This window comes from Condylura cristata, unplaced genomic scaffold, assembly GCF_000260355.1.
Source record: "Condylura cristata isolate star-nosed mole 26May11 unplaced genomic scaffold, ConCri1.0 scaffold00027, whole genome shotgun sequence".
Classification (NCBI taxonomy): Eukaryota; Metazoa; Chordata; class Mammalia; order Eulipotyphla; family Talpidae; genus Condylura; species Condylura cristata.
Genome location: NW_004567128.1, coordinates 4,210,784 through 4,282,872, shown reverse-complemented (window position 1 = coordinate 4,282,872; position 72,089 = coordinate 4,210,784).

Here is a 72,089-nt window from a genome sequence, read left to right as displayed (position 1 = left end):
CATGACACCAGCTTTCAAAATCTGTAAAACTCATGTAAAGACAGACCAAGGTACAAAGTAAAAGGTCTTTCCTGTCACCCAAGCATTTTTAATTCAACAAGACATTCTGGAATTCTTACACATAAAAGGCAATTGTGTCAGGTACCCAGAGGAAGAAGACGGCCGTTGGTAATTGCCATTAAGGAGTTTGTTATGGCAAACATGGATTTAGAAGTAATAGTTGTAGAGACAGCAAAAGCCCAGTGACCACTTCCAGGGGACAGTGTAGTAGTAAGTAAGAGATGAACGGTGTAGTCATAGGAATGCAAGTGAACATTTGCCGCATAGCTCTGTGTGTTACATATAGCATCTCATTGAATCTTCTCCAGCCCTGTGAAATAGGACAGTCTTTTTATTATGGCTTTGCAGACAAGGAAATTGAGGTGCAGTCAGGTTGAGTGGTTTTCCCAAGTCACACAGGTGGCAAGTGATACATACTGGATCTAAAAGAATCTCAGTGGTCCTGTTCCAGAATCCTTCTCATATCTGGATGGGAAAATCGGCCCTACCACCAACTTTAGCTACCAATGGTGGGTGGGGAGACTCTTTTATTCAGTGCCTGGTCTTTTTGTGCGCTACGCTTACACATTTGGAAAGCGGGAGTAAAATAATATAAATATAGTTAATAATATAAAAATAGTTGTCTCTTCACCGGTCAGGTAATGGTAAAAGGATCTCTCAGGCCCACTCAGTTATCTCTTGCATGCTCACATTGGAAGAAGAGAGCCCTTCTGTTTAGCAAATGTTTATCTCATGCTTCAAACTTTAATGTGTTAAGAATACCAACTCAAGAACAGTTAGGATTGTTGATTCTTTGGTTGTAAATAACTTGATGATCAGCAGAATTTGGAGTTCAGTGATATGTATTCAGTTGCTCTAGAACTTAGTGTGTTCCCTGTAAAAGGGGAATTAGATGAGTCATTGAGAGGGAAATGTGTAACTTTATACTTGACACACACACACCTTATGATAATGATGATGAAGCTGGCGGTGATGGTGGTGATGATGATGATTTAAAAAAAAACACCTCTCCATTGCTGATATGCTCAACTTTAGAACCTTAAATTTTAGGATTCTCAGCTTATATGTCCTGTGCTTTATACTTATAAATACAATTTTGATAACTGGAAACATTCACATATATCACTGAGTTCAGTGGCTTTTACGTGCTTCATCTTTGCTATCTCTACAAGACCTTATACGAGCATTCGAAAGAAAAAAGATCAAGTTCCCTACAACCAGAAAGAAGCTGAAGAAAAACAGGTGAAGTGATTTTTGCTTTGATGAATGTTTTCCCACCCTCCCACTCCTCATATGGCTCAAGCACCAGATTTTACACAGTATGATTCTAAACAATTTTGTGACCACATTAGTGCATTCCTGGAGAGGAAAGAAGAAGTGTGATACTGTTGCCTATAAAGGAAATCTCTCACCTAATCCATTAGACATATTACTTAAAACTGCTCGAGACATCAAGAAAGGCTTCTTAAGATACTGCAATTCCTTCCATTTACTGTCAGAGGACATTTACTCTCGGATTTTGGGAAAAGGCACACTTGAAAAAATACAGAACGTGTAATTAAACCAAAGGGGTTAGTCCTCCTTGTTAGCGTGTGTTTATATAAGCATTTTATTTGTATTCAGTTCTATAAAATAGAAACATTTAGTTATTTTTTCCCAGCTTTCCAAAACAATATTTTCACTGCATTCTCAGATGGGAGTGTGAATTAGAACAAATCTCATGGAATTAGAAGGAAATTTCACTACTAAGAAGGTGTTTGTGTCACTTATATACCCACATGCCATAGTCATTCTCTAGGCACAGAAATGGGATGAGCTTTTTTATGGATCTCATGGAATTTCATTCACAGTCACACAGTGAGGGAGAATCTCCCCAGGTCACCATATTAGAGTATTGAGTGAAGAGAAGTAACAAAGCTCTGATTTTAGTGATGAAGATTGGGTGGTTTTCTATCTTCCAGTCTTTCATTCTGCACAGACCTTGCTTCCCCTGCCAGTGAATGTTCATTGTTAAAATCGGAAAGCTCAAGGAACAGGCAGCTGGTTTTCCACCCTACTTTGCTAGCATGCACGTGGTGCTGGCTGCCCACAGCAAGCGCTTGCCCGGGTTTTGCAACTCACCATTGACCTCAGGAAGATAAACCATCAGGTGCAGGGCTAATACTGACTTATCCCTGGTTTGGGGTGTGCAGTAATTACCAGGGACTTAGTGTACAGGTCGGACGAGACCACCCGGGCATTCATTAGGCCAGTAGGTGAGACGTGAGTCCAGCATCCTAGATCATGAATAAAGCCAGAAGAGTCACTGAAAACTAGTCTGAAAACAAAAGGCAAAGACAGCCTGGGTCAGCAGAATTAAGCCCGACTCAGATAAAGACAGTTTTAAAGGATGATGGCCCCTCGGTGGCAGCGTTAAGAACTGAGAGCAAATTCTGTCTCTGATGAGCAGTAATTCCTTCTGAACACCCGGTGAGTCTCAGGAGTTTGCAGAGTGAATGTGAGCATTGAAAGGCCAGCTCAGCACTACATTCTCCACTTTTTCTTTCAAGTTTTATTGACTTGTCACTAGTTTTCACAACTACTTCATTTGGGGTGCAGCTTCACACCTCCACATGTGCACGTGCCTCACTCGCCCTCCCACACTGTGCAGGGCCACCATCCTCTTCCCTTGCCTCCCACCCCCTCATCCCCCTCTTCCATCCTTTTGGTAACCGGTATATTTTTCAGAGTCTAAGAAGTACTTTTGTTGTTTTGCCAGTTTCTTTTATTTGGTTATTTATATTGGCAACGAGTGAAACCATCTGGTAACTGTCGTTTGCTTTCTGACTCACTTCACTTAGCGTACTCACCGCAAGATCTCTCTTTTCCTGCATGCCTACTCCTAGCTTTCTTCACTCTTATTTACCTCGCATCATGTTTTCTCCTTCCTCACCCATGTGATACAAAACACAGCTGTCTCATAACTCAACTCTTCAGTTATGATCATCTCCATTCCAAGTGGAACCAACCCCAACCCAAATGGAACCAAATTCCATTCATGTGAATTCCAAATAATCTGTTTCCCACCTTCCCACAAAAGTTTTGGAGTTAACTAAGAAACACATAAATAGGTGAGCACAGCAAGTCAAAAAGAATTTAAATTTTGATCCAGAGTCATCTAGAGAAAGTGAGGCTATAATAGGAATAAAAGAATGCAATGAAATAGTCATGATAATTGCATGTCAAATTAGCTGGGAGCCTCCTGGCCTGCAAGATTATTAGGGAAATACAGATCACAAAAGTGTCATCACCTAATAGAATTTTCATTTAAAAAAAGATCACAATGATCTCACATATATATATATATATATATATGTATGTATATATAATATATATACATATATAATACACACACACACACACACACACACACACACATATATATATATATATATATATATATATATATAAGATCTTGATAGATATAGCAGTTGCTCAAGAAACATTTGTCAAAAAGGTTAACACTTTCCTGGAGAAAATAGAGAAGTATACACACCCAGAAACATTCATACAAATGAAATATGAGCCACTGTATTTTTTACCCAACTAACAGCACAAAGGCGGCCATTTCAACCCTGTGTCCATACAAAACTCAGGTGTCTTTTCTGCAGCTACTCTGAAATAAGCTGAAAGGAGGACGCGTTTAGTGGTGGCGTTAGTTCCACTTAGGGCTCCTGTGGCTGCATATAAGAGAAGTGGACTCAAGTGGATCCAAACTAGAGGAAGCCCCAAAGCCACCAGTTCCTAAGACCTAACAACACCGACCCCAAAGACCTTGGAGACAGATGAGCACGAGAGCGCAGGACACCATCTGCACCCGCTACTTCCCATCGCTATGTCCTTCTGCAAGTCTTCTTCATTTCTCCCACATTTCCTCTTAAGTTTCTATCTCTTTCCTCCTGGGCTCCTCTGCTCTCAAGTCCACATGGCAGCAAACAGGCCCACATGTCGCACATCAACTTATATTACCTCTTTCTAAGTGAGCGGGCTTGATAGCAACTGGAATCTCAACCCCAATTTAAATCTCTAGGGAAGGTCCCCTCTCTCATCCTGTGTGGTTCACCTGTCCAAGCCTAGACCAGTCAACTGTATATAGGAAGCCAATATCATTATCACAAGAATGGTTGCCAGGGGACCTGCTCTTAACTGTCAGGTGGGAAAGGGTGCTGTCCTGGAGGATTCTGCTGTTGCGAAGATGACATGATTCAGCGCTTACTTTCAGGAAACCGACCACTTAACATCAGTGAGAGATGCTACCTGTATCTCTTGGTGGATGACCTAGGCCATCTCTTGCAGCTGTAACCCTTCCCAACCGTGAGTGTTGACCAAGCTGTATTATCAGTTCAAAAAAGCATTTTCCAGTGAATACCTCCCGTGTGCATCGTTTGTGTTGCTGAATGCCGCAGGCCCATATGCTTTCGCTTAGAGATGACTATGCGGAAAGCTTAAATAAATGCTTTTTTCTTAATTAAAGGACCTGATTTGTATACTCATTTAGATCTAAAAATGGGTCTCACATAGGCCTGAGCACAAAGCCTTAGAAAAGAAAATTTCAGGGGTCTATCCCACCCCTGGGTAAACACATAGGAGGATATAGCAGACCTCATCCCCACCTGGGAAATGGGAACGAGCGATGTTAGGTCCCCACCAGGTGCACTGGAGCACCACTCTGACCTGAGGAAAGAAACCTGTGATGACGTCAGACTCCCAGACGGCTTCCCCTTGAAGCACACACGTCACAGGCAGCCCTCTGTTGCAAGGCCTGGAGAGGACGATGCCTCCGGGGGGTGAGAATGCCGGGTGCTCAGGGCCCTGTGCCCTGAATTGAGCAGTCAAGAGTGGTCCAGCCTTACCACGGGCAATGCGGGTTTTTCAGGGAGCTCTAACTTAACCTCTAGACTTCCCCTTCCTGTTTCTACCGGGCAAACAAACTGGAGGGAACAGCTAAAACAAAAGCCACGCGTTGGAGGAGAAAAGGCAATATAGTAACTGGCTGCTTTGTCCAGTTCTCAGCAAACATAGGAGCGTCCCCAAAGTGTCTCCCTGCCTGCTTGTTGTAATGAGTTTCCAGAAGTGTGACACACTCATAAGCACAGGTCTGTGGCTTCCAGGGAGGAAGAAATAATGGCCAGTCGGAGAATGACATCCTCCAGGCTGATGCACACTGGCACAGGTGACAGTGACCTAACATGACAGAGGCAACAGCACCACTGCGCTGCGACGGGAGCCACCTTCCTGCGTCCTGAAGAAATGGGGAAGCGAGAAGGACAGCTTTAGAATCCCAGCTGGGAAACACGCCAGGGAGACAGTGGTTGGAGTGCACTTGGCAGGCAGTGGGGAAACGCCAGCTGAATCCAATATGTTCCTTGCACAGTGCAAGCTCAGGCTGAGCGTGGAAGCCCAGCTGAAGCGAGTGTAGTTGGAGAAGGGAATCATAAGGCTCGGACCAGGAAGGAGCGCCCAAGTGTCAGAAGCAGGAGTGGAGGCCAGGCAGCAACTCGGTGCTGCTTGGGGTTGTGCACCGAGCCAGCGAGACCGAATGCCCAGGACAGCGCTTGTGCAAGGGCAGCCCCTCGAGCGTCTGTCTGGGAACTGGTTGGGATGGACCGTCAGCTGGCCTGTCTGGGGCGGACAAGTGTGATTCTGCTGCCCGCCAAAATCGTGAGCAGCCCTTGCTGTTAGGGGTATTTGTTAAGCGTAGAGGGAGAGCATGATATAGTCGCCATGGTAAGATGGGAGGAGAAACAAAAATGTTTAAATATGATGACCCTATTCCCTAGAGCTGTTTTCCAAAAGCTGTCATGACACGTTGTTGGTAAAAACAACAAGATTTATGGGATCAGAAGAGAATCTGGTGTGTTCTAAGCCATGATTGGGTGGGGAAATCTTTCAATCACTGGTCAGCATTTAGGAAACTTAAATGGATCAGAAAATATCTATTGTAAGAAGGGTATATTTCTCCTGAAAATTTTGTTGCAGTCATCTGTGTGTGTGTGTATGTGCATGAGAGAGAGAAATAGAGGGAGAGATTGTGTAATTGATATCTAAAAATCACTTATTACCTTGTAAAGAGGTGAAAATGTTGCAAAAGTTACTTCCCTAAGAAGTGATCCCCTTTACTTTTTATAGTGAAAGTCTTTAGGAAGAGCCTCAGCGACAGCCTGGCCCACCAGGATCGTCCCCAGGGAATAGGGGTGGTGCTGGCCATCAGCAAACTTGATGTAAAACCCAGAGCTGACTTGGGAGCATAGAAAACCTATTCACAATGAGCCTGGTGTGGCCATCCATTCTGAAGAATTCTCATGTTAAGGTGATATAAGACATGTCCACTCTTGAGGAAGGCAGGAAGAAGGGGTTTGTTTGTTGGCTTCTATTGTTTCTCATTTTAAAAGCAGAAAAAACACATCACGAAATAATTGGAATTCAGGGTAAAGAAGAAAAAAATCCCTCCCCCCCCCCACCACCAATCTCACAACCAAAATTAAGATGTTACTATGTTCTCATCAGGCAGGGTCCTCTGTTTCTCATTTGGATGTAGAAAATCCAGTTAAGTCAGCCCTCGTTGGTTCTCGGGGGGGTCCCATTCTGGAGACAGCTGCAGTACTTTGCAAGTGTCCCACAGAATTTCATATTAACTGGAAACACCTTTGAAGACATCTTCCAGCGGTTCAGCCACGGCTGTGTCACCTCACTTCCTGTTGGTGTGACTTGAGCGGCTGCCTACCATCTGTGCATTGGTTTTTCCTTGCAAAATGAGGATAGTAGTGATGGCTAGCCAAGTACATTGTGGAAGAATTAAATAAGACTATCTTCTTTAAAAACACATAGCAGAATACCTAGAACATAGTAAGTGCTAAAAAAAAAAATGACTGTTATTAGAAATGCCTCCCCCAGCATTTGCTGGTCTGTTTCCCACATAATGCTTAGAACATGAACTTCTGCGCCATGGGAAGAAAGAGGATTCCAGTCACAGTAGAACCTGTGGTTGTCACGACTGGCCCTTCCATGAGAATGGAGTTCACGTATTACGTTCTCAGCCTTTGTGTTTGTCCAGATCCCATGTCAGTTGAAGGTGCCCTTGTGAGCGTGCACAGCACTGCTCGGACTGTGCTCTTTCAGTCAGGTCAACACATGTTAATTAAGCCCTCTACTGTTTTTGCACATGACTTATTGGATCTCTTTTCATTAATGTGCTTGATCACAAAGAAAAGTAATTAAGTGGAGAACAGTGGCGGGAACACATACTCAACATCAATTATTCAAATAAACTTTCTTAAGATGAGCGCCTGATTGTTAGCCTGTAAGCCATCTGGGAGTCTCAGTTGATGGCAGACCATGTGAACCATTACTACCTCTAATTATTAGATTCACTGTCATTTTTTAAAGAGTGCTAAAAGGGACATTTTTTATATTTATAATCAAAATATCAGCAACTGGCAAAGCAAGACCAGAATTGCACAATCTTCTTTTTATCCCTTAATCCTAGAAAGTCGATAAAACTCCAGGCAAAAAGCTGTGATTTGTTCCTTAAATATCAGTAATGTGACTTTGTAATATAGGCTTGTCAGAAAATAATGACTGGGCAATCTTAAGGGGAAAACACATTTGAAGAAAAAAATCCCTATTCCGTGAATTTGCTTTGCAGTGAAAGGATTCATAGCAAGTTGGGAGGCAACTGCAGAGGTCATCGGTGTATTCCTAGGCAGGGCTATAAACAAAACATCCTAGAACTTGTTCGAGCCTTTTCAGTACAGTTCCCCAATGTGAAGACTGTTGAGGTATTAGGACTAATCCTGCTTTTCTGATGCTTCTGTAATATCTCCTCACAGATATTTAAAATTCTATGTTCTCAATATCTTAAAGCCAGTGAGTTTTAATTTTTGGAGTCCATTTAAAGGCATTTAGTTATCATGAATTATTTTTGTGATAATTTGCATAAATTATTCCTGCATAAATTATTTTGCAAGTGAATTTGGTGTTACTTTCAGTGGATAATTTGATGTAACAAGAATTCAGCCTTAGAATATTATAAGAAGAACATATCTGACTGCAATGCTGAAGCTCATTTTCTACTGTGCAGTGAATTTGCAATACATAGTATTTTGCAGAAATGTATTTCCACTGTATTTCATTTTGAGGCTATTGTTAAATTTTAATATTCCACTTTGTATCAGAGAAGTTGTGTACATGAAGGTACTTATTTTTAAAAAACGGACCAAAATATGTCCATCTGATTTAGTAATGGCTAATTTTGCAAAAAATAAACACAAGGTGGGTGTAATCTAAAAAATAAAACTGGATCACATGTGAACGCAGCATGGCATACACACACCGGAAGGTGTGGCTGCTCAATGAGGGTTAACAATCTTTGACTTAAGGGTGAAAACCGAAAAGTGATTTAGAAATTGCTTTCAGTTCTAGAAGAATCTCTGAAAACACAAATGCTTGTGACTCTTTAATGCTTGTGCATTTTTGTGCTCTATTCAAATCAAATTCTACAATAAAAGTAGATTTTGAAATCAGATCAAAAGGTAGGTTTTTAGAACAGATTGTATCAAATTGAAACAGCAACAAGTCTTGCTTTTTAAAGTTTTTTTTTTTTTTTAATTTAGGTAGATTTCTGGAGTTCAGTGACTGCATTTAGGATTTAGGGAGAAGGATGATGTGCTCAAGTGGAAGTAGCCTTAAAAAGCATTGACACCTTCCAGAGCAATTTTCCTGGAGCATTAATCCTGGGAGAGAGTGCACAAACAGATATGTGCAGAGAATGCTTTTCTCCATATTTCAAATCCTCCATATTGAAAGTCCATGTAAAGGACTGAAGAAACTTGCCTTGGATGAAACCCAGTGACCACCTGTCTCATTACATCACAGGAGGCATTTCCCACATGACCCCAGTTAACATCCTCTCACACTGGACAGTGCTCATCTAGATGAATCCTTCCAAGAAGGAAACGTATTCAGAAAACTTGGCCAAGATCCCACAGCTAGTTCACAGTAGCATTGGAAGTGGACCTCGGTCTGACGTGCTGCTCAGTGCCCATGTTTTGTATACCAGTGTTCAGCACCTTCACTGAAGGGTGAAGAGATGCCAGTTTTTCCTTCCACTTCCATCCAAAAACCCTTCCCTCACCTCAGTGAAAAAGAGTAGGGAAAATTCCTTTTGGCATTTCCTAGCAAGATTCAAGCCAACCTAATGTGTTGACACACCCTCATGCTGTAGAACTTGTGGATGGCTATAACCAGACTGGAATGGTTCATCCACTGACCCAGTTAAGAAGGAAAATTCTGCCTCAGAAACTTTGCTATTCCTTTTCCTGCTCATTTGAAATGCCCCTTTCTTGTCCTTCCCCCAGTAACCATCAAGTAAGGGATTTTTGTCTTTAAACATGAATGCCTCTTGAAAGCCATTTATGTCAAACTTAAGGAGTTTTTTTCTCATTTCCCAAGGAATCATGACAGGGGAAAAAAATCTCTTTCCATCTGGGAACTAACAAGGAATACATGCCCAGAGCCCTTTCTGCTTCTCTCTATGAGCCTGTTTTCCTGCTGCACACAGTTCACCTGGTTAGGCCTATGGGCTCATTGCGTCACCACACTCTTGTTCAGAGTGTGACTTTGCCCAGCAGTAGTAAATTATTTATTGTTCACTTATAGTCTGACAGTCCAGGTCCTCCATATGTCCTTCATTGCCTTGGTACTTTCTCCTTTATTTTCCTTCCTTTGCATTATGCTGAGGCATAGCTAGGGTTCCTGTGGTGACATCCCATGCCATGTGGACTGGGAGTTTGGCCACCACTTGGGGGTTGTTTGGCCACGCAGACTCTGAGGCCCCCTGCGGGCCTGCTGAGTCAGGCTCTGCATTCTAACATGATCCCCTGGGCACTGTGTGTACCTTAAATTTGGGAAAGCACTGGTCCAGGGGATGTGGCAAAGCAAAGATTTAGTCCATGAGGCAGAAGCTGAAAAGAATTATATTTACTTACCAACTGCTTCTGAATCACCCATTTTTTTTTTCTGGATCTGAACTATACCTGAAAGCTAATATATTAGGTGTGTGAGCTCTGAATTTTGTGAAATAGAAACAAACCTGGAGATTTTCTGAAATATTTGAAAGGGCACGTAAAAATGTAGTCAGTTCTACTCTATCTACTGTTAGATAAAGATAGCCTTCTTCCTCCCTAGGACTGACAGCTGAAGCTGGACAGCACAGGTCAGCACCAAGCAGAGGGGGCCAAGATGGAAGAAACAAGACCCTCTCATTTCTGCACACAGAGGCTTCCTGGGTGAGACATTAGCTCTCTGATTTGAATCCACCCCTGGCTTTATTCCTTCTGGACATGTCTACTCTGTAATGTCCCTGCATCTGTCTTCTTGGGACTAATGAGACAAAGGGAATTGAGTCTTTCATGTTTCGATTTAAACAAAACAAAACAAAAGAGGTGTGGTTTTTGAGAGGTGGTGTGTGTGAATGTCCTCATCTTGCTTGATGAGGTCTTGATTGATTTCTTTTCCTGTGCTTTTCGAGTGATGTATCTTAACAGTGGCTTTCTCTGAGGAGCTTTACATGAGCAGCTCATTCCACCATGGAAAAGATCCCAGTGAAGTGAAGGGATCAATATTTATTACGCTCGATCGTAGAGCAGATGGAGACAGTGGGTGGGGAGAACTAACATGGGAGTGGAATTTCAGCCTACTGGCTCTTAGCTGAAGACCCCAGTGTGGTGTCCCCAGGCTCCAGTTTCACAAATGTCTTAGTTTCATTAGGTTTGAAAATATACAGGCTTGGGAGATTTTTCAAAGAAACTGGAAATTCGTAAATCTGACCCAAGTGAAGTTTTTAAAAGGTAAATAGGCCAGAAAGAAGGAAACATGTTTCAATTGTCAGAATTCTCCCTTCCACAAAACCCATTAAGACCAGGGGGTTCTGTGAAGCAGGACTAACATGTCTTTAAGGAAAAGATAATGCTCACTATGTTTAAACTAGTCAAAGCTAGGGACAGGCTAGAAGCCAAATTTATTGCTAAGAGACTAAGCTGACTCTTGACACCCTGGACAGAGAAGAACAGGCTGCTTCTCAAAAGAAAGCGATCAACCCCCCCCCTTACTGGCCACTGCAAACATGAGCAGCTGGGGTGTTCAAGTAGGTTTTAAAAGAATTCTACACCTCACATAAGAAATATAAGAGTAATTCAACATCAGGAAACAACATACACAGTTAAAGAGGAAACCCACTTAATCGTGTTAATAGAATTCATGTGCTAAAATTAAACAGAAACTCATGGTAAAAATTATTAGTAGAAATGAATAGAAACATGTTCCTTTCACTTGAGTGAGTCTGTTTACCTGGGACCAAGGTAAGATAGTGAAATAGACATTTCCATTGCAACAGGATGAAGGCTATGACCCCTGCCACGTGGCAATTTTCCAGCATCTTCCTGCGCAAGAGGAAACTCTCGTTCCACTGTCAACATCATTGTGGAAAACAAACATCACTTCAGTTGAACAAGTAGGTGACTGAGCCTTAATTAGTCCAATTTTATCCTCAAACACTTTTACCAGATAATTTCGTTAACTACCATGTTGTTCACTTAGAGAGATCTCTTTCACCTTTTACATGCACGTGATATTATCCTTGTCATTTTCCCGTGTCTCTCTGAAGTCACACTGACCCTCTGGTTCTAGCTTGTCCTGCATGTAGGCTACATTTGTCTGCTATTGATATGTGTCAGATAAATCCTACAGAAGAGAGTAAAAGCCCTCACCTCACCCTTCCTATTGCTGTGGACCTTCCGTAGTTTCAGAAATAGCAGTGGCCCTCATTTTATAAAGCAGGTTTGCGATCTTTGATCCATGTCTCTGAATTCCTTCAACTCTAGAGGTACGATAGTGGCTCTGATGTAGAAGCAAAGCTGCTAGTCTCATGCAACAGGGGATGCCTTGGAGAATTACTGTGCCTTCTGAACAGTAGAAATAAAAATATATTTTAGCCGTGACAAATTAACAGAAGAGCAAGCACGTTCTGTTCAACATTTCTGCGGGCAATGTCTACGGTGTGCTCGTTAGAAGCCCATAATTAGGAATGTTTCCTAAGTAAAACTGGGACTGAAAGAGCTATTTTGGAAACTTCAGTTTTCTTTAAATGCCACTTTTATATTTACAACTTCTGATAAGCTTGTTTCATATTATTCTTGTGCTCAATGAATCATAGTATCATGGAGATGAGTTACAGCCTAATAAAAGATGGCCTTATTTCAAGTGTGGCATTTGTACTGACAGCAGCTGCCTGTTTTCTTAGCCTAGTGTAGTGTGTGGAGGCAGGAAGGGCAGCGGCGTCTGCAAGCAGAAATGCTTAGGTGGGTGGAGATCACCGAGTGATTGTCACATCTAGTGACACTGGAAAATTATCAATTGTTTTACCTGAGGTCTCACACCTAATTTGAAGAAAGAAGACAAAAATCACAATGGACTTGAGTACAGAGAACTTAAACTCAGCTGAATGATTGTGCAAGCCAAGTTGTTAATGTCTTCACAGTATGTAGATCTGAATTTGGTTTTTGCATTTTAATTTTCAGATTACTGGAGTTTCACATGCGATTGTAAGAAACTGTACAGAGTAGCCTATGTACATTTTACTCAGTTTCACACAGTAATTCTCTCCGGTAAAACCATAGTATTACAACCAAGCTACTGCTATTGATACAACCCACTGAACTTGTCCAGCTGTCCCCAGTTTTACGTGTGTATGTGTGTGGGGGGGGGTATGTGGGGGTAGCTCTGTGCAGCTTTATTGCATGGATAGGTTGGTGTACCCACCACAACAGTGAAGATCCTGACCAGTCCCATCCCCACGAGAATCCCTTGTATTACTGTTTTACAAAACACCCTTAGTCCTCCCCTCTCCTTTACTCCCATGGCCTAAGCCCCTGGCTACTATTACTTTGTTTTCCATTAGTGAGATTTTTAGGAATATTATAGGAATGTAATAAATACTACATGAACCATAGAGTATGTCACCCTTTGGGATTTGCTTTTTTGCTCCGCATAATTCTCAGGTGATTCATCCAAGCCATGGCATGTATCGGTTGTCTGTCTGGTGTCGAGCAATAAGTAGCCTGTGGCACAGATGGCACAGATACAGCGTAGTGATATTTCCATTTGTCTGTCGAAGGACATTATGTTGTTTCCAGTTGGGGTTATTATGAGTAGAGTTGGCTTGAATATTGTGCACAGGTTTTGGTGAGAACATAAATTTCCATTTTTCTTGATAAAATGCCCAAATTCCTGGGTTGTGTGGTGATTGCAGGTTGTTTTATAAGAAAGTGCCAAACTTCCTAAGTGGCTGGGCCATGCTGCATCCCCATGGGCAGCGTCTGAGCGGCACTATTCAGTTTCTCTGCAGCCTGCCAGATGTGGCGTGTTGCTGGATTTAATTTCCGCCAATCTGATGGGTCTTGAATGTGCTTTGAGTCCAGAACGTCTCAGCCTCAGCATTACTGGCATTTTTGAACTGGATAATTCTTTGGTGTGTGGAGAGGGCTGCCCTCTGTCTTGTAGGACATATAGTCACATCCCTGGCCTTGGTCTACTACATGCCAGAAACGCTGACCCTCCCCCCAAACCCCTCCCCGCCACATATTTTGACAACCAAGAAACGTGTTCAGGTACTGTGAAATGTCCCCTGGGGGACAAACTTAAGACTCACTGTAGCCCATTATGACATTCTAAATATAAGTGAAACAAGATAAGAAGTGAACATTTCTTTCTTATGGGTTTCTTCCCTTTGTTTGTTGAAATGAAAAATTCCTTCATCACTCACTCTCCTCAACTTTTTCAGCGAAAACTGTCAACTCATCACTCAGATCGGTAAGGTTATAAACCTGTCATGATGACTTACTAGACTAAGACCAAAGTGAAATTGCTTTCCCATGATCTTAAACATTAAGGTTTGCCTAGGCTATTAACTCTCAGGTTGTCTCTATTTGCGATGAATGTGCCTGCTTCAACCTGTTTGTAGGATGCTAGGCCCGTGAAGGCAAAAATCAGAATATTTATGAGAAAAGAGAAGAAAAGCTGTACAGTAGGGTTTCTGAAAGCAGGCAAAGACAGTTCAGAATATAGGTTAAAACAAATAATGCCAAAAACTGAGAAGAGCTGTCATTCTAGAGGCTATACCTGCAGCATTTTGTCTCTAAGTATACAACGCTACACATCACTTCAAGAATAATGTCAAATCACTAATTCTCCCACTTCTCAGTCTATTAAAATGCTTCTCATCCTCCGAAGCTTGGATCGAGTGCTATCTGTTCTGTAACACTTTCTCCAATCCTCCCACCTGGGACAAATAATCCTTCCCCTGGATTCTGCCAACATTTTCTGCCTTGATCATTATAACATTGATTCATATCATGCTGACCATGCTTGGATTATGTGTGTACCTGTCTCCATAGTGAGATAGCTAGCTTCTTGACTTTTATTTACTAGTGACTTAAAGACCAGAGCAAGAGTATCTGTGAGGGGAACAGTAGAATACAGAGAAGATAGAAGGGGGAAAGATGAAGAAGCAGCAGGCAACAGAAAGACAATGGAAGAAACAGTGGCTCCTAAGTCAGAATTTTAGGGGGCTTTGGAGTTAAGTGAGCCTTGGGATTTTGGAGCCAAATAATCCTAGGTTTGGGGGAGACCTGTTAACTTTCAAATAAGACCAGGAATCTTGTGGGTTCAGTACTCTCAAACAGAATCACCTGGAAAGCTGCTTAAAACACAGATGGCTAGGCCCCACAAATGACTAAGCCCCACATCTCTAAGGATTTTGATTTGGTGTCCAAGGTAGGGCCTTAGAATACACATCTTTAACAACATCTTCATACATCTTTAGAAACTTCGTAGTCAAGAATGCAAGTGATACAGATGTTGGCAGCCCAGCACCACAGCTGGAGAACTGCCCCATCTAACTGGCTCTTTGACAGCATGCACTCATCCTTGGGGTTAGAGCATAGCTCCGGAGGAGGTGAGCCCCGTTACACTGCAATGGAAAGATGTCAGGCCAAGCTGGACAGCACCTCCTCTTTGCTGAGACAAGTCTAGAATCTTCCTAAGAGCATGGGCTCTGTATCTTTTTAATGACTAACTCAGCGAGCATTGCTTGGAGCATTTGTGTTCATCATTGTATCTCTGAAATGCTTTGCATGGAGTAGGTGTCGGACACTCAGTAAAAGCTCATTTGAAAACACAGATGAATGGACTGAATTATCATTGCAGTCCTTGCATAAAACTGTTATCCAGTAAAAGTTTATCAGTCTTATTGCTGCTGATGATAGTGATGCTGTAACATCCTCCTCCTATTACTGTGGAGGACATGGTTAGTGGAATTAATAGTTTCGTGGAGACAAAAATCTCTAAAGCTAATCTAGGTCACAGATACTGCCCAAAAGCTATTTAGAGAGTGGTATCCTCATGGAGATGGATAGCTAGCTAGGTAGATGATAGATAGATGAGAGAGAGAGCTGCAGAGGAGATGTTCTCTCTCTCTCTCCCCGCACCCCGTTGGTGTACTTGCTCTCATGAAGCCAGATGATATTGGCAGATGCTCTATGGAGAGACCACATGGTGAGGCATGGAGAGAGAGACCTCTGGGTAACCCCAGACAGTGAGCAACATCTGTACATCATGGGTCCATCATGGTTCATGACCTCTGGAGGGAGCCAAATTTGTCTTAGTTAAGCCTTGGGATGAGGTGACCTTGTTAGCGAACCTGAGACAGTGGGTATGTAGAAACTAAGAGATGATAAATGTGTTGTTTAAGCCCACTAAACCCTGGGGTGATTTGTTGCGCAACAACAGCTAATGAAAAAACCTGATTTCCTCAAAAAGGTCTCTCTCCCTCCATTCCTTGCCATATCAGTCTCTCTAGTGAGCATATGTTTAGCATATTCCACAGAGCAGCTGAGTGTGTGTGTGTGAGAGAGAGAGTGATCAGGAGGCAAAGTCACAACAGGGATTTTGATGCCCCACTCATGGGCACGGTCTTGTTTCCCATTGCACAAGGTTTGCAGCTGGTTTGATCCCCTAAAAAGTAAACAACAAAAGTTCCAGGATTAATCAGAGTTATTATTATTCAGACTTCCCAGACCTAACTGGGCCATCCATTCACCTTTGCACAGCCAGCTGACAGCTGATGCTTGTGATGCTGGCTAGCCTCACTCTTCCCACTCGCATGTCCAGCTCCCCTCATCCTCCTACTGACTTCAGCGAGACTCAAGAAGAATGAGGTTATGTCCCAGCGAGGTGGAGTCTAAAGTGCTGCAATCTACATAAACCATTTGCGAGTAACAGACAACATTCACTGTCCATTTCATTTCACCGTGTGCTTACTGACTCCTTGCTATGAGCTGGGAACCGAAACAGGATGCTGGCCACGATTGTAAGGTCATCATAGTCCCTTTCCAGTTTACACGGACCATCATACGCTCCCCTCCTGTTCTGATTTCTTTTCGGCAGTGTGGTTGTGAGAACACACGAGCATTGTGAGAACACCAGATTTGTGAAACATGCTTAGGGAAAAGGCAGATTCTCAGGAACAAGAAGGCTGCCTTCAGCCAGCAATTAGACCAGCCTCTAGAAGTGAAAAGCCGAGAGTGGACTTTCTTAGCATTGCTGGCGTGACACCTGACTCCAGATTCAAAAGTTTTGAGCTAATCTACATCTAGGAATTTATCCCAGGGGGGAAAAATCATAGGGCTTTGAAAAATCTATGGCTACATGGGTATTTGCTAAAATTCTGTGAAAAGTGTTGGGAGCAGCCTAATCTGTACCAAGTGGATATGAGTAAATTAATTATGATAGAATTGCACAAGGGAATATAATTCAGCCATTAAATACTGTGGGTGAATAGTAAGTACTAGGGAAATGTTAATGTTCATCATATTTTATAAAGTGAAAAAGGAGGTTAAGAAACAACACATACAATATTTTTGTTTTGTTTAAAAAAAATGTATGTGTGTGTGTGTGTATTTTATATCCAGAGAGAGAGAGACTTTCATCATGGCTCTGTCTCACCGCTGCACTTATGAATAATTTAAATATTATTTTTACTGAACTATGTGGTCTCTGTTTTCCATAATGAGTATATATTGTTGAGATTAGGGCTAGTTTACATTTTGTTAGTTTTATTTAACTTAGTCTATATTTTCTACAGTGACCTTGCAGTGTTGAGAAAACATGAAATGACTATTAGAAAAGGGATCAATTAACTGAAAATGTGCATTAAAGTGATTGCTAAGAAACCAAATCTTGAGCATTTAGGTGTGCAGAAGGGCACTAGTAGCTTAGCATCCCCAGTGCTGCCCTTCACCCGCAGGGTGTCCCTAGCCAGGAATCTAGCTGTCCCTCAGGGCAGTAGACAGCTGCAAGGCTTGAAGCATCAGGAGCTGTCAGGGAGCTTCGGGAGTCAGGCCTTTGGCCAAAGAATATGTGCGAAGGAACTTGGCTTTAGGCAGGGTGAGGGGATGGGGAAAAGAAGGAACTGGGCTGTTAAGGGAGGCGAGAAGAGGGGCCCTCAGGTCAGGATAAGCAAATGCTGGGTGGGGCTGCGCATGTGTCCTGCGAGAGGCAGGTCCTCCAGGGCCTTTCAGACACAGCACATTCTGTTCCAGGGCAGTGGATGTTGTTTCCTTTTATTTTTCCTACGTGTCTCCATAGGCAGTTTCGTAGAAACCAAAGTCATAGGTCATGTAAATTTTATAGATCTAGAAACACTTGGTCTCTTCCTGAGATTTAACAGGCAACTCGTTTTTATGTTAGATCAAAATAACACTCCACCATTTAAGTGATTCTCCTCTTTGAAAAGTTTTCCATTTATTTATTTGAATAAAAAAGAGAGCTTTCCGGCCAGGGTTCAGTTGAGGCATACATAAAGTAGCTAAGCAGACCCAAACATATAATTTCACAAATGCTCCAACTCACTTATGTTGCTGCTTTCTAAGAGGCACAGAATTATGTGGCTTCCTTCTAGGAGGCACAAAACAAGAAGATACACACTCACGAAATGCTCACAGGAAGCATTCGATCATCTACTCATTGAACATGCATTTACTTACCACCCACCCACTGTTCAGTGCAGGATAAAGGGACACTCCCCACAGGAACCCACAGTAGGAGGCTGGATGGACAGTTGAGGGGACACAGGTTAACAGAAGGCAAACAAGAAAATTCCATTTTCAATGCAGTGAATGAAGGGCCTTCCTGGTTGGAGGTACTGCATGAATGCTGTGGGGAACCAGAGGACAGCCATTAAAAAATACCCGACAGGGCCCTCGCTGGTGGTGCAGCAGGTTGGAGCGCAGCACTACAAAGCCAGCTGCAGCCACTTAAGTGTGAGTTCAATCCCCGGCCTGGGGGGTGACCCACATGGTGCAACAGACGTGTCCTGTCTTCCCTGCTGCTCCCCTCAGCAGTGTATTTCAGTCATTCTGCCTGTCCTGCTCCCCGCTCTGTCTCTGGTGAGTCCCCTCACTGCCCCTGCACCTTTGGCCTGTACCCCAGTTCTGTAGGTATAAATAAATCTTTAAAAACAATACCCAACAGAGGGAGGCATAAAGGAGGCTTTCAGAGGAGAAAAGACTTTGGCTAAGTATTGAAAGGCTGGGAAGTTAACCCGGGCCGAGGGTGGGAGGTGCACGTAAGGGCACAGAGAATGAAAGAGTTCCCCAGTTTGGTTGGGAAGTTGTAGCTGATAAAACAGAAAGATAGGCGGAAGTCAATGCTAGCAGGAGATGGGCTTGGTGGATCTTGCAAGGACACTCAAATAGTAACGACTTCAGTGAGATACACGTTGGCTTTCCCCAAGCAGTATTCCAGTTATAACTCATCCAGGGTGATAAGACAGATCTGCAGTGTTGGGTGCTCAGGCCCTTTCCAACTTATTACTCTGCGCCTCCAGCCATGGCTCCCATCTCAGTGTCCTGCTCCCGCCACCCTGGCTGTGCCGAGAGCATGGGAGGCACGCCTCTCTAGCTGTTTCACCCAGCACCCTTTGGGTTGGTACCTAGTAATAGGATTGCAAGAGAAGCAGTGGGATCAAAGGAAAATGACCCTTTGGACTCTAGTTCTAGTTCTCCTTCCTCAAATGACACTACTCCAAGAACCCTGATCTCTGAGAGAAAACATCAAAACTCTCCTCACTGGTAATGTAGAGCGCTTGTATACAATGACGGAGTGTCCTTTCTCATGCCAGCTATCACTTGCTAGTATTAGAATTACCACCATGGAACAATTCCTAATGTAATATAAATGTTATATTCTAAAACTCCAGTATCACTTTCTCCAATATTGATTGCTCACCACAGAGAGGCATCTTAGAACAAAGCGGTAAACCGGCTGCGGCCTTGTCTCCTCACTCTTGCATCTGGCACAGGCGCATGGAAATAGCAAACCTCCTGAGGTTATCGTCATGGTCTGTAGTCACGCCTGCTTGAGATTTGGGGGATGCTAAGCTTCAAGTGTGGGTCACTCTGAATTGACAAGAAAGCACCCCCAAGACAGTGTGAGTCCGGGGGGAAATGATTGGCCCCGTGGAAACCATTTTAAATAGCAGCCAGTGCAGGCTGAGGTAAGCATGATCCATCCCAGGCGTTTCAAGAGCTCAGGTTTCTCAGAAAGGGGGACTCCCTGTCCCCCTTCCTCCCAGAGGAACTGCCAAGACAGCGTGAGGAAGGCCGCTCTGCGTTCTCGCCCGGCCCGCCAGGCTACAAGCAGCAGTGCTCTCCCTGAAGCCAGAGGTGGCCAGTGGAGCCCGCGCCTGAGAAAGTGCAACTGTGAGCCGTTTTCCCCCTGCAGACATGTGTCAGGATGGATGTGCAGTCCCAACCAGAGCAGTCCTAGCTTTGCACCGAAGTCATTGCAGAGGAGAGCCATCAGCACGCCCCCACGGCGTGTGGGAACCCTGTCGCCCGCGGGACACACTGGCTGGTGTCACACAGCTGACCTTGGTGATCTGCCAGGAAGGCCCGGCAAGAGCTGAGATCCTTGTTGCAAAGGGTGTTCTCACCCAAAGTTAGCTGCTACCATGCCGGTGCCAGGAAACAGCTGTGCCCTGCCTTGCTCAGATCCCAGTTGACGATTAGGAACCCTTTCTGATGACTTAGCCTGAGAGGAAGACTGTTAAGTCCCTGCCTCTGAGTCTCCAGAAACGAAAGAACTCACAAGCATTTCAGAGTTGGCCAGTGACTTTCTGTGTGCCAGCTCCCTGCGTCACACCACAGCCGGCCGACACCCAAGTGTACGTAACCTTGGTAAAAACTAATTGATCAATTTTAAAATGACTTCAGCTTTTATTTGAAAAGTGCACAAGTGCAAAATCTTTCTGGCCATTACTGAGAGAACTTTGGGATGTATTTCTGTATGGCAGGACCCAAAGAATTTTCATTTAAAAAGGAGCAGCTTCTAATCAGAAGGTGACTTTTCCCTTTACTAGCTTAAAAAAAAATCACATGAGATTCACACAGAAGTGGCTGTATGTTAAAACATTGATAACATTTGAGTTTTAGTGCAGTTAGGAGCACATGTTGTCTTTCTTTCCCACAACTCAATTCCCAAATGGACTCACAGGTGGAAGAAACACAATTTGTCAGCTCTGGAATATTTTGTTATCAAAATACTTAAGACCTCAAACAAGAGACTGAGTGAAGTCAGGTGCAAGAATCGTCAACAATCAGACCTGGCAGTCACTGTGGCAGTAACGAGTACAGCAGCAGCCTACTTTCACCTTGCAGAAAAGCAAGCCTGGCTTGGTGAAGCACCACATTGAAGACTTCACAAATAATTGACGGTGGTGCCAGAATTTTAGGGCCAGTCTTAGGAGTCCAATCAGCCCCAGTTCTCCGCTCCCACACTTGTGTGATCCACATAATAACTGAGTCATGCAGATGTAAAAAGCCTGCAGCTTTTCCTGTCTCCACTGCACCATCCAGGCTGTTCAACGAGGTTTTTACCTGCTCATTTGGAAACAGTTATTTTTAAAGGAATTTCAAAAGCCATGTCCAAAAATAAAAAGGGGGTGTAGCCCTTAAAAAAATAGAACTGCTTCCAAAGGAGCCAGGTGCCTATTTGAGTGGTTAGTGGATAATCTCAAGCATCAGATTGAAGTTTGCGTTTATAACCATCATGCTTGCCAACGCAAGTTGCTTTGAAGAAAAGAAGAGGTGGTTTGAGTAAATGGCTTTCTCAATTTGCGACTCGGAAAGTCACAGTGACGCCTGCTATTTTTCCTCTTGCTTTTGCCAGGAAAAAGGACACTAGAGGAGGAGAGGACACTAGAGGTCGAGACAGGCAAGCAAGCTCTCTCCCCAGGGCAGGGCAGGCTGTAGGTGCCGACCTCTCAGCGCCAGTGAGAGCTCAGAAGCCTCTGGGCCTGGGTTGACCCCGAAACACGAACTATAAGGAAAGGCTCGCCATGAATTGCTGGATTCGACTGTAGAACACAGACTGGACCGTTTCTCAGCCTATGGCTAGGATCCCATGTAGAAGATTTAGCAAGCTCGTATTTAAATCTGGTGTTTGGCATTGCCCTGTCCCAATTGCTGATGAGTATCTCATCGGTATATTTTATTTCCTGAAACTGTTTTAGGTATATAAACAAATAAGTTACACACTAAGCTATAATATCAGTTACCTTGCAACAAGAGGAAGGCCTAAGCACATTGGCAGGGAACTACTTTTGTTTACCTGGCGGTACCTGAAATACAGTACAAAGGAATCACTCAGTATGAGGAGTGAACATTTCAATGTTTTTGTAATAAAATGAAACTCTGTGTCACATTTGGTTGAAAGACTAGCGGATAAAACTATCATTGGCAATAATCCCACTTTCCGGATTAAGGAGTTACATCACTTATGTGGGACTTCAGAAGGCAGATCTGGAAACCTCAGTGAGTTTCCTCTTCATGTGCCCTTTGCCCTTCTGGAACTGGTTTTCCATGTTTGCTTTGGTCTCCCACAAGCTAATCCTCCTCAAATGGAATATGCAACTTGGTCAGTCTTGATCTGTGAGTCTCTCAAAATCACCCCAGATTGAGTTGACTCAGTCGCTTTGCGTCGGGAAACAGGCCTGCCTGTCTGTGGAAAAAATACCAGAAGAGTTCTGAAATGAACTCTGGGAGAGAATCACTGCCATCATCCCAGGGACTGAAACTCTGGTTTCTCTGGCAATACAACAAACACACGGTGCCCTCTGCCACTTTCATCACATGAACAAGGAGCTATAATAGATGTTAACTGAAGGCTCCCCATGCATCACACCTCCTGCCCTGTGCTGTTCCATGCGGACTCTGGACGTGGCTTTGTGACTTGCTTTGGCCAATAGAATATCAGAAATATGATAGAGCCTGAGACTTGACACATACTTAAATGTTAGAGTTTGCCCTCCCAGAACCCTGAGCTGTGGAGGAAAGCCTCCCGTGAAAGACCAAGTGAAGAGAGACCAGCCATCCCAACAGCCAACTGATTGCAGTGAGCTCCAGGAAGGGCAGCCTGGCTGCCCAGTTACCACAGAATGGGCGCGAGAACCCAGGAACCCATCACTGCCTTTCTAAGCAGCTCTGTTTTAAGCTCGCTATGCAGCAATAGAAATTGAAACACAATGTGGAGAGGTGTTTTACTACATCCATTTTAAAAGGCAATCAGCAAATAAAAGAAGATAAGTTTTAAAGAGTAGGTCTTAAACAAAAAAGGTAGGCCATCCCAACTTTGACTTAATTTCCATCTCTGGGGGCTGGATTCTACCAGCCTCCTTCTCTGGTTTTCCTCTTTCAAATCTTTAATTGCTACAGTAGGTTCACTGACTTAACTGGAGTGGTAAGCAGCATCTTCCAGGCCTACTTTGTAAGTGTTCAAGTTTGAGAATACATGGGCTAAAGGGGACATGGGTAGAGTTGGCAGCCGCTGGCATAGTTGCTTTGCCACTGAGCATCTAGTGGTGGGCTCGGCGTGAAGGTCAGGAAGCTTACTTTTTCTCTTGAAGCTGCCCACCTGGTCTCCATTTTAATTTCATTTTTACCATGCCTTCACAGGCACCTTTTTTTTTTTTAATGCACACTGTCTTAAGACTGCCTTTCTCACAAATAAGTAATGTCTTTATTATAAAGACCCCAAACTTGTCAGTCCAATATTCAAGACCCTACTGAAGACCAAACAATTCTTCAAGCCAATTCCAGTGGCTCAACACATCTGTCTCTTTTGCTGTTTTTCCTATACTATGCACCATATGGGGGCTTCTCCTTTTTTCTTTTTCTGTTCGCCAGCTTCAAAATCTTATAAATGCTGCTGTTGTCATTAAAACATCTCTAATGTAATCCAAATGAACAGTTTCCCTGCCTTCCCAGTGCCGGGCTGGTTTCCATTATGGGCATTTCTGTGTCTGTCATCCCACTGGATGATGACAACCATAGAAAGAAAATGACAAAGACAATGAAAAAGAATTTTTATTGACCTCTTAGTTTCTGCCAGCTTCTAAGCTAAGTGCTTTTTCATTCTTACAGTTGTACAGGGGAGACTCCATTTTACAGATGTAAAAACTGGGACTTACGAGATTTAGATCATGCTCACTTGAAGGTCAAATAAAGAAGTTGTAGCTCTTCCTCAGATCTGTCTCAAACTAGGATGCAAACACTCATCCATTATGCTGTCCTGCTTATAAAGAGGCCAGTGCATAATCATATGTATGCCCCTTGCCATCTGCCAAGATCCAGGGTAATTCTATAGTCATGGAGACTCCAAAGGTTTATTAAATTGTAGGTTTTGAAAGAGAAGATTTACTCCTTTGGTAATGTAAGCCAATACCATTTTCCCCCACAAACTGATCGGATGTGTCTTGTGCTTCAAAACACACTGTGAGTTATATCAGTGGACATGGGCATGGCGGGTGGATGGGTTTTCAATAAAGGTACAAACCAGGAGCAGAGAGGTGTAGTGGGGAGGAGGGGGATTTGAAGAGACTGTTCCATGGCTTCATATTAACTCTGCTTTCCCATGGGACGTATTTTGGTAGGAATTTGGTTAAACAGGCTAAGGGGGCATGTGCCCATTGTGGAGGGAGAACGGGGAGGCCCTTCTCTGGGAAACTCAGTCATCTGTGTTTGGTGTTCCTCTCCTGGGCACCACAAGCTGACCTGGACCGGAATCCCTAGGATTTCCATGTCGGCATTCTAACGTGTTGGGCATTAGCCACACCGTCACCCAGAGTGATCCAACCTGGAAGAGAAAATATAGTGGATACAGGACACATCATGATTCCCCCTGTGCGCTGTGGTTGAATAATTCATTTATAGTCTGACAGTGAACCAGGCACCCATTGATGCCAGGGTGCTAATTTAGGCTTTAGGGTATGATCACTCCTGAATACTGCCATGAGGGACAAAAAGGGACGTTCGAGTAAGTTCTGAGTAGAAAAAATTGTCTGAAGTTCAACTGTTTTGTCAGTCTGTGCAATTGATGCATGTAATGACAGTCCAACCCCCTGAAAACAGGAACAGACATTGAGCGGGATGACTTCTTAGCACCCTGACGGTAGTTCCCCTAAAACAGCAAAATATACTTTCAAAGCTAGTGCTGTCCAGTACAGTAGCCACTCATCACATATGATGGTGGTGTGTTTGCAACGTGATGAGTCTGAATGGAAATGTACTGAATGTCAAATACCAATTGCAGAGATGTAGGATGGAAAAACATCAAGCAATTCGTTACTGTTGTGTATTGGTTACAGGTTGAAATAATAATAATCTTCCTCCTTGGGCTACATTGGATTAAAGGTAAATTTATTTAAATGAATTTCACCAGTTTTCTTTCTTTCTTTTACTTTCCTCCATGTGGCTGCTAGAAAACTTTCATCTTCTGATGTGGTTGACATATTTCATTGGACAGCTATCATTCTGATCATCTCAATTTCCAGCCTCCTGTTGCCTGGGTTGGAATCCTGGCTTCACCATATCCTTGCTATGTCTGAGGGCAACTTACTGGCCTTCTTTGTGCCTTACATCTCTTCATGCGGAAATGGTAGTGATAATAATAATAACACTCAATAAGATTCTGAGAAGCTGAAATACGATCATGCACAGAACGTGGCCCCTCTGTGCTTGCCTCTTGGCATAAGGAGATAAAGGTCAAGAGTGTTTCAAGCTTTGAAGAGCAGCTTAGGCACTGGTCATCTGTGCCCTTGCCAAGACCCCCAGCAGTGATTTCCCTTTTCAGGTCTCCACGCACCTCAACATGACTCAAAGGAAGAACCTTCAGAGGCCAGCCTGACCAAACTCTTCAACCTGTCTTTCTACCAGCCCTCCCTTCCCTACCCCCCAGAACTTAGCCTTCTGGATTCTGCCGTAGCTTCTTCAACACAGGATCTCAGCTGCTTTCAGTTTTTTTACATTATTAGCTCTTCTCACAACTCTTGTCTCCTCTTCCTCTGCCTGAAAACTTCAACATCTGTGTTGGGGTCCCTTTCCTTGTAAAGTGCTCTCTGATTCTCATCATTACTTGGCAATCGACAAGAGTTACACATGGCACAAACACCACTGCTACGTCAATTATTGTAAATGTCACACTGCATGCTAGTTAAGGGTTCACCTGTCAGCCTCCCTCATTCCACTGTGATGTTTTTGAGAAGTGTTCTGGTTTCTTTTAAGTGGCTAACACCCAGCACAATCCTTGCTTCACAATAGAGTCACAACAAAGATTTGCTGAATTCTTGAAATAAACATAAGCTGGACTGTTGGTGGAGTGGCTAATTCTCTCCTACACTGATTTTGTAAATTCCTCAAATTCCCTGTCTCCCCAACATCTCATTTTTCTCCCTACAGTTCCCATCTGTCCCATCTGCTCTGTACCTTGTCCAAACCTATGAAGCTTGAGTAGAAGTGTTATATCACATCCACTTGCAGAAAAATGAAGAGCAGTTGCCCTTTTCTAGCCTTTCTTGCTGTTAGGTACAGTGAAAAGCAAAGGAATCTTAAGATGTCAGCGTTGCAAGGTTGACGTCATTAGTCCCGAGTCAGCATTTGTAAGAAAGCCACACAGAGGCCCCCAGCTCACACGCGTCTGTGCTCTAACAGAGGAATTTGCCTTTCTGGTGGCAGTCCCAGAACAGCTCTGCCTGGCCTAATGGATAAACCCACCATGCAGATATAATTAGAAAATTTCTTCCCCTTGACGTTCTCCTTTAATTACACATGTTCTTGGGGAAAGGAGTAATACATAAAACTAATCCACTCTGATCATCACAGATTTTCCTCCTTCCCAGATAAATCCAGGAAACAGATGTCTGAGAACTTCAGGGGGCTAAAAAGGGGAGTTGTGGAGGAGAAGGTTGGGGAGAGGGCTTGGGAAGTGGTAGCTTGGGGTTTGAGGACACCAGAGACCATTTCCATCTACTTCAGTGGCTAAAAATTATACCAAAGGAAAACAAATCTTAAGCCAAATGAATTATGGTGCACACTCTCAGCTCACTCAGATACATAGCTGTGCTCCCTTCTATTTTATTTTATGTTGGATAGAACTGAGTAGTTTTAAAAACAGAAATGACGAGCCTTTATGTCTAGTAGCAGAACTCATTTTTATTTCTCTTCTGACTACTTGATAAAGCTAAAGGATAAAGTCTTTTTTAGAAAGCTTTTGTTTTGGCTATGTTAGACTGTTCCAGTCTAAAATGTCATCAATATTCTCTAAGGTATCAAAACTAATTTTAGCAAAAAGCCCCAGGAGTTGACTGTTGCGAGTCTAATAATGGATATCAATTTTTTTGTACTGAAAACAACTAAGAGCTCCTAAACCCCACAAACCGAGCAGACTCTCCTCTCAAACAACAGGCATGGTGCTTTACCTCTTCCCACAGTTGTACCTCAGACTACAGGCAATGCCGGAACCATGCCAGTGATATCTCTTCTAGGACTTCTCACATTCCCCAGGGCATCTGATCTTTTGGCCAAAGTGAGAATAACAACATAACCAAATCAAGGCTCAAATTTTGATTCCATCAAGCCACATTGACGTATGTGTATACACCTATGTGTATACAGCATTTACCAGCTGTCTTCATTTCTACATCTTTCTTGTCTTTTCAAACTCTATTCTCAGCATAGTTATATAGTAGACAGTTTAGCCTTGCCTAAAAAGGTCTTGCCTTTTGTTTTCTTGTAATGCTTTGCCTGGAAGTTCTTTGTTGGTCTGGATAAGCCAGATCAACAGTGGTTAAGCTATACGAGGTGGTTTAGCCAAGTGCTTTAGAGTGGGGCCTTGCAGCCCAGATGGTCTTAAGGTGGGAGTCGGCCAAGCCTCAAAGACCGAGCATGTGACTTAGGGCATGTGCTTGGGGTTCTGTGGTAGCAGTGGTCTGGAGACTGAGATCAGCATCTGGGCGATCAGTTGATTGACCATGTTTACATAGCAGAGCCCCCATAAAAGACCTGAGCACTGAGGCTTCAGCAAGCAGTGCCGCTTGCTTGATGGCCTTGTGTGCATTCATGCCTGCAAAGTACTGCCCTAAACTCCATGGGGAGGGGACAGTGGAAGCTTTGTCTTTTGACCCTCCCTGGCCTCTGGCCAATTCACTTCTTCCCTTAACTGGTTTTAATCTGTGTCCTTTCCCTCTAACAAACCACAGCTGTGAGTATAATCACTTTCAGGGAGTTCTTCTCATGAAAACTGGGGGTGCCTTAGGAACCCCCAAACTTGCTTTTGGCAACAGAATTGAAGGCTATCCTGAGCTCTGTGCCCTCTACCTGCGTATTTTGGCCTAAGTTCCCGTCAGTAATCTAATGCAACTGGCAGTGTTTTGGGGGACAGTGGCAGGTTCTGTGACTTATCAGATCTGTGAACTTGGGCAGTTTATTTACTTTCTCTGGGCCTCAGTGTCCTCATCTGAGAAATGGAGATAATAGCATCTAAATGCAAGAGGACTACTGCAAAAATTAAGCAACAAATAAAAGGTATATGTTTTTATAAACATGTTAGTTATACAAATTTTGCCCTGTGAAACTGTGCTGCCTACATTCTTAATTCACCACTTTATCACAGTTAGGTTTTTTCCTCAACACAAACTGTTTTCAAGTTATAAGCACTACTGGCAATATCTGTAATCTCATATGTTAATTCAGATTTATAATGCAGTTAGAATGAAAGAACACTAATCATTTACTGCAACGATAGGGCATAAAATCCCAGATATGGTGAGATAAATAACCCAGTAAAATTAGGTATTCAGATTACAGGCATTAGAGGGAATCACACAGCTGTCATTATCAACATCTTAAACTTGTGTATTTATCTCTAGATTTAGAATCTTTACAAACATTCATTTTGAATTGTCCCAATAATTTTCTGAAATTGCCAGAATGCTTAGTATTACCTCATTTTGCAGAAATTGGAAACTGAAAAGGGCTAGATGTGCCAACGTTTCATTCACTCGTTCGTTCATTCAACAAACAGTTTTTGCGGCTATCTCTCTGTTCAGCAGTGCACACTATTCTTGGGCTACTGTTTCCTGGTGATAAACAACGAGACGCTTGCTCCCACCTGCTTTATGCTTTAGGGATCCTGTTTCACATGTTTGTCAGGTTGCTAAATATCACAGACGTGTTTGAGACAGGGCTTGAATGTGGCTTTTCTCAACTCTAGTTTCTTTTTTTTTTTTAATCATTCTGCTTTAATGTGTAGCTAATACAGAGTTGCCATTTATTTCATTTGTAATTTTACTTACACAAAGAAATGTCTTTGAGGGTGATTTCTGACAAGAAACAAGCCAGTAAAAAAGGAATGGATATTTTCACAAATCCCATCCAACTGTCTATGAAAAAATATATAGTTTTTGAGCCTAAGGGAAATAGCCATGGAACTGTTTATAGTTCCAACTTAGTAAAAATACATACAACCTTACAGAGTTAGAAAGTGACCAGAAAAAAAGGAAAAAGAAAATATACATACGGGAGTCATTGCTTATTAGGAAGTAAGTTAGGACCTTGGGAATTTGTGATAATAAGCCATTCATTCGTCACATGGTACCATGTCAGCCTTTGTGGAGACGGAGGTAATTAAGAAAATCATAGAATTTGATGTTAACAGCTTTGTAGTCTAGTCAAAGATGTTTTTCCTAAAATATGCATCCTTTATTTCTCTCTCAAAGAAATTTGATAATTACTTTCAAAGTCTTATATATCAAAGTCATTAAAGTATGAATTCACCAATTCAGAAATTATTTATGGAGCTTCTTCAATGGGCCAAGAGAAGCTCTAATTTCTTCAGTCTTTCAGTGTAAGTTAAGGCTACAAAATGCCATCTAAGGGGAAGGAAATGAAGGAGTGAAGAAGGTGAATGGGTTGAAAGAGATGCATGTAGGGGCATGGCTGTGGGAAGAAAGCAGTAAGTGTGAGGGCCAGAAGCTCAAGTGCATTTGACCCATGCCAGAAAGACTGAGCAGAGCAGGCAAAGAGGAAAGTGAGGCAGAGGAGGCTGACTGTAGCCAGCTTAGGGGGCTGCACCAGCGGAAGGCATCTGGCCTTTGTTGCACGGCCTCGGCCTCGGGAAGCATTATGAGTTATTTAAATGCTGATCCCTGATCCTCCTCCCACATTTGTATCTTTGTAACTGGAGAATGGAGAATGTACTGAGGAAAGCAAAACTTTGGGGACAGGACCTGTTAGGAAGCCATGACAGGAGTCAAGGTCACAGAAAATCATTCTGAACCAGGGTGGTGGTGTAATGGAGAAAGGGTAAACCCAAGGCATAGAAATGGAACATGTACAAGACTCAGAAATCAGCCGGACACGAGAGTGGCTAGTTCAGTTCAATGGGGGTCATTCACTTAGAGGTGGGAGATTCTGGAACTTCCTGTGTCTCTGTGTCTCTGTGTCAGCGCCCGACGACTGAGCTTTGAGTTTGTGTTGGAGACGTCCCCGGGGATAATAGCCTAATGTGCAGCTCACGTCAACGGCGTGTTCCTAAACTACACAAAGAAAGTATTATGTTCATGAAGCAAAGCACAGTGCCCATGCTCCCTCATCGCCTCACTGGTTCACCCCTCCTTCTGGTCTGGTCGTTGGGGACAGTCAGTAACTTGGATTGGGAGCTGTCCGGGACACACATTGGCTGCTTGCCCAGTGCCGTGTCAGCTGGCCCCATGGCTCGGCTCGGCTGGGCCCAGCCAGTGTCTTCCGTTGTTGCTCAGGCTTTCATGTTCGCTTGGCCACAGCCTGCCTGAGAGGACCCCTTTCAAGGGGCAGCCCCAGGCATCTATACATGCACGCTTGCTCCTCCCCACCACTTTATGCCAGCCTTGTTTTGAGCTCTCTGCCCGAGGGAGATTGAGCCTGGGCACCAGGGATAGTGTGTTGTATTATTCCTTAGAGAACTCAGGCAGAAAGGGCAGAAAGAGGACCTTTCTCTGCAGTTCAAATGGCCAGGGGTCTTTGTTTACCTTTCTCTAATGTGCAGGTATGTTAATCCCGTTCCCGTAATCCCTTTAGTAACTTCTGATGTAGCAGGTCCTCTTTTGTCCCTACAAACAATGTTGTCTGTTTCTGTTGAATTTAGAAATCTTCATTTTTCTCTTCTTTCTCTTTTGCTAAAATCTAATGTCTAGATCAAGGCTCAGCAGACCACAGTGCATTGTCTGATATCTTCAGTAGCTGTTCTGGAACACCACCGTGCCCCTTTGTTTAGATGTTTATGGCTGCTCTTGCATTAAAAGGCCAGAGGTGAGTAGTTGTGATGGAGACTGCCTGGCTCATAAGACCAGATAGTAAAAGATATTCACTATCTGACTCTTTACAGAAAAACTCTGCCACGCTTTAGTCTGAATGATCTCCTTTGTCTGTACCTATTAGCCATTCATCATCTTAAAAAAAGAAAGAGAGAGAAAGGAGAGAGGGAGGGAGAGAGAGGGAGAAACCCCAACTTCCATCTGAAAGGACACCAAAAAATATATAGACACAGATCACCCAGGAGTTCAAGTTGATTTCAGTCACTTTGCCAGCAGTAGCAAAGGATCAATGACCAGCCCACAAACAAACAAAAAAGGATGTTTTCTTTGATCCATTTCCTGGATCAATACAGGTAATGATAAACCTTTACGGTTTTCCAACTTGTCAAGGGCCTTTTGCTGATAATACATAGATTGACTAAATGGATAGTGCCATTTTTCCATCCACCCCCCCCCCCGTGTGTGTTGCCATGTGACTTTGCTGTTCACTGAGGAGACACATGTTTCCTGTCTCTCCTTATCTTCATTGGCCTGTGACACTCTTTGGCCAGGAGGCCGTGGTGAAGGTGGTGGCGTGCAATGCTGAGCCTCGCTCTTAATGAGATCTGTCTGCTCTCTCCCGTGCATCTAACGTTACCTTTGGAACGTGTTCATAGCATCTTGAGTTTACCCTTTACTAAAATCACAGGCAACAAGGACAACCATGTAGGAGGAAGAAATCACTGTGCACGTGAGGCAGCCAGGCCATCACTGAACGAGCCACCTAACCAAACATGCTAGGCATGTACATAAGAGATGTGGATGGTTTTGCACTGCTGCAGTGTTTTGTTTGTTGACTGGTGGTCCCGCATCGTTGTGGGATAGACAGCTGATCCAACATAAATTGAAATGACCTATTCAGGGCTACGCTAGTTCATCTTTTCACACATACGTTTTGTTGTTAGCAGTACAACCAAATTGCTACTGAGAAATCTGAGACATGCAGAAAACTTAGTCCTAAGAGTTCAAGTAGAATAATTTATATAAACAGCCGAAATTTTGCAGGAGCCAATTCAGAAGACCCTCGTGCATTTTGGATTCTATAGTTCATTTCACTTTAGTTCTGTAACCACATTACATTTACGTATCAAACCTCCCAAACAGGCAATTCACTCATCGTTTTTGGACTGCTGAGAACTTTTAATCACTATATAGAACAATGCTTTATTTTTTTAATCATTTGTCTTTAAAATTGTGGTAACATCAAGGTTCTCTCCGTTAGGTGTTGCCACCACACCCTCCAAGTCCCATTTAGCCAAACTTCTCTTGGCAAACCCCCTCAGTGTTGAATGACTTTTGATTGGAAAGGTGGGGGTGGGGAGGGAAGCCCTTGCCTGCTCCCCATGCACCTTCTGACAGTTTCAAGTCAATTTTGAATGTGCCAGATGGGAGAGAGCAGTTGGTCTTCCAGGATTTGAGAAAACCTGGGCTCTGAGCCAGTCTCCATCCTTATCTCAGTCGCTCTGTCCCAAGAAGGTCATCTTTCCTTAAACAAAATTTGGTCTGTAAGTATCAGTTATTTAACACTTTGCTGCCATTGTCCTGAGACTTCAGATCCTCATGCGTGGGAATAGTCTTGCCCTGGAGGCCATTCTGAGTCTAGACACAACTTCTCAAGCATTTTGTGAGTGTGGGGCATCACACACATCTCTTTGGCTGAAATTTCAGAGAGCCGTTTCCAGAGAGGGACCAGTGAAGCCGCGCTTTCATTTTTAAGCCCAAGCTCTTAATTGTTGGTACAAACCCCACCCACCCTTGTCCCACCTCAACCCTGCCCAAGCACCTAATTGTTGATTCAAACCTCACCCCACCCTTACCCCACTCCCGCACCCCAGGGCTTTTGCCTTCCACTGGGAAGCCAGCAACGTTCAAGGCAAATGGCTCTCATGGCCTGAATGGGGGTGAGGGGACACTTAGCAGAACTGACCCACAACACACATGCTGTAGCTGAGTGAGAAACACTTGCAATAAGAGATGGAGATTGTTTATTGCTGCAGCATAAATGGGCGTGTCCTGAGGGACAAAATGAGTCTTACTGTGAATTGTATGCTACATGATGGTTAAGATATTAGGCATCAACAAAGCCAACAAGTAATTCAGCTTCAATACTCAGCCTCTTCCTCTAGAATCTGGGTGTCATAAATCTACCTCACATGATGCTTATAATGAACCAGGACAAAATATTATTAATAATGCTTGGCACAGCATAGGAGACATAGCAGTTTCTTTAGAAATTAATGTAATTGATTGGAAGGTGAAGATTGAGGAGGAATCTTAGACTTAACTTTATACAGAATATGATAAGTTAGACTTTCCAAAACCAGCCCATGGAAGCTGAAAGGCAGGGAGAAGGGTACTTTTTTTGGGGGGGGGGGTAGTTTGGGCTTTGAGCAAGCCTCCCTAACAAACATTCTTGTGTGTATGTAGAAAATCTGTGGTGTAGGTCAATGGTGTAGGGGGTGAGAAGATTCACCAGAGATAGAATTAAGAGCAGAACAGGCAGATGCTTTGAAATCCACTGCTGAGGGGAGCAGCAGACCAAAAGGGAGAGGTCTGCTATGCCATGTGGGTTAGCTCCCTGGCCAGGGATTGAGCTCATGCTATAGTGGTGATGGTGCTGAGACATAAATCCTTGGCTACCAGGGAGCGCCCCCCCCACCCAGCAAACATTCTTGCTAATGTTTAGAGGCTTGCCATTTATGTAGGGTAAGAGGACCTTCTTGGGAGTCTTGATTTTTCTTTTTTTTTTCTTTAAGATTTTATTTTTATTTATACATACAAGAGCCAGAGGTGTTGGGGGCAGTGAGAGGACTCACCAGAGACAGAGTGGGGAGCAGAACAGGCAGACTGACTGAAATACACTCCTGAGGGAAGCAGTAGGGATACAAGTGCGGTCTGCTGTGCCATGTCCGTCAGCTCCCTGGCCAGGGCTCCAACTTTTGCCGCAGTGGCTGCTGATAGCTTCGTCGTGTTGAGACTTAACCCCTGTGCCACCAGGGAGGCCCTGTGGTCTTGATTTTTCTTTGCGGAAGAGAAGGGAGGGCCATGGTACTCTGCCTCACTTCACAGAACACAGACGATATGATCTGGTTTGTAATTACATTTAAAATATGCTGGCAAGTGATTTCATGAATCCAAAATTATCAATCACTCTTCAGGATGACAGGCAAAAGGGAAAATGCTCAAACAAGTTCCCTTGAGAACACTTAGAATCAATATAACATTTTTCCTTTATATCATACCTTCCTGGAGACTGATTAAGGTAGGGAGCTGGTTTGATGGGGAAAACACAATCAACAGAATTCATTAACACCGTGTAAAAGGTTGCAGATGCAGTAAGGGGAAGGAGAACTCAGTAAATAGAGTGGACCCTGGTGGCCATGAATTTCCTCTTTTTTGCTCTCATCTCTGATTTCCCTGCCTGGATGTTTTGCTCTCCTCCTTGTCCTTCAGCTGACTTGCGCTCCTTCTCTCCTGCATGGTACAGACGTCTTCTGCAGGCCACACAGCAGCCTCATTTTCTCCCTATCCTACAAACGCTTCCTAGACGTCCTCATGTTCTGCTGTGGTTTTATCTGCCCTGTGGGTTGAGCACATATCCAGCTAAGCCCTTATTTCTGGGTGTGTGTTTCTCTCCCTGTCTTGGAAAGCGCCACCTAAATGCCCTGTGACATTTTACATGCCTTTCCCCTCTGCTTGAAACGTTATCATGCTTTCATTTTCACCAGCCTAACTCCTTCGGGTCTCCTCTTCAACTTGACTTCTCCGAGGCAGCATTCCTGAGACTGAGGTCCCCCAAGCACAATACCCAAGCACCCTACTATTTAGCTGGAAGCAGTGCCGAGCCACCCATTCTAAATTATACATCGTGAGGTCATCCTGTTCACTTTTGCATGCTAGACTTTACTTTGCAGCTGATGCAGTATCTGTTGTCAGCTCTGTCATACCCCTCCTTCCTAGCAGATGGTAGATGCTCAGGAAAATTCTGATATATAAATGAGTCACTGGTAGCAACTGAATATTACCCCCCTTGTCCCTATTCATCGATTCCAGGAGATGATGAATATGTCCCCAATCACCCCATTATTTCAACCAAAATCAGAGTCACCCTACACACAACCCTCTCCTCTACCTATAATGCTGAAATGCTCACCATGTCTGCCGCTCCTCATAAGTATGTCACTCCATCCCTCCTCTCCAGACCCCTGATATGACTCTTCTGTCTAGATTCTTGCCATTTTTTCTGAATTCATTATCTTCAAAACCTTCACCACTGCTGTAGGACATTATCTAAAAATGCAAATCTGACCCTTTTACTCTAATACTTAAAACCCTTCACCAGACTCCCTATTGCTTTGAAGATGAAGCTCAGCTTCTTGAGCCTGATCTAAAAAAATTTTTTTTCCCACAATCTGACAGTCTAGACCTTACCTCTTGGCATCTTGCCCCCAGGCCCCCACCCCCTCGGGTCATCCAGAACTCATGATTCCTGCCTTTGTACAGAAGCCCCTTTCCTAGAATGTTCTTTGCAGATATTTTCCACATACCCAGTTCTTCACATTTCAAAACAAAGTTTTAAGTGCCCCTCCTCTGGGAAATCTTTCCACGTTCTCTGGGCGAATTTTATTCTATGCTTTTCTGCGCTCCCATGGTACCCTGCGGGAGCGTCAACTGCAGCCCCAACATCTCTAGTGACTAGTTTATAGTGTCCTGACTCCTGCACTGAGCTGTGAATGCCTGTAGGAAGGTCCAGCTCTTAGTCACCTCTGAATCCACTAGAGTGTTAAACTCCATATTTGCAAACCATTTCTCTGAGAAAATATTTTTGCCTGGAATATAGAAAGGACCCCTAAACTCAATAAAAGGTAAACAAATATCCTAGTATAAAATGGATGAAAGATTGAGCAAATACAGATACAGAGAAGATACAGAGATGAGAAATAAGTAATAAAAATACACTCAGTATCAGGTATCAGGAAAGTAAAAGTGAGCCCCAATGAGAAACCATCACATACTTATACGGAGGTCTAAAATAACCAGGACTGAACGTACTGTTAACAGCTCAGCTCATGGACAGTCAAGCTATGATACACCTATAAAATGAACTTTACTTGGTGGTAAGAAAAATGGATGAATCCCCAAATAATTTAACTTCTGAAAGAAGTCAATCAAGAGAGGGCACATACTGTTTTACTTCATTGATATAACATTATATAAAGTACAAAGTAATTGCCAGTGGCAAAAAGTAAATCAGTTGTTTCAGGGAATGATGGATGTGATCTGAAAAGCAGGAGGAAGGGTTACCAAGGGTCACAGGAAACATGGAGGGTGATTCATACAAGATTGTGGTAATGGTTTCACTGGTGTATTAATATGTGAAAATTTCAGTTATGCTCTTTAAATATATTTATGATGTTAATTTTACCTCAAAAATGTTTTTTGAATGCTTCTTAATTTTTTAAATCATGTCAAGGATTAACTTTTCAAATTACAAAAGGCTCTTCGGACCCCGTTTTTAATTCAGTTTAAACTCACTAAAGCTTGCCTTACTTTGCACAAGACCCCCGTTTTGTCTACTCACCTAGGCAAAAGGACATTGGGTCAACTTCTCTTCTCTCCCTCCCGTTCTCATCTCCACGCTGCTGCTGGGGAAGTGGCCATCCCCTTAGGTTGTTCTCATTATCTCTCTGCAATGTGTCATGCAAGCCTGATGCCTGACACCCAACATGGTGCTCCCGAGTGTCTGATGGCAGCACGTACATAGACGCAGGAGGTCAGATGGCCCCATGGCCCCAGCAGATCGTGATTGTCCAGCTCCAGGTCAAGAGGCTGCTTTCACCCCTGTGCAGAGACACACAGTACTTTCCAAGTGCACGCTGATGTGGCCTAGACATGAGGGAGCATTGATGTGTGGCTGCAGTTGACACTGGAGTGAGTTCCTCAAGAACATACAATGTTGCCATCATCAACAGGGTGAAAAAGAAGCAGAAGACTAGAAAGGACAATATGTAGGACAGGAACAATTCTGAAAGAAGACAGCAACACATTTATGAAGCAAAACTTTGAAAATGGGTGTAGCTCACTCGTGTGTACAAAAGTGGGATAAAACGTGAACCTGCAACAACTAAGAGATTATTGTCCCTCAAGTTACCATCAGTCAGGTTATGACCAAATGCAAAGAAAAGCAAGTGCACAGCCACTGAAAGCAGCAGGGACAGGGCAGCCCCCCTTGGCACTTGATAGAGGAACACAAGGGCTCGACCTTCCCTCTAGCAGCCCTAGTCAGGAGTTCCTCAAGCACGTCCTTGTGAGCTGAAAATGTGTAGTGTTCCATCATTTTGCTGAAACAGCAGCTTCTTCCTCAAACCCTGGTAGCATTTTTTCTTCTCAATATTTCTCCAGCCTCAACTTGACTATTTTTCATCTGGTAGCAAGCCAATGACAAGAAATGAGCTCTTCTCACCAAATTTTCTGGGAAGAAAGCCTACTTTATCATTAACTACATTATCTAACAGCCGTTTGCTGCCCCGAATGTGATGCCTGAGTCAGCAACATCGGCACCACCTGAGAGTTCATTCAAAATGCAGAATCTGGGGCCCCATTCCAGAGCCTCTGAATCAGACTCTTTGTTTGAGCACGATGCCCCCGTGGTCTGTGTGCACATTCCGTTTGAGAAGTGCTTGTCTAGCCATCACCACATCCCATCTTAGGTAAGGACCCTCATGCACATAACTCACTTGAGACAATGAGCGCAGCGGGCTGGAAGGACATCCCAAACATCGGTGTCCAAACAGTGGTGGGGAACAGCACTGCTGAGCGCCTCTCCCTGCCACCAGGTTCTTTCCCTGGGGAGAACTCCCCCACATGAAGTGTAACCACCCCACTCTCAATGTCCTCCATTCACTCACTGCAAATCCCCAAACATCTGTCCTCAGACATGCGAGATTTAGATTGGACATTGTCCACCCCTCAAAATGTTTTAAACACTGTATCTGTGGGGAGAGTGACAATAAATACCTTAAATCTCAGCGTTTTGGAGTTGGATCAGACTTCTGCCTTTGCCTATTGACGGGAAGAGCAAAGGAACTTGAGGACCACAGTGCGCCTTGCTGTGAAGGCAGGGCCAGCAGAATCAAAGGGGAGGGGAGGGAGGAAAGGCACAGTGCCCCAGATGTAGCCTGTATCAGCCCTTCCAAAGACCTTGGTTGGCCTTGATGTTTGCTGTAGCAAACACTTGCTTGAGATGGTTGCACTGCTTGGCACGGACTTTTGAGTACCCTGAATTGGGTGTGTGTGTCCTTGCCCTGTGATATTTTCAGGAGGTGAGCACCAAAGCCCCTGCAGATGTCCGTGCTGCTACTGAGGTCATCAAGAAGACCCGTGAAGCAGTGGTGCTTACTAGGCAGCAGCCTCCTTAAGAAAAAACTCCAAAATTAACCAAAGAAAAGGAAAGCATTAACTCGCAAAGATGTATGTCCCCTCATACGCACTGGACCCAGACTTGGAAACAACCAAAGTGCCTGATGATGGATGAAGGAACCGTGTTATGTATGCACAATGGAATATTATTCAGCCACAACAGAAGGAATCCCTGCTGTTTGCAACAAAATGGCTGTATTGTGAGCACATTACGCTAAGTGAAATAAGAGCCAGAGAAAACAAACACTGTATGCTCTCACTTAGAAGTAAATAATTTAAAAAGAAAACCCTAAACTCGCAGATAGAGGACTTGGTGGTTACTGAAAGTGGGAGTGGAGGGTAGCAGTGGGTGTGTGTGCTCAAAAGCTCCAAGCCATTATGGTGTGGGGCTCCCCACTTTTCCTGTAACCAGTTTTTGATGAGCCCCATCTTCCTGCCTTCCACTGCAGAAGCTCGAGGAATGTAGATGAGTTATTATTAGCGCTCAACTCGGAAAAGTATAAGGTCCCAGTGAGTATTGTTGCTATTATCTTCTTCTATAAATCATTTATTTAGGGAAAGAATATAACTGCCATGGCTATCTTCTAAAACTCAATATGAATGATTTTTGAATAATTCAATGTTGGATTATTCATATCCACTTGACCTTCTTTGGTAGCAGAAATCTTTGAGAGTTGATGGTTTGCAGGTATTTGAAGCCATTATGCAAATGAAAATGTTATGTCCACTAAGATATTTATTGTAAGCATTATGGCAGACACACAAAAAAATCATAATATACTCTTTCAAAGGGTTCACCATCATTTTTTGGGTAAATAAACCTAATACATATTTCTCATTAAATAACAATGAATATTTTAAATGACTCTCTGAAAGGATGATTGTGATCCCAAGCTAATGCATGATTATACCTACAGCAACTCAGAGAAGAGAGACATAACTTCAGGCTGGGATAAGCAATCTAGGGCAGGTTGGTGGAACAGATGAATTTTAAGCTGAAGTTTGAAAGGTCAAAAGAATTAAAGCAGGGAGCAATGGAAGGAAAGGCATACAGGGTGGTGTTGAACAGCACAAAAGACTGAAAGTCTCAGAGAATGTCTGTATGCATAAACAACTGCCATCATTACTAGGCTTCATCGAGGCTTCAGCAACTAGAGAGTGTCTGTGATTCGGTTCGAATTGTGTGATTCAGGCCAAGGGCAAGCATGGGAAGGTGCAGTGGGACTTTTGCCAGATTCATCTGGTTCAACAAAGTCCAGCACTGCAGAGGAAGCAGCAACTGCTGTTGCTTGCTGGATGGGCTCGCTTGATGGACTCACTTGGGCCATTGTTGTCAGAAAGGGGGTCAGTGCATCAGATGGACTCCCAACTTTAGGGGAACACTGCCTCCAGTTGCCCAGTCTTGCTCCACTAGGCCCCCTGAAGGGCTTGGCTTAAAAGTAGTGGCTGGGCAGAAAGAAGCCATGGAGTGGAGCACAGTTCTGTGGTCCCAGTGATTCCTTTGTGTGGCTGTAAAGTCAGTCATATGAAGCTTATGGAAAACTCTTCAGAGTTAAAGAGTAATAACCTTTATTTTATAGATGACAAAAGAAAGGCTCACCTTGCTCAGTGGCATCTGCAATACATCATAAAGTAAAGGTGTTAGGGCCAGTCTTCAGCTGTCGCTCTGTGCTGTGGATGCCTCATTTCAGGACAGAGGTCTACAGAGTATGACTTTCTTGAGAAAGATGCTATCTGAGGGGACTTACCTATTTGCTTTATTCATTACATCAACTTAATAGGCAAGTTTTTTTTAAAAAAATGTATTTTTTATGCATACAGAAATGGGGTGCAGGCCAGAGGTGCAGGAGTGGTGAGAGGATTCACCAGAGACAGAGTGGGAAATAGAACAGGCAGATCAACAAACTACACTGTTGAGGGGAGCAGCGGATGGGTCAGGAGAGGTCTGCCGCGCCATATGGGTCAGCTCCCTGGCCAGGATCCAACTCGCACTGAAGCAGGCACGGGTTGGGTAAGCTTTGCAGTGCAGCGCTCTAACCCTCTGGGTCACCAGGGAGGGCCCATAGGCAAGTTTTAACAATGAACAGGAAACAATTCTAACCCCAGACCTGACTGTCTACTGCATTTCTGCTATTGTGAAAATTAAAATCAAAAGTTCCAGGAAGGAAAAGAAACTACAACATGATTATAAATGAATGTAACCTAATTGTTTATGTAAACTTAGTAGACTTGGTATTTATATATGAGTAAGAGAAGATGTGACATCAGTTGTGCAAACAACTAAGGAAATTCTGTGCGAAGGAATCTTAAATGATGGTGAGCAAAAAGTTATTTTAGGTCCACCCCAAATATTCCTCCCTGAGAGAAACAACCCATTCAAACAATTTCACTCCCTGCTCCAGAAACTGCTCCCTAGACCCATGACATGATGAGGCTAGTAAAAAAGACAAGGGTTTTGTCTTTAGCCATTTCTCCTCGCTTACCTTGGCCAAAGGGATGTGAGATCTAAGCCTTCTGTGCAAGGAGTGGAATTTCCTTGCCCCTCTTTATTAGCCCACTTGGTGATGAGGTAGCTGCGTGACTGAAAGAGGCGTGTTATCCATCAATGTTTTGGTTTCCAGAGATAAGTGGAGAAGGTAACAGCTGATTAAAGTCTAGTGTTAGGGGGAAAGAAGGATGGACAGAAAGTTGACAGACATATCGACATTTAAAGCAGTGAGCATAATAACAGCATATACTTTATCGTGCATATTTGGCTCTGTGAAATGACTTCCTGCTCCTGAACTTTTGCAGTTGGTTGCTATATTATTTTGAAGCTGGTTATCTCTTCTTATGGCCATGAAAATGCCTACTTATAGTGATTTCAAAATATAGTATACGTGTCCTTTATACATGAATTGTTTTGCCTTGATTACTCATGAGTGTGCAGGTGAATATGAGTGTGTGAGCCCATTGTGTATTTTTTGACTTTTTAAAATTCAACTTTTTGTTTATTCATTGAAGCTGGCAAGTAATTGAATTTTGGTGAAATGCAACTCTATTGTCATTTTGAGGATATTATTTTGAGAGAATTTAAGTTTCAGTGTATGGCTTTTGGTGATTTACTAGTAACAATATTTTATATAATTTTATAGGTTTTTGATTTATTTTAAATGCTCTTTCCATTATATAAAAGACGTTACAATAATATAACAAAGACATATGTGCATCTTATGCACTTAGGAAATTATATAATACCAAGAGAATTGATGTTCCCTGTTAATGCACCTTGGATCAAAATTTCCACCCTTTCATGAGTGATCAGAGCCTAGAACTGGGTGGATTTGCATGGAGTTTTGTGATGTATGTGTGTTCGTGTGAATAATATTTTAAAAAAATGTATATTAGTTTATTTTTACATATTTTTATGCATTTTCCCATCTCAGTTGCAATCCCCTTGAATCCCATCACCAATCACCCATGTGCCATCACCATAGTCCAGTGCCTTCCCCTCCCCCCACTGTTTTTGATCCCATTCTCCACTCCACCCCCACAAAATGTCTCTGGTATATAGCTGTTCATCATTATCATTATTTTCTCACCTGTTCCATTATATTCCGGCTATGAGAGAAACCATCTGGTATTTTTCCTTTTCTTTCTGGCTTATTTCACTAAGCATGATCTTTTCCACCTCCATCCATGGTGCTGCGAAAGACATGTGTTTCTTTTTTTTGGTTGCTGAGTAATATTCCATCGTGTATATGTACCACATCTTTTTAATCCAGTCATCCAGTTTTGAGCATTTGGACAGTTTCCATGTCTTTCCAATTGTGAATAAATCAGCAATAAACATGGGGGTGCAGGTATCTTTATGAATTATTTTTTTTGTGTGTCTTTTGGATAGATACCTAGGAGTGGGATTTCTGGGTTGTAGGGAAGCTCCATGTTTAGCAGTTTGAGGAAACTCCAAACAGTTTTCTATAGTGGTTGTACTAGTTTGCATCATGTGAATAATATTTACTGTTTTAAACTTTATATAAATGGTACATTTCTTGTATCATCCTGAAGCTTACTTTTCTCACTTAGTATTAAATTTAGGCTTTCATTCATGTGATATAATGCATGTGTAGCTCTGGACACACAAATGTAACCATAGGATTGACAACCAATAATTGAAACATTCTCTTGATGATTAACATTTGGATTCTTCCTAATTTATTTCCAGTTGTGTTTGTGTCTGTATGTGCACGTGTGATAGTTCACCCAGCACACAGACTAAAGAATTTCTGGGTAACAAGCAAATAAGTATTACCAAATTAATCTCTTGAGTTGTGTACATTTGTACTGCTAGCATCAGTATGTATTCTTACCATTTAGTACTATGTGCAGATTTTACTTTGCATTTTCCTGGTTAGTGAAGTGGAGAAATCTTTATACATAGGCATACATATGAGTCAAGTTGCAAGTTCAGTCTGCTTGAGGGAGAAACAAGCTGTCATGGGAACAGAGGCCAGAGGCGGGAGTGGTCCATGTCAGTCTGTCCTCCTCACAACAATCATGACCTCGAATGCCCATTGAATGATGCCCTGATGCTGTTTGAGTCCTTTAACTATTACGTGACTCATGATATGATTTCAATAAATATACTACCCGTACCCAACCACTTAATTCTCTATGGGTTGGTGGAGAGGAAATGGGAGAGAACATGCAGGTGTTAATTCCCAGTGTATCAAACTGAGTGAGGTATCATTCAGTATGTAAAAAGTGCTCAATCCTGATGATGAAAAAGAATATTCACTCAAGAAAGGTAAACTTCAAAGGATTTTTTAAAGGAGAGTAATGATAAGTTCTCTAAAAGTAAGATGGTGCTTATGATGTGCCATGAGGTTCCATAAGGACCTCTTCCCACACCAGTCCTGCAGCTGGGAGTCAGACAATCCAACTTGCTAGGAGTGTGAGTAACATAAAAATAAATGGGTGTTGTGGCGAGTCTGGGCAGCTTTCCTCTGAGGACATTGATGTTTGGTCACTCAAAGATATTTTAGAACTTGTTTTTGGGCTATGTTCCTGATAGGTGGCAACATAAGAATTGAAAAAAAAAAATGGAGTTTCTCTCTTCCTTATAAATGTCACTAGACTGTAACAGCTTATTATCCAAAAATAAGCATCACTCTGGAAAAGTAGTGGAGAGATTTTTCTTTCCCTAACAAGCAAAGAGTGGAACATATGAAGACATTTTTACAAACACAAAGAAACAATAAGTAAATTAAATATCTAAGTTTTTACTGTTACATAGCCTCAAAATTTATATCCCAGCATGTCAATAACATGAATAATATGATTACATATCAAGGTTTGAATCTTAGAATACATTTCCAAACTCAGAATATCTTTTTCAATGAATAAAATATATTAAAAAGGCAGGAGGTCATATTGGCAATTCTGACGGACTCTATAAACCATGAGCTAGACCCTACTATTAATAAAAGATCCCTGGATACTGCATTAATTTGCATATTAGGGGGAAGAAGGAAATATCCTTCCACTTTAATACTTACCCAGGTTTCTTTGTGATTTTCACAATGCCTATTTTTGCCCAGCAGTTAAGGATTTCTGTATCTTTTTACTATCCCTTCCCCAGGAAAGCTCTGTGCCTGAGTTATTCAGTGAAATTGAGATATTCATCTGATTGACTAATTCACACTAACATGAAAATGATTTCTTAATCCTTCTAAAGGAATTTGAATTCTTAAAAGATAGCTTTGATACGCTAATTGAATCTCCAGTATCAGAATTTCAAGTATGTTAGAAAATTCAGTAAATATTTGGCAAAATAGTTGGAGTGAAGGGAGATGTTTTAGATATAATCAGTGCTGTGGGAACTGCTTTTCCTAATCTATTCTCTCCCATTAATAGAGATTTTAAAACATCCCTAACAGCATCTGTTTCCCATAATAGTAATAGATGTATCTATAGAGAGATTTTTAAATGGTCAGGTTTTTATAGCAAAGACTGGCATATCACTGCTTCTTTCAGAAGAAAATTATCACTTTTGAAATGTTTGTTCTTTGTTTAGTTTTCTCTTTCGCAGTCAGTCTTCTTAGCTTTCTTTTATATCTTCCTGATGCAAAAGGATAATTAACAGACTCAGAAAAGAAAACACCTCATTCTTTATGCTCCCTCTTCTGCTTCCACCAACAAATAAAGGGGAAGGGGAGATGAAAGAAAAGAAATAATTACAACCTACAAATCAGAAGTAATTATCCATCCTGAACCTTGACATAGAAAGTTTTAAAGAGAGGCTTGTCTCTCTGTCCTGAGAAAAGATGAATGTTAGCATGCAAGGATGTAACCTGTAAAAGCAATGAAAGCTTAACCTTCAAGTTAAAAGAAAATAGAACTAAATTCCACATGGTCATAAAAAATGTATTGGATATTATTACCAACTCTGGTCTTCTAGTCAACAAATACTTGATTCTTGAAGTAAATGGCTTTGGAGATAGCAATAGAGGAGTCTCTTGACATGATGATTGTGAAATCTTAATTGTATTGTTGAATTGTAGCCCAGTGATTCCATGCTTGCTTACTCCGTATTGATGACAGGATGACCCCTCTTCCCAACACAGCTACGTGTGATCTAAGCCTTCTCTAAGTCCTACTGGAGGTTGCTGATCCAGAAGAAACAGAAATTTATTCATTTTCACCTTTTCAACAGTCCTTTGTATGATCCCAGCATTCCCACTGATTGACTCTCCCGCCTGATGTCTTGTAAACTGTGCCTGACTCTCCCCCCCCCCGGCCCTTTCAGCTCGGAGATTCCCTTGCAGGAGACTGGATTGAAAGAATGTGGGTTTCTTGTTCACTCAGTCTTTGCTTCTCTGGGGTCAGAATTCTCCCAACACCGTGTTTATTCCTTAAAAGAGAAACTCCCTTCAAGAGTTGTTCTGTTCTTAAAGCTAGCCAGGCGTCAGTTAGGGGATTCCATTCACGAATGCAGTACACCATTTGCCCATTTGTTTGTTCATGAAGATTGATGACGCCTCTACTGTATGCCAAGTACTAGATTAATTGTGGGAGCGGAAGCCGTGAACAAGGCAGTCTCACTTCTTAGGAGGCTTAGCACTGACACAGAAAGCCAGGCCTTGAAGGCCAATCACAAATTTTGTTCATTGTGGATGTACATTGAGGATGTATAAAGCAGGATGGGCAGGTGGCATCAGGGGTACATAGCAAAGGCCTTTGGGAAGAAACCAAAAGCCTCAGAAAGAACAGGAAATTCTGAAAGTGGAGGGTGGTGGGTGGTAAAAGAACAGCTTATGCGAATGCTCTGAGGTGAAAGAGAACATGACTCATTGGCAGAAAAGCTTCGTTGCCAACACATGGAGAATGGGGTCGGGCGTGCTACCAATGAGATTCCCAAAAGGGTGTGATTCATATCTTGGGGACCCTGCAGTCATGCCAATGAGTTGGTCTTTTCCCTTAGGGCCATAACCTGTTTTTTGTTGTTGTTGTTGTTTTTCTTTTTTCAGTTGGGGAGTAACATTTGCCTTTCAAAATGATCTCTCTGACTGTAATTGTAAAACATATCTGGGTACGGAGAGATTGGATTCAATTATGAAGTTGTTACAGACCTCTGGTTCCAGGGGAATGGAAGGTTTCTTGCTAAAAATATTTGTACATGCTGGAAAACAAAAGAGTTTAAGTATTTACAGCAAGTCCTTGAGTAGCATCATTTATTTCAACTTTTTTGTTCTGACTTTGATTAGATAAAGACAGTGAACCCCACCTTCTTCCCATGTCTGATGGGTTTTCTCTGGGGACTCGGTATGCTTCCACATTCCAAAGATGTGCCTGAGAGATTCATGGGCATGTCTCCGCTGAGTCGGAGTGTGAGGTCTGTGTGTGTGTGTGTTTGCGTGTGTGCACACACGCGCAAGCATGTGCAGTGACTTGCCCGGCAATGGAAAGGTGTCCTGTCCAAGGTTGGTTCTTCCTTGAGCCCTAACTGGAACAAGTGAGTTGGAAAATGAATGAATGAATGCAAGAAATTGTTCAATGTTAGAAGTGTTTTGGGGGTCCTTTTTTTTTTTTATGTTTGGTGATGGCTTTGTGACCAGAAATATTCAAAGAGAATATCATACTGGCTCTTTATTTGATGAAAAACATAAACACTCAAATCCAGAAGCCCTGCCACTCCAGGACCTGCGCTGGATAACTGAAATTCACTTATAGCTATATTTGTTATTGTGAAATTGTATAAAAATTTTAAAAAATCACATTGGGAGCATCTTGAAATCAACCAGAAATTAGGCCCATAAAATAAAAAGCCAAGAAAGATACTTAATCTGTCTACAGACTTTCACCAGTGCCAATAAAAGTTACAATATTGGAGTGAAACTAATTGCCTACTTAGAACACAGTTGATCATTCCTAGGCTTTTACTCTGAAAAAGAAATATTTAAAAGGTGTGTTTCTATAGAAAGGAAATTGAATCCAGGAGGAAAAAGCAAGATACAAAAATGAATAGTGATTTTAAAAGACACTGATAGAAATATAAATATTGAAACTCAAAATAGTAATCACATTTGAATAATTTCAGAAATAAAAAAGTAACTTATAGTTTCAGTTCTGGAAAATAATATGTAAAATGGAAATCAGAAGTCTTAGTCCCTGATGTTATTTGAAAGGAAGATAAAAATAATATGTCTAATAAAATTAATTAATTATGCAAATGCACATTAAATACTGAAACAACTGTTAGAGATTGGAAATATTCCCAAAATATTTCCAAAGTAGTATGAAATGGTTAAACAACTAAAGAAACCCAAATAATCTAATAGAAACAGAAAAAGAAAAAATCATGCACAGAAAAGTAAAATACAAAGCATAAAGTAATATAGTTAGAATAAATCTAAACATATTAGCAATCACAAAAATGCAAAAGGACTGAATTTACCAGTTAAAGGAGAGATTGTGAAATTCAATTTTTAATTCTGCTTTATATGCACAGTGAAAAAAATGTTACCAGGCAAATATCCAAATAAGACAGATACAGCTATAGATAAACATTAATCAACATAGAACTTCAAAAAATAAATAATCTTAGGTCTAAAGAGATACATATCATAATATTAAGAAACTTCAGCAGGTGATATGGCAATTTTCAACTTGAGTGGACCTATAAAAACATCTCTAAGAGCACTTACAAGCAAAAGTAAAGAAATATAAAAAGGAATCTTATTTCATAGTCACAGTAGAATATTTCACATTTCTCATTTGATAGATAAAGCAAATTCAGAAACTGTAGGATGTGGACATCTGGAACAACACTACAGAAAACACGATCACTTAAGGAATCTGCATTTTGTCCTAAAGTGCATGGAATATTTGTAAACTTCAACATGAAGTCCCACAAAACAGGCCTCAGCAAGCACCTAGGGATCGATTTCATATAGCTAGGTTCTTGGGTAATATTGAAATGATAGTAATTAAAAACACTTCCCTTGTCATACGTTCTGGGAAGTTGAAAACCACTCATTTAAATAAATCTTGGGTCCAAAGCTCAAATCTGAAAGAAAATATGTCATCAGAACACCACGTGGTAACAGTGAGTCCACAGACCTGGGAGCAAATGAGCCAGCTCCGGGTAACACTTTCTGTTGGGTAGCAGCAACGCCATTTTATATTTGCATAGCCAGGTAAGACCTCACGTAGGTATGCGTGAGTGCCTGAGAAGGGGGGAAAGGAAGAGAGAGAAGCAGGGAAGCAACAGTGACCAAACATGAAAATCATGACATTTGCATCAGAAGAGTACGAATAAAACCCCAGTGATGGAGAATGTGTATTGTGTTGAGGGAAATGCTTGGTACTGCTGCATCAGAATTGCAAGCTGGAAGGTTAGAGGATTTAGAGACTTGAGCCAAGAAAGATTGTTGCCACCTGTTGTGTCACCTTGAGCAATTCAGGTAGCATCTCTGAGCTCTGGTTTATTCATCTGAAAAGTGGGATTAACATTTCTTATCCTGTCAACCTCCCAGGATTATGGGAATCAAATGGAAAAGAGGCTATGAGAGGGCTGCTAAGATTTAGGGCATAGTAATAGCAGGAAGCACGCAGCGAGACCTGAAGAGGTTGACGCCAGGCAGCCTCAGTGTAGCTCATGTGGCTTGGATCTCCAGGAAAGCCATAAATTCATCCCTCTTCAATGACAAACATCAACACAGATCAACAACCATGTTTTGGCAAACAACACATGTGCCGTGTCCTCCTGATTATTTAATGTTTTATTCCTTTACCATCAACTTTACCATCTATTTAGGTATTTTTATTGGAAGACTTAATGTGGGCTTTTCATAATAACTTTTCTTCCTAATTTAGTCCATAAAATTTCATTTAGAATTAAATTAATAAACAAACCCCAAATCCCAGAGACTTAGCACAATAGCAGCTTACCGTTTGTGCTCCCAGACGGGCACCAGGGATGCAGGGAGAGAAGTGGGGGTGGGGGCTCTATTCCAGTTAGTCATTCCAGGCCTCAGGCTATTTCCGTCTTGAGATTGTGCCATCTCCCACAAGTGTCCTTCAAGTGTGCCATGGACGAATCGGGAGAATGGAGGCTTATTTTATGTGTCGGGGCTGCAGCCTATATTACTTCTGTGCATATTATTTCCACAAAGCTTAGTCATAAGGCCGCATCCCAAGGTCATAAAGGTGAGGAAGAAGAATTTAACTGTGTGCCGGAGGAAGAGGAGAAACATACCAGCTAGCAGTTTCACTATCTGCTCTGTGTTTGCTTATTTGCTGAAACAATTCCTATAGAAATCTTATAGCCTTCCCTATTTGTTTTCTGTTTTTAGTTCCTCCATTTTTTACTTGACTCAATTTTACAGTTTTTTTTTTTTTAAATGGGTGAAGAGGGCAGAGAGGGGACTTGGGGATCAGTCAGGATTTGATGCAGCTCCTGAGTCCAGTGCATTTTTTAGCAATAATTCCATCTGCTTTAACCTCAGTTTCTTGTCTGTGGCTCTTGGTAATAAGATCCACTTCAAAGATCTGCATTAAGGGTGAAATTAAATGAAGTAGAATCCATCAGGCTCTCACAAGGCAAGGCAACCAGTGTTTGTTATTTCTTCATCTTCCTCCCACACGCGCATCCCAATCACCATGCCCGAAACTCTCTGGAGAGTTGAATAAGAGCAGGATAACCCTAGGTGTGAAGTTATTCATACTTTAGCAGGAAAGACAGATAAGTAAACAAGACAAATTCTGACAAGTGTGATAATATAGGTAAAGGGCTAATTAGGTTATGTGGGTCACCTCTTCTGAATGCATAAAGAACACGGATGGAGAGCTCACCCTGGTGGTGCAGCGGGTTAAAGTACAGCACTAAGAAGCTAAAGCCACTTCAGCGTGAGTTCGATCCCCGCCCCAGAGGTGACCTACAAGGTGCGGCAGACCTCTCCTGACCCGCCCACTGCTCCCCTCAGCAGTGTACTTCGTCAGTCTGCCTGTTCTGCTCCCCACTCTGTCTCTGGTGAATCCTCTCACCACCCCTGCACCTCTAGCCTGTATGCCAGTTCTGTATGTATAAATAAAAATATCTTTTTTTAAAAAAAAAAATAACAGAACACAGGTGGAGCTAACAGAGTTAATAGAATGTTGGCTCTTCAAGACAGTACAGTATTCAGTCTGCTCATGTCCAGGAAGTGAAAGCAAATGGCAAAGTGTTTTGCCTAAATCAAACATAATATGTCTTCAGGGAGTGATGGATAGACAAGACCTTTATATACAATTAGCCACTTAGTAACGCCAGTGCATGTGACAGCAGTGTAGGAATGCACTGTGTCTATGCCCTTTGTGTAGAAGAGCTCCCTGAGGCTGACAAAGGTTAAACAAGCTGAAAGATGGTGAAGAGTAATGTGCACAGGGGAGGAGGAAGAAAACTACAAACTGAGATGAGGAGCCAAGCTAGAGACTGTGCTAGTGCTAAAGGGAGTGACATCTTACAAACCGTGTATTCGAATTCATGACATCAAGTCACCTGGGTAACTTTAAAAAAGTCGACCTGATTTAATAGGTCCAGCGTGCCACACCGTTACCTGCATTTTAGGTAATTTAGGTGCGCGTGACCATTTGAGAATGATGGCACTATCAAATGTTGTCCTTTCTTTCTAGGAGCTCCCAACGGCATAGGAAAGATGATGCGTAACAAGAAATGTCAAATAAATACATGAACTGCCACGCGATGTCAAGGTCTGGGAGATTGCAGTGGAAGAAGCAGGTCCAGGAGGTGTGTGATGGCTTCCTATGCAAAGGTTGGTAGCAATATAGTGGAGAGTAATCCACAGACAGATATTAGGTGAGAAACATTTTGGAAGGATAAGAAGACAAAGCAACTTCAAGTGAGGTGAACATTTCTTCATTTTGATAAGTGTGGTATGGGTGTGGGAGATGTTAACTATATGGGAAGCCAAATGAAGCGTATGCAGGAACTCACTATACCATCTTGCAACTCCTATGTAGATGTAAAATATAAACAAGTTTTAAATAATTGTGGAGTGGGGTGTGTATATGAGAGAAAGATAGAATATGTGGGTATGAAAGAGAGGTGGTATTTATGTGACGAGGGATAAAAATAGGAAGGAGGAAATGTACCTCTAACTCCAGGGCACCCAACTGGCCCAGAACAAACAGGGGTTTGTCCCAAAGTCACATAACCAATTAGAAGCAAAGCTGTGACTAGCTCACTCCATTGCTCCCCATTGTTCCCCTAAAACAAGGAGTATGAGCTTGAAGAACTAAAGAGATCTGTGAGTGGAGGGTGTGTTGGAGCAAACACACTGGTATAGATCCCACACTGGTTCATACTTTGCTGGTCATGGAAAGCAAACTCCTAAAAATGATTGATGTCAAACTTAAATTAAGAGTTAAAATAGACTCTTTCCCCTAAATACCTACAGGATGATTTACCTCACCATATGTGAACAATGTTCTGGTTTTAATCAGCAACATATTGCATAGCAAATGCTTATCTGTGACCTGTTCCATTAAAATTAATTGGTAAACATGGCTGTGCTTTTAGAATGTAATTGCAGCATTTATTAACAAGAGCATGAAATGGCCTTTCGCGGCCTCATGTCTGCCAAAGGGGATTTTATAAAGGCATCAAATAATGTTATTCGGGTCCAGGGTTGACCCCTGACATTGCATTTTGAATTACATTATTTTCATAGTTTTTTGAAATGAGATCAGGGATGGTATCTGTTGGGAAAAGTCACAAATAAGCAGCAAGGAGAATGTGTATGTATATATATGTATGCATATATAGTTATATAGAACCTAGCAACTTAATCCTCTACTAGAATATATACTAAAATATTTACAACTTGTTATTTTATATAGTTATATAATAGGCATCACATATAGAATTTCCTATATGCCAGAGACCATTTAAGGCGTCCCGATAAATACCACGTAAAGTACAGGAAATGCCTGATTCCCAGCTAATTAGCTCACAGACATCCCCATTCCCTGGGCACAGAACCCTACAAGAAACCACCAAATGACCATTTGCATGGGAAGAAAGCCGCTGTGGGAGAGATGTTGAATTTTTTCCAGGTTCAGATTTAGAAGAATAGAAAATATAGGTAGACAGGGAGTAGGGACTCCTAGGCTCAACCCCACAATGTCCACTTCCTTCTCTACAGCAATAGCCACACACACTCCTCCCAAGAGAACCCCCTCGCCCTCCGAAGCTTTCTGAATTTTTCACTTCAGCTGTCTATACTCAAGATTTACTGAGAAGAAATGAGCTTGTAATCACTAGGATCCTTTTTTAAAATGCTGCTTCTTAAGCCTAGGACACAGGCATATTCCTCAGATAAGAACTACTAAGGACTCGTTCAAGGACTTGCTTGGTAGAGGATGTCCCTTAGAAGGGAGTAAGTCCTGTGGAGACAAGGAAGGCAACAGAAGGGAATAGTGAGCACGTGAGGGTGATGGGGAGTAAGTCAAGAAAGGTCAACCCGATTAGAGTTGACTTAGTAGGGTATTAGCATTGGGAGCACTGGACAAGAATGTCCCGGCACAGGGAACAAGACTGGCTGTCGGGGTGTGGGGAGGGGACAGCGTGCCCCACAGTGGAGGAGCGGCAGCAGGAGAAGAGTAAGAATACAGTTGCTTGGCACAGATTGTGAGGTCTTGTCAGCCATTGCCGGGACCTTCGTTTATTCCATGTAAGATGGCAAAGCTTTGGGGATCTTGAGTACCACAATGATGGGAAAGTGCTGGCATTTGGCAGGATCACTGTGGCACAGCTGTTGGGACATGACTTTACAGGGGATCAAAGAAAGGAGGTCAGTTAGACTCCCACAGGCCACGGCTGGAATCTGGTAGGAGATGCCTGGGGTGTGGGCGGGGTGCTGCCAGAGCAGCAGCATAGAGGTCCATGGGGTTGCATTGGCTGAGGGATTGGATGGGAGGTATGAGAGAGAAGAGAATCAACAATAACACCAAGATCGTTGGCCTGAGAAACTGGCACCGTTAAGTCGCCGTATCTGAGATGAGCTAGGCACAGGCATTGGTGAAAAGATTAGCAGTCCAGGTTTGGACTTACAGAGTTGGGGATATCACATGCCAAGTGGAGCTTTGAAGAAGAGGTGCAATGAGAGCACAGTAACTCTAAGCCTCTGCACTGTCTTAAAGACTGCCAGAAAACCCTGAAGAAGGGGGCTTTCTTCTTCTGTACTGCCAAAGTGGTGGAACATGGAGCATCTAGGGCAGGTGGAACAGTCTTCAATATGCTGCTGAAGATGGGCTAATAGTGTCATTAGGAGACAGGGACCAACAGAGAAAGGCCAGGAAGGCAAGATAGAAGAGCATCAAAAACAAGCCTCAGCTATGCAAAATATAGTCAGCTGACCCATGGTATTGGTGGGGTGTGGGGGAGACGTTGGCTCCTGGCTGCACAGGGAATGCCAGTATCCAAGGATGCTCAGGTCCCTTATATAAAATGGTGTAGCATTTGGGTACAATCTGTGGTACAGTCTATCTTCCCGTGTACATATAATCATCCTTAGATTACTTGTAATTCCTAATAAAATGGAATTTCTATGTAAGTGGCTCCTATACTGCATTGTTTAGGAAGCAATAGCAAAGAGAAAGGTCTGTGTTCAGCCCCTTAACGGCCAAGCTCCACAGTACATACTTCCATACACGTTGGCCAAACCCGGGGATGTACCGCCCAGAGACACAGAGAGCTGACCGTATCCCTGTGAATGAAAAAGTGAAAACATCCCTGCCTTGCCCTCATCTCCGTGTGCACGGACTCCTCCTGCACCACCCACCTTTCCAGAATTCCCAGATAGCATGGATCCAGCTGCTGGAGACCCCTGTCTCCCAATCGCCAGCAGTCATGTATAACACTGTCTCTCGGACTAGCTACTGGGATGCCCACCACCGCTGAAAATACAGCCCTGTCAGACCTGTACAAGCAAACCCACCCCTCACTGAGCCATTGAGTTTTCATCTCAAATTTGTCTCCCTGGATAGCACTTCGCCGTTCCTGCCTTGCAGGGCTGCCCCTTTCCTTACAGGCTTGTGTTAGAGAACAGCAAGGTTGTGTGGATGTCACATGGGGGTCGAGAGGGAAACTGTCCTTCCCAAAACTCCCAGCCTTCTGTGAAGAGACCGCTCCCTCATGGCTGCATTTTTTGACAGCTCAGAGCCCAACCTCTCTTCCAAACTCCTGTTTCGCATTAATGAATTAATTAGAATTTGTTTGGGGAGAATGTTGTGACACCTCTTGAGATAATTGGGGACCTCGTGGGGAGTTGTGGTGCCAGAGTTGGGGCTCACTTCTCTAAGAGATTTTCGCCTGAAAACTGAGAAAATTGACACAAAGAAAATAAGTGGCATGTGGAGTCGTAGGTGACTGGAAAAGAAAAACAGGTCTCTACTGAGAAGGAGCTGCAAGTGCAGGTCAAAAGTAATGCGGATTACAGCCCAGGTCTGATGCTCAGCTGGACAGCTTGAGGTAGGGCTCAGATTTGTATTTGGCGGACCTGGTTCCAGAAAGAACGCAGGCAGGCAGGACCTAAGAGGTACTGTACAGCTACCGTTCCCTAAATGTTATGGAAGTGCTCGGGACGCACAGTAGACAAGGTCCCCAGTTTCCCAGTGCAAAGGATGGAGGGGTGGTTATTAGCAACCTAATGCTACTTCGCTTCTTCTCAAATGTAAATAGGGGTCTCCATTATTCACAGCACTCTGTCCTGGTTGTATTTCCCTCCCCGCGCCTCACCTCCTCCGCAGCACCAGCCAGAAGCCCACGCGGAATGAACAGTGCCTAAACTGGAACATGATTTACAAAGCTGTATGAACTTATTTTGATGACTTCTGGAAAACGGCATGTAATGTTAACAGTTTAGACTCCTTTGTAATTTGGGTCTCCTTAGTTCAGACCCAAAATCAAGGTACATAAGTCAGATAATGAAGCCAACTTTGAAGCCCAGGGAGTGAGGGAAGGCGCCATAATTCCAACCCACAGTTAACTACAATAGTCATTCATTAGATACCAAATCCAGGAGAGAACGCAACCAGAGCTCTTGTGGATGGTGCTGACCTGCCACTTTCTGCCCTGACCCCACCACTCTGGGCTCCCTGTTGCAGCCCCAAAGCAGATTGAATGACACAAGAGTGCTTTATAATGACAAAATGACATCAAAGGGACAGTGAGAGCCCATAAAATAAAAACTTTACAATTGAACAGATTCTCAGAGTCATGCAGCCCCCACCACCCTCATTTGCTAGGTGAGAAAAGCAGTGCCAAGAACAGCAGCGTGCCCAGCCTCAGCTGCAAGTGCAGTTGCCACGCTGCAGAGGGAGCAGCAGGAAGGAGCTGTTCACACCAGCCCACCAAGGCAGGCCTCGGGGAGCTCTGGGGAGGGAAGGAGGCCAACTCCTCAAAGAGAGCGCGCTGCATGCTTCCATTTAGCCAACTTTCTTAAAGTGATAAAATCAGAGGAATGGAGAACAGCAGGCACCAGAAGTTGAGGGAGGTACGTTTGCTTCACAAGGTCTGTGAGAAGCCCCTGTGGTGATCGATGGGTGGCCCGTATCTTCACCCTGGGCATGCTGTATGTGCATGGGAAATAGGGAACATGGCCAGCTAGCACAGCCTGTTTGGGGGAATCTATTCTCATCAAGCTGCTTTATTTATTGAACCATGGTCAAGAACACCACCTTCTGGTACCATAAATGGTTCAAGCTCACTGTGGACCACCAGTGGACGGGTTTACTGAAGATCAGCCAGGACAGCTGACAAGCCATTTGGGTGATGGCATCACCTTCTCCCTCGCCTCCTATTCTTGACCATGACATCTGGCCATGTTCACTGCTGTCCAACCTCGTTTTGCTCGGGACTTTCAGGTCTCTAGTGTTCTCTATTGGAACAGTCTCCTCTGGGAAGTGTGTTCCATGTAGTATGCGGCTTGTTACTGCTGTACTGCTCTGCCATCCTGGCTCCAGACCGCAGGATGTCTCCATTTATTTTGAGGAGAAACAAGGAGTCAACCAAGTATTGTTAGCCTTAATATGTATAATAAAAGGCAGTTTCAGAGGAGAAACGTGTTATCATCAAATCAAGTTATTTTAGTTCTTTGCAACTTCAAACGCCAACTCTTTGAGAGGACCTTGCCTCTAGCATTTGCAGACCAGGAAATGTTCTGTGGGGATCTCAACCTATATTCATAATGGTCTAGGAAAAACGTATATGTGCAGAAACGTACAGACTGAATTCCAATTGTATGGGGAGTGTTTTGAGGGCCGGGAGGTTCTTGCCGTGCACACTGATAAGATGAGTAATAACATTTTTCATGCCTGAAACAGAGGGACTAGAGTGCCCCATGATTTGGTTTCAAAATAATGATGCTGTCTGAAAGTCATACACTCTAGAAAGGTTCCCTTCTGCATGGTATCAACTTGGCAAATAGAAAAGCAAACCCAGGCTGGAGGAAACAGGGTTTCCAGGGAGGTGTGAAATGCAAAAGACAGACACGTGATCTCAGGATGGCCTGTAAACACGGTCCAGTCTCCCCGCATGAACAAGGTGCAGTTACAAACTCCAAGCCTACCTCTGGCCTGAGCGTATCCAGCTGAGAAATTTTCCTCTGGATGCTCAGACTTTCAAAACAAACAAACAAAAGAACAGTAAGAAGGACAGCAACAGAACCTTCATCTGGACTCTTCATGTGTGTTGTACATCACGTGCCCAAGTGTTGGTTCTGGGGTAGAGATGCTGAACAATTTTGTGGCCTGCTCCTGCAATGACTATTTCCCTCTCCCTCTCCTTCTCCCTCTCTCCAAATCATTGTTCCACTACCTATAAAATAGAGAGGATGAACCCCAATTTCAGAACATAAAATTTGCTAATATATCTGTGGCATATGTAAGATTGTCATTAAATGGAAGTTGAGATTACTTTTCTTTTTGGAATTATAAAGCAAATCTTCATTCACTCCTTAAAATACTACAAGCTAATACAGTATTCATGTACACCCCGCAGTCTTTGCCTTTCTTTCCTGCCTTTCTCTTCAGATGAAAAATGTTTGACTTCTTTCATTTTTCTCATATAACTTACATCCTTATTAATACTTATGGCTTTACTTGCTCCTGACCCTGACATAGTGGAAGCAAGTAGCTGATAAAAGATTCTTCCTGAATCCTACACCAAACAGTGCTAACTTCACACACATCTTTAACTCTTTAACCGTTTTATCAATGGGAAAAAAAAGTGAATACTTATAGGGGGAATAGAGGGAAACTGAACAAGGGGTCAGAAAAAAGGGCAAAACTAGCAGGCAAACTATGCATCAGAGATACACAGCGGGGGGGGGGGGAGGAGGGAGAGTCAAAACAGGAGAAGAAAGAGCACAAAGAACCAGGGTAATGGATCAGGACTGTTCTGGTAGTGGGAGAACTATGGAGACACACCTGAGAGGAGAAATCACATACTACAGGGCCTCCCTGGTGGTGCAAGGGGACGAAGCACTATGAAGCTTTTGGCAGCCACTGCAGCACAAGTTCGATCCCCCGCCAGGGAGTGACCCACATGGTGCAGCAGACCTCTCCTGTCTCACCCACTGCTCCCCTCAGCAGTGGACTTCACTCACTCTGCCTGTTCTGCCCCCACCACCCCTAGTGAATCCTCTCACCTCTGCACCTCTGGCTTGTACCCCAGCTCTTGTAAGAGTACATAAATAAAAATAAGTCTTTAAGAAAATGAAATCAAATACTGCACAAAAATAAACAATTATGTAAAAAATGAATAAATATATTTAGAAAGAAGAAATGTTTAAATGTGAATAATTGTGGAGAGGGGGAGTTAAATGGGAAAGTAAAAGTTACTTGTTCACCAATAAGTGGTTCTATAGTTATTAATAGGGATTAATATTATATAATAGTTGATTTAATTGAATTTTCTACTCTAGAAATATATTCATAAAAATAGTAATACTTTCCTGAAACACTATGCAAACCTTACTGGACTTGTGGGCCTTTTTAATACAAATACAACAATCTTTACAATTCCTTAGGATTTTTTTAATCACATAAGCATTTTTGCCTGGTAAGAGGTAAATAGTTTTAAGGGAAAATTGCATAGATGCTTTATTTAAGATCATTATACTATTAAATAATTTAATATAAAATTTAATTAAAATATAGTCGTAATCATAACTCATAACAATAAATTTTACTTTCCACTATTTAAGGGTGATAGCGACATTTGATTTATTTTAAATTTATTTTCAAAGAAAAATGTATAATTTATTAACAAATTAGATATAAAGTTGCATAAATATTTGACGTGATCGAACAGACAAATCATAGGTTAATACCAAACAATGTGTTACAGTATTTAAAATGTGTAAGAATCATTTTGATTGCCTGATATTTAGAATTCTTACATTTTGTATTTAAGCATCCACTTCGCTTATTTGTATAACTTGGAAGTTTGTTGCTAGGTGATACGTAGAGGTAACCACTGTTGTTTGCAATTGCAAGTGTGCAAACAACACCTGGGAGGTGTGAATGGTCTTCATTTTCATTGAATGAAAAGTCAGTTATGTAATTTTCACCACTTAAGTTTTTACACTGTCTCTGTGAGTGCTAGAGTTATCTTGATGTGTAAATTGAAAATTTGGGCTAAATGTGTGTAAGCGTGACTCCAATGGAGGTCATCTCTCGGCTCACACACACACTATTGTAAATATCACATGCAAAAGTCATTTCGAACTCAGATAATTCCAATCTTTCCCTTTCAAAGGAAAAATATTTATAGAATGATTTTATCTTTCAATCCTTCCAAGAAAGAAATAGAAATCAATGCTTTATCAGGAAAGCTTTTTTCAAGATGGCAGTATAACAGAGACCTGAACTCATCTCCTCCCATGGACACGACAAATCCACAACTACATATGGCGTGATTTACAAGGAAGGAGCCTTTAAAACAGGACAAAAGGAGTCCCCATTGCAAAGGACAAAAAGACAGCCCCGAGACAGGAAGAGCGCTTGCCAAGAAGATACCCCACCGAGGGCATGGAGTTTTATAGTTATGAGTGATTGTGAAGGTGTAGGATTTTTCTCTGGGGAGCAGGAAAGGAGGCTCCCTGATTTAGGTACCCAAACCTTTTGATTTAGCACAGCAAAGACAAGCCTCTAGAGTCCTGTCATTGAGTGCTGATGGGAGAAACATCCAGAAAAACGTAAGAACCACAGGGAATGGAAAATCCACCGTTAGCAGGCCCACACACAGAGACCTACTCACCCAAGGAGCAGCACAGTAACCCAGTCTGAAAAGCCTGAGATCACAAGTGAAAGAAACCCATACACCCATCTTACAGCAACTGCCTGCAAGGTAGGAAGCTTCGGGGATGATACCCATGTCAGGAACACTGACTAGCACAATCAAGATTTCATGCAACTTCGCTAATTCCAACACCCGGGAATGGCATCTTAGAACCCCCTCTCAGCCCAGAAAAGACTGGGTGAGCCCTGCTGAAATCAATCCCCACTCCCATGACACAGCCTGAGTCATTGCCCAAGGCCTGGAACCACTGCATGGCACAGCATGGCGCCAGAACCTCCATGTGTTCTGCACCCAGAAGCTGCGCATATGCATCAGGATAGGCTGGCAGTTGCCTACAGCTGGTAGAGGCCCATAGTAACCCCCACCAGGTGCACCACAGCTACGTGCCTCAGCTGTGCCCACCTGCTGCATAATAGCAAGGCCAGGCAAACAGCCCCACACCGTGTGTCACACTGGCATAGTGGAAGGTGGGTGCAGTCCACAGAGGAGGTGCATCTGCAGTACCTAGCTCAGGTGACAAAGGGGGGATGTGCTTGTGGGCTCACTGGGGCAAGCACATGTACAAGGCCCTTCCTACAAGATGCGGAGAGGTAGTGGAGTTGACTAATGCACAGTCACAAGACAGGCAAAAGGGGGAGACAGGAACGCACCCCCAAAAATAAAAGGCAAACCCCTGGAGAAAGACTGAAGAAGCAACCAAAGGCAATAATCTGATTAGTTCAAAATAATGATTACTAATATGCTCACCAAACAGGAGGAGAATGGTCCGGCTGGGATTTTTAAAAAAGATCCAAACAGAAGTTCCAGAGCTGAAGAGTACAATGGTAAAACAGAACAGACTGAATGAGACCAGCAGCAGATAAGTGAGCTGGAAGAAAAAGCAATAGAACTCACCCAGACAGAACAGCAAAATGAAGAAATAATTTTAAAAAGTGAAGATACCTTAAAAGACCTCTGGGAAATCATCAAGGGGAGTGATATTCACGTTGCAGTGGTTCCAGAAGGAGAAGAAAGAGAGAAAGGGTCAGAAAAATGTAGTGAAGAAATAAGGCCCCACATATTTCCTAATCTGGGGAAGGAATCACATATCCAGGCCCAGGAGAATTCCAAATAATAGGAATCCAGAGAGATCCACACCAAGACATATTGTCATCAAAATGGCAAAAGTAAAAGACTAGCAAGTCACATACGAGGGAAACTCCATAAGGCTAAAGGCTGAGTTCTCATCAGAAACTTTAGAGGATAGAAGAGAGTAATATGACATATACAGACTGCTGAGAGGGAAAAACTTCCAACCAAGACTTTTTTTTTAATCTATTTTTTTGGTTATTATAACAGTTTATTTTTAAATCATTTTGTGTCTTTTGCCATCTCAGTTGTAATCCCCGTGGTCTTCCCATCACCAATTCACCCATGCACCATCATCATAGTCGACACTTACCCCCTAGGCTCTTTACTGTTGTATCCCTTCCCCACTCTATCCCCGTTAAATGTCTCTGGTATATAGTTGGTCTATGCTCCTCCTACGAGTGAAACCATCCGATATTTTTCTTTTTCTTTCTGGCTTATCTCACTAAGCATGATCCCTTCCAGCTCCATCCATGTTGCTGTAAAAGGCATGTGTTTATCTTCTTTGATGGCTGAGTAATAATCCATTGTGTATATGTACCACATCTTTAATCCAGTCATCTTCTTTCCAAGCAAGACTTCTATAACCATGTAGAATTTAAGAGGTGATTATGAGTTTCCCAGATAAGCAAAAACTAAAGGAAGTTACCATCATTAACCTGGTCTTGCAAGAAACAGTAAGGGGACTTATTTAAACTGAAAAGAAATGGTACTAACAACAAGAAAACACATGAATGGAGAAAAATCTCACTGAAAAAGATAATTATACAGTAAAAGTAGTGAATCGATCACTTATAAAGAAAGCATGGAGATTAAAAGATGAAAGTAATAAAAAAAAAACCTAAAGCTTCAGTAATTTATCAAGGAATGTAAAGTTATGTAAAGATGTAACATGAAATAGCAAAGATATAAAACATGGGGAGAGTTAAAAAAAATGTAAAGCTTTTTGATGTGTTCGAAGTTAAGGCGCTATATCAACCTCAAGCTGAATGTTACAGACAGAGAATGTTCTCTGTATGGTCTTATATGTACAATCTAAAACAACCAAACTCATAAAAATGCAGAATTTGTGGGTGCTGAAGATGGAGATGGGCCTGGGGAGAAGCGAGCAGTCATTTAGGATGCTAGCAGTTCTCATCCCATGAAAGGAAAAAAGGAACTATGTGAGGTGATGGATGCTAATGAAGCTTGTGGTGGTTATTATTTGTACTACACACATATAGTAAATCATTTTTTTATGCCTCTTAATATTTTACATGTCAATTACAACTCTCAAAACTGGGAGAAAAAGGGATGATCAAATGTAGTGCAATATATGTAACTAGATTTTGAAACTAAAATAATGCTCACACTAATTAAAAAAAGAGGAACACTCTATGAGTAAGGTTGAGCTTGATTATGCTGTAGTTAATGTACATTATGATTATTTCTCACTGTAGTAAGTGGGCAGTTCAGGAGTCTCTGCGCATGGACTCATGAGGCACTCACTTCATAATTACTACCGCAGGGAGACAGGGTTGTGGCAGGTCACTGGCTTTTAATCTGGCCACCGGAAATGCCACCGTTTACTCCCATTTGCTCTTTTTTGGTTAAGCAAGTTACATGGCTGCTCAAGGAGACAGGGGGTTGCAACACTATGGTATTCCTAAAGAACACTGGCGACTACTGAAGCTAAATTATTCAGTAGATGGGAAACGTCACAGGTTGCACTCTAAAGGATCCCTCTTCCCAACCTGACAGGTCTAGGCACTCCTATGCTGCTATTTTGCAGTACCTTTTTTTTTTTTAGTACCTTTTCAGTAAGTCCCCAGTTTTTTCTTCACTATTTATAATGGCTAAGCATTAGCAAGTATATCAAGCTTTTGCAAGCATTTAAAATTACTTTTAATGAGTGTATGCTCTCTAATGGGGATTCCTAGACAGTTAAATGATTAAGCTTCAAAACAGAACGGTCAATAAGATAGATATTTAACCAACTTTTCTGGCAATCACTACATGTCATTAACTGATTGTCCAAAACGACCTGACCCAAGAGACATTGTTAAGGATTTGGTGTTTGAAGCTTATTTCATGGTCTGTTGTCTTCATTTTCCTGGCATGTTAAAAGTAACTGTACATCCATAGTGTATAATTCCATTTATATAAAGTGCACCAGTGAGCAGCGCTAATCTATAGTGTTATTTGGGGGGAAGCGACTAGGACAGTGCATGGGGTTAAGTGCAGTATTCAGGGGGCGGTTGATAATATTCTTTCTTTCATGTGAATGGTGGATACACAGGTGTTTGTGTTATGAAAATGCAATAACTTGAATCTTATTTTATATTTCAATACAAATGTCATTTTAAAAAACTAGCTGAATTTCTCTAGAATTTCTATACCTTCTATGACAAGACTTCATTCCATGGGGAAGACAGAGCAGGGTCTGTGTGCCTTCCTCTGCTGCTCCCATTCTTCATACCTGCTTCTAGTTTCTCCACCAAGGACATTTCTTAATTTTCTACAGTCTGTTTTGTGTGTACCTGGAGTAGAATGTGGAGAAACATCTTGGAGTGTACACTCACCCAGTTATGCAGTTCCCAGAGGGATCACCCTCTCGGCACACAAAACCTACAAATTTGAAAACTATCCTAGCTGAACTCTTCTCATCGGTATGTGCTTGGGTCTAACCAACTAAATACCTGTTTCTCATCTGCCCTTACGGGTGCCTAGCTCTTCGTGGATATTTGGCCAGCAAACACATAAGTCATAATTTTCCCAACTTGTCACTGTAAAGAAGGATGGTAGCAACACTCTTTCCAGTTCTCTACATCTCTGGGCTTCTTGGTCCTTTTAAGCCATGACATTGTTGAAGAGATAGGCCCGTGATCTTGGAGAATGTCCCTTGTGACTAAATTCCAAGTATTTTTATCAGCAGCAATACTACAGAAATGTCGTCACATGCTTCTCAGTGTGTGCTGTCAGCAGTCACGTCACGAGGGACCTGCATTGCCCCAGTACAGATGATGTTAACTTCGTTCACTGAGTAGGATGAGGTCATCCAGGCTCTCTACTGTGAAGTTACTCTTTCTCCCTTCATAGATAACAAGCAATTTGGGGTAAATACTCTTCCTCATCGGCTGTTTTACCATTACTTTAAGCTTCCACTGATGATTTTCTAACTCCATCATTTTTCTATCGGCTGGCCCTTTTTTCATGCAGAATTGCCCCTGACAAATCTTGTTGTTATATCTTATTAACTAGCATGCTGGTGCTGGCCCCGTTCTGCTCCTGGAATCAAGAACAACCATGAGGGAAGAATTTTGAAGTATTGTTTTCTGCATTTGATAGAGGCTTCAATTTCATGCTTTTGGGTCTACTGTTTCACTTTAGAAATAGAATCACCTTGCTTTTCCCTCGTTCAGAACTTTCTTAGAGTTTCAGGTTTGCCAGGCCCCTTCTTTTTGTTTTTGTGATTAGTGATGCATTCATCAGCTTATATCTTTTCTGTCATTTCTAGAGATTTTATTAAGGAGGAAAAGTAATATGTTCAGTACAGAATCTTGAAATCGAACTCATCATTACATTATTCCCCTAAGGCTAATATGTTTTATATTACATAATAGTGTGTGCTATCAGCTGATGTCAAAGTAAGGATCACTAAATAGAAAGTATTTTACAAGAGGAATTTTTGCATCCAGCCCTTCAAAAGAGGCATCTTAATCAGTTTTTCAAATGCTAATATATCACGTGAAAGTCATTCCCCTTTCAGGTCACAAGCTAATTTTTTTTGCTAGCAAATTAATATGATGAGTTAATGCTGCCAGTAAAGTAAGAATTACTTAATTGTCATAATTAATTGAAGTTAAACATAATCATTGCATAATCAAGCAAGGTACATTTTGAGCTGTTGTCTCATTGATTTTTCATGGTGATTTCTCATTCCTTGAACTTAATGATAAAATTGAGCAATTCATAGGGTGCCTCTCAGCAATTAGTTCCAATTAGCCAGATTCTGTCATGAGTCATACACCTTCTTTCTTTAGTTACATTTTTCCAGTGTGGTCTAGAAAATCCTAAGAATATGTACCCATTCATTAAGAAAATCACATTTTAATTGCCAAAATACACTTTTTAATAATTTGAAACTTACCATTTATTATAAAATATTTGATGAATACAAATCAGTATGTGATCATAAAAATATTAATAAAATGAACTCCTGTGCACCAGTCACCAAGCTAAGAAATGTGGCACCACTATTAATTTAAAACCTTCTGCCTTTCTTGACTCTTCCTTCATTCCTCCAGGTCAGTCATTATCCAAGTCTATGTTTATATTACTATGTTGTTTCTCTTCTCATGTAGACAAAGCATTAAAATGCAAATGGCTTACTTATGTTTTTTTTTTTTAATTCTTATAAATGGAGTCCTTCTGCAGTTTGCTTTTTTATTTCACTGCTGTGTTATTATGATCAACCCAGTTGACATATTTATATTAGTTGTTAATTTTCACTGCTGTGTAGTGTTCTATTTTATTATTCAAAAATGTTCTTAATCACTCCCTTATGGCGTTTATATTATTTTTGCAGTAAACAGTTATGCAGAAGTCATAGGTTGCAACAAGTCCAGATCTCAGAGAGAAGAACAAGGTCTTCTCTCAAGGTCAGATTCACATAATGACATAACTCCAGTTGGCCCTGAAACAAATAAGTTTGCATGCAAGGGTCCATTTATACATAGATTTTCTTGTAAACAGATGATGTGAACTTACTGCATTGATAAGTACAGCACAGCACTGTAAATGTATTTCTGTTAGGATTTTCTCAAACTTTTCTCTAGCTAGTTTTATTGTTTTAAGGTTTATTTTGTAAATTTATGCATACAAGAACTGGGAGTAGGCCAGAGATATGAGGGGCAAGAGGATTCACCAGAGACAGAGTGGGGAGCAGAATAGACAGACCAACTGAATTACACTGCTGAGGGGAGCAGAGGGCGGGTCAGCCCCCTAACCAAGGATGTAAGTCCAGCCACAGTGACTGATGATAGCTTGATAGTGCTGAGACATAACCTTTGTGCCACCAGGGAAGCCCTCTAGCTAGCTTTATTGTACAAATACAGTTTATAACACACATAATGTGCAAAATATGTGTTAATCAACTGTGTTATTGGTAAGACTTCTGGTCAGCAACAAGGTATTAGTAGTTAAGTTTCTGGTGAGTCAGAAGTTACATGGATTTTCAACTGCCTGGAGGGCTGGTGCCCGTCACCTCTGGGTTGTTCAAGGGTCAGCTGTTCTACCAGAAAGGGCAGACTGCTGACTTATTTCAGCTGCCTTGGTAAAAACAGTTTTTCAAAAAAATTTTTTGCACAGTTCTCAGTAGTGTTATTTCACTGAGGGAAACTTGTAGCCATAGTAGAATGTTTACAGGTATCCTGTGTAGTTTTCTTTTCATTGCGATAACATCAGTTTGCAAACACTAAGTTTTAAGAATACAGCTTAACAACTTTTCAAATTATCATTCCTGCCACCAAACTTCTGGTAACCTCCAGCAGCATCTATTCAGCCCCCTTTACCTGATCTTCCGACTCCTACCACCACTCCCATCCCCTCTGGCAACCACCACTTTGGCATCAGAGTCTAAGCGTTGTTTTTTGCTTTGTTTCTTTATATTTCACACGAGTGAAATCATCTGGCATTTGTCTTTCTCCTTCTGACAAACTTCGCTTAGCGTAACTTCTGACTAACTTTCAGCTCCATCCACATTGTTGCAAATGGCAGGATTTCATGTTTTCTTTATAACTCAGTAGTATTCCATGTGTATATGTAGCACAACTTTTTAGTTGAGTCATCCATCATTGGGTGGTTTCCATGTCTTGACTGCTGTAAGTAAGCATGCAATGAACTTAGTGATGCGTTGATCTTTTCAAGTTAGTGTGTTCATATTCTTTGGATAAATGCCCAGAGTGGAAGAGCTGGATCAAATGAAAGTTCCATGCAGCCAACTGGTTCTCTCCAGTTGAATGTAGAAAGTGGTGCTCCCCATTTCTAGGCGTGGGCCATGAAGAGCTCCTCAACATGACTTATTCCCTGTCTGTCATCGGTGTGCAGAAGGCCCCAGAGAGGTTAAGGCTGTGAGGATACAAGGGAAAAAAAAGCCACAAAATGGACAGAAATTGAATCTCTGAATCACCCCACTCATCAAAAGTAGTTGCTCACTAGTCATAAATGTTTGCATCGTACTCAACATAAATGAGAATTGAACATTTCATTGGTTAAGCTGCTAATTAGGGAGTTGTTATAACAGCTTGGAATTTTCACCCTAACATATAAAAACATATTGATTTACAAATAAATTTTTGTCTCCTTATCATCCTGTGGGTCAAAGATGTATGGCTTATAGAAGGAAAGTCTACGGCTATTTTATGACAGCAAGTATGGAAAGACACGTGTGTTAGTTAACGTGGGTTGTGTGTGCAGGGCAGAGTTAGAGGCACTTGGCATGTGTATGGGGATGAGGGATGAGATAAGCAGAAAAGGAAAAAGAAAAAAGGTCTAAAACTGGGACGTCAAACCATGGCCATGGGCCAAATCCTGCCCATCCTTCACTTTGTAAATAAGATTGTATCAAACCAGCCATGCTCATTCATTTACAAATTGTCCATGCTACTTCCACACTGTAGCCGTGGGATTAAGTACTTGCAGCAGAGGCTATAAGGTCCACAAGCTGGAAATATTTACTATCTGACCTTCTGTAGAAAAATTTTGCTTGTCCATGGTTGAATAAAAACATGCATATGCTCACATTCCTGCATCTATTGGGTTGTCAGAAATGTCATGACACATTGTTGCTTGAGAAACAAAAAATAAAGTCATGGCTTTTCTGACAACCCAATGTCTAAAATGGTGTCATATATATACTTATTTCTGTCTATACATAAACATGCATGACGTTTGACCTGCTGTCATTGGCCTTTCCGCCGTGTGTTCGCTGCCCTGAGTCTTGCTCTTACGGGACCTGTGCTCTGTGGACTAGTTCCACTCCCAAATTAGGCAATCAGGTTTTCCTATTTAAAAAGCTTCTCTCAGTAAATAATCTCCAGGGGCAGCAGCCAGTAATTTTCCTAGGTGCTGTTTCTCCTGACATGCTTTCTCCAAGTATTTCAGGTATATAGCTCCAGAGCAAATGTGTCTTGATGGGGTTAAGATAGGGGAGTCGAGGGCTCTCTGTCCACTAAGGCTCCAGGACTTTCAAAGTTGGGGTAATATAGATCGCAACCCAAAGCCCTATCAAAAATGTCCATGGGCTAAAGAAAGTGTGACAGGTGTGGTAGCCATTTTTATTCATCCTCCTGTGAGCCCAAAGGGAGAGTCCTGGTTAAAAATCTCAAAGTATGAACACAAATTAGAAAAATTGCTGAAATGTGAACTCCACAGTGTCATCCTGTGAGTGAGAATGAGAATGGGCAGAGAAAATTTTGTAGCAGCATTTACCGATTTCTTTTTTAATTGGTTTTCTCAATGGTTTACTACTTTAATCATTTTGTAACAGGGTGGTCCCCAGGAAAAGGGGAGCTTCCAGGTTTCCTGGCAGGTTTGGGGTTTCAAGGGTGCCCCTCTCCCTTACTGTAACGTTCTTTCTCATCCACATTGCATGTTGGAAGGTCCGAGTTAGCTGCGTGTCATTTGCGTGGATGTGGCTTCGTGGACGTGGCTTTGCTTTCCTTGGCTTGTCCTTCAAGCACACATACCGGCTTGAAGTACTTCCGGCCAGAGCTGTCCAGTTTTTTGGCAGAGAGGAAGCGTAAGCGCTTCAGCCCAACCACTCAATCCTGTTTAAAGCTTTCATTTGAACTTGGTCTACATCATATGACTTCCTGTTCCATTAACCAAAGGGAGTGATGTGGCCAAATCTGGATGTAGGGGCAGGAAAGTGCGGTCCCCTTACAAGAAAGCAAGGGGATGAGTAGTTGTGAACAGTGATACACTGGACAGTACCTTCTTTGTGTGTTCAAAGATTGCAAGGCCAAATCCTGTTATCAGCTCCCCCCAGCTAACCTCTCACAGTTGACACAGTCCGTTCCTATTGACTAAGAGAGCTAATTCACACAGGAAAAGCTTCTCCGGAATTAGTATATGTGCATTGCTTTTATCCTTGCATTTAATTGCAGAGATTTGTGCATTATCAGCATGCTATTTTGAAAGAATATTAGAAGACTGAAATACTTAAAAAGAAAGAAAGAAAGAAAGAAAGAAACCTTCTGTGTTAGCATAACTTATTCTACACAGGCTCCAATAGGGGGTTCTTGAAACCCAGGAGTTTTCAGGGTGCATTCCAAAATTATATACTCGTACTTGCTTTTTTTAAAACCTTAATTACTTTGCTATTTGCATTCCAAGTGCTCCTTTATTGACATCGGATTTAAATTCAGATTATGGTCTCGGAATGAGAAGGCAGCATTAACCTGTGCTTATTGTTATAAATGGCCCTTAGAGAAATCTGAGGCTTCTGCTGTGCTGCCTAAAAAATAAGAATGTTTCTTTTGATCCAGACAGAAGACAGCTTAGACTAAAATGCTTATGGCAGTAGGAAGCCAGCATTCTAAAGAAGAATATGACTTATGTGAAACTCACTTATTTGAGCCTTATATCACCAGCACTGGATCAACCTGATGTTAATGTTTAATTCAGAACGTCCATTTTGCTAGGCAAACTAGAAGCCCTGTTGTTAACTTTTGGGGCAGTTCAGCTTTTCCCTCGTATTTTCCTTTCACTGACGCCTTTAAGGTGCCTGACCTCAATCTCTTGCACCTGTCCCCCTCTTCTTTTCATTGTGCAGCTCATCTATTCTGAGGGGGCATTGACAGCCTCTCAAAGAGTTTCTTTGGTTGCATTCCTGGCTGTTCTTTCTCAACTTCGGAGCTGCAGTCTCAGTGTACGCGAACATTTGGGAGCTCACAGCACTGTGTGAGAACAGGTAGCAGTGAAATATGGCTCAGACCTCAGAACTCCACTGACATATCTAGCCAGATAGTTGGACAGAACGGTGTTGTTCTGATGAGGTGAGGGGGTCCAGTGAGTGGGGTCCTTGGGTTCCCTCTGAGAAAAGTTTCAACAGAGCTCCCCTTTTAGCAGCACACTGCGAGTTTACCCAGGAGAGGAAGGTCTTTGCACAGACACAGGCAGGCGAAAGTTACATGCTAAGAGGACAGGTTTGTGAGGAAAAGGAGGAAGGACAGAGAGCTTCTGCTTTGCAAAGGAAAAGATTTGTGAAAATTGTGAAAAGAAATGCCGGCATAGTCACAGGCAGGCTGGAGAGCTGCTCTTGGCCAGGGCAGAAGCTGGCCTGACACAGCTCTTCCTTGAGGGAGGAGCTCCCTCCTTTGTGAAACTGTCATCATGTTAAATCAGCCACTGTTAGGGTGTAACTAAACATGGTGGACTTATAAGGCTGTGACTCTGTGAGGGCTCTCCACCTCCAGCCCTGGCCTAGCCAGGACAATTCCTATAGCACTTGGAGCCTCGGGGCTTTTCACTTCTGTAGCTGGTTTAATAACTATGGTAAGCATTTCTATCCCCACCTCTAGCTTCTGGTCTTGTATCGCCTCCATCCCGAATGTTCTGCTAGCCTCCCTCAAGAAGATAATGGGGCTCAGGACATGCTACCTCAAGGTATGACATGCCAACATACTGAATATGTTTGAGAAATGGCAGGTTTTAGAAAGATTCTCTGACCTTCCCCTGAAGTGGGTCAAAAGGTCCCCAAGGGAGAGGTGCCCTCTCCACCTGCAGGAAAGAAGCCCCCTTGAGGCATATGAAGAGGAGCCCTTGCAATGTTTTCCTGAGTCACTGTCTTTAGTTCATATTCCTTTGTCCTATCACGTTTTTCCATGAATGTCCATTCTCCATCAAATCTGGTATGTATGAAAACACTCAGAATTTGTAATTAATTATTTTATTGGGGTAACATTGATGTTCAACACTATATGTTTTAGAGTACAGGTTCATATCTCTTCAAATGCATCAGACTGAGCCCACACCAAAATCCCATAATCCTCCACCATGGAGCATGGGGCCCGCTCTTCCCTCCCCATCACCAGCCTCTCCCCCTCTTGCACTCTTACTAAGAAATCCAGAGCTCTGCTACCCAACGCACATAAATGCCAATGATCCCACCAGGGTCTAGGAAGAGAAAAGACTATTAAGGAGTCAGTGAGCAGGAGGTGGGAGCCCCAAGACTCAGATCTACCTCCCCAAAGGCACATCCTTTGGCAAGTGGGGCTTGATCAAGGGTTCAATGCCACTGACCAGGAAGCCACCTGGGGGGTGCCAGAAGTGGTTTGGCAAGAGGCCACAGGGTGAATGTACAGAGAACAGAGGAGAACAGAGCTGGCTGAGGCCACAGGTGGGGGCAGGACCCCAGACTTTTGATGCCTGGCCACCTCAGGGACCAGGGGCCATAGTAGGTGTTCGGTTTTCTTTATCTGGAGGAGAAGAATTGCTGGGAAGGACAGGTAGTCTTGTGTTGTCCCAAAGGAGGCCTTCATATTTTGGTATAACTGGCCAGGCTCTAAACAGAAAGCTGTTAGGCTTGGTTAACAGCTGGGGGGACAGAAGGAATGCCAGCCTACTTTCAGGATGGGGTTCCGCTTTCTGGGGCCAGTTTCAGTAGCCTTATTCTGCTGTCAGATTTTTAGGGTTTGATTTGACTCAGGTCAACTGTTCTTTGGATCTTCATTTCCTTCTGAGGGTTCCCTTGTCCTACAGAACTTTAATAAGTGTGTATTTTTTTCTTGTTAATTGGCCTTTTGTCACAGAGATACAACTGAGAACCTAAGGTAGGTGAAGAAATGACAGTATTCCTCCCATATAAAAGAAATGCATCATCTGGTCATGTTCAGTCTTTACTAAAATGTCAATCTTATTTGACTTACATGTTAATAGGGGGAAATTAGGCTGATGCCCCAGAGCAGGAAAAGTAGTAGCAACATGACATGTACCACCTGTGATGCATGATTGCTACTCAGCTCACCTACAAAGCGGATAGCAGTGCTGCGTTGGTGATTGTTAGAAAGGCAGAATCTCAGGATTGAGTCTTGACCTATGGAATCAGAATCTGAATTTTTACAAGGTCCCCAGGGATTTGTGGAACATTAAAATTTAAGAAGAGTGTACCTAGGGATTTAATGCATCGCTTCATTAGACACAGACTATGAACAGGCCAAGGCTGAAGTGTGAGGATGGAGGTTTTTGTTCATTGTGGATAAACTGTTTCTGGGGTCCTAGCAAACTCCTCTTTCACACTGCCCCACCCTTTGGTTGTATCCAGCCTCATGCCACATTCCCTCGCCTACTTACCCTCCAGTTTCCAAAGCCTTGCAGGGGCTTCACCTGACCAAAGTCTTCCAAAGTCCTCATCAAGTCCAGGTCTCTATCTAGGTTGTATATTAAAATCAGTTACCCTTGAAAAGATTAATACCAGAGTCTCATTCTGAAATTCTCATTTAATCAATGCAGTGGAAATCCTAATGTGCAGCTAAAGTTTAAAAATCAGTCTACTTTCTGCCTCTTTAACTTTCTTAGGTGACACCTGGATCGAGTTTTCTCTGATATGCCAGTTACACAAAAAGATGTATAGAAGTTCATGATTTACTCGACAAATCCAAATAACATTGTTATCTTCACTGGGAGTGATCTCAACAAGAGACTAAGCTCTGGTGGTTTTGAATTTCCTACTCCTCTGGGCTAGCTGATCAAATAAAAAGGGTAACTGCCATCTTCTACTGAGACTGGGGGTTACTGAGGACATTCACAGGGCAACTTGATATCCCCTCAGTGGAGTAG